At 38.0% G+C, this 72,089-nt stretch overlaps 1 pseudogene; it reads right to left on the bottom strand.

The window, feature by feature from the left end:
* Window positions 1-25,178: 25,178 nt before the first annotated feature.
* Window positions 25,179-25,680, bottom strand: LOC110542779 (transformer-2 protein homolog beta-like; annotated as a pseudogene).
* Window positions 25,681-72,089: the final 46,409 nt, after the last annotated feature.

Here is a 72,089-nt window from a genome sequence, read left to right on the forward strand (position 1 = left end):
TTTGTTTGTTTTATCCTATCCTGATTTTGTTTTATTTTACTTTCATTAATCTTAATTTTATTTATTTTTTATTATTCCTTACATGCCTGTTTGTTTTCTGAAGAGAGAGAGAAAAATTGTGGATTTTGATGATAGAGTATGTATGGAGACTCTAGACAAGTTAGGCAAAGAATGATATGATTTTGAGGAACACTATCCCTAATTGGCTGAGAAAGCACCAAATTGGTTTCCAAAGTGGTTGTACAAGTGGTTCCCCTAGAATGCGGATTGGGGGCTGTCTCTGATATGGACACTGTTGACTGTTTTTCAATCATTTCCCCTGTTGGTGCTGCCTTGCCAGGTCACAGGGGAAGGTCAAAGGTTCCTCTTTCTCCACAAACCTCTCCAGCATGTGTCATCACTTGAGGTTTTGATCTTAGCCATTCTGAAGTATATGAGGTAGACTCACAGGGTCGTTTTGATTTGCAATGCTCAGATGACTAAGGACTTTGAGCATTTCTTTCAGAGTTTCTCCACCGTTCGATATTCCTCTCTTGAGAATTCTGTTTAGTTCTGTACCATTTTTTTTTAATCGGATTACTTGTCTTGTTGGTGTTTAATTTCTTGAGTTCTTTATATAGCCTTGATATTAGCCTTCTGTCAGATATAGGGTTGGTGAAGATCCGTTCCCTGTCTGTACAATGTCGTTTTAATAACAGTATCCTTTGCTTTAGAAAGACTTTTCAGTTTCATGAGGTTCCATTTATTGATTGTTGATCTTAGAGCCTGAGCTGTAGGTGCTCTGTTCAGGAAGTTGTCTCCTATGCCAATGACATCAAGGCTCTTCCCCACTTTTTCTTCTAACAGATTTAGTGTGTCTGGTTTTATGTTGAGGTCTTTGATCCACTTCGACTTTACTATTGTGCAAGGTGATAAATATATGTAAATTTCTTCAGAGACTTCAAGTATTGTTTTGTTTTTTTCTTTTTTTTTTCCATAATTTTATTTTTCTCATTAGTTACATTTTGTTAATTCTGCATCCCAGCTGTATCACTCATTCCCTCCCCAATCTCACCCTCCCTCCCTCATCTCCTCCCTGCCCCTTTCCAAGTCCACTAATAGGGGAGGACCTCCTCCCCTTTCATATGACTCGCTTTTGTCAGGTATTTTCAGGACTGGCTGCAAAGTCCTCCTCTGTGGCCTAACAGTACTGCTCCTCCCTTGGGAGGTGGTGAGGTCAAAGAGCCAGTCATTGAGTTCATTTTAGAAATAGTCCTTGTTCCCCTTACTATGGGAAACCAATTGATTACTGAGCTATCACGGGTCACATCTGAGCAGAGGTTCTAGGTTTTATCCTCTCATGGACTTTGAGTGTCCATCTCAGAAAAGACCCTGTGCCCAGACATGTTTGGTCCTTGTGGAGCTCCTATCCTTTCCACATCAAACTCCCCTTATTTCATATGATTCCCTGCACTCTGCCGAAGGTTTGGTTGTGAGTCTTAGTATCTATTTTGGAGCACTGCTAGGTAGAGTCTTTCAGATGCTTTCTGCGGTAGACTCCTGTCATACGTTCAATGCATATCCCATTTGTCTTTCTAAATGAGGATAGATCATCATACCCAATGTCTGCTTTCTTGATTATCTTCTTTAGGTGTATAGATTTCATTTTGTTTATCCTATCTTTTAGGTCGATATAAGCGAGTATATTCCATGTTTGTCTTTGTCCTTCTGGGATAATTCACTCAGAATGATCTTTTCTAGATCCCACCATTTGCCTGCAAATTTCATGATTTCCTCCTTTTTGATTGCTGAGTAGTATTCCATTGTGTAGAAATACCACAATTTCTGTACCCATACCTCCCATGATGGACATCTGGGTTGTTTCCAGGTTCTGGCTATTACAAATAAAGCTGCTACAAACATGGTTGAGCAAATGTCCTTTTTGTGTACTTGAGCAAATTTTGGGTATATGCCTAGCAGTGGTATAGCTGGGTCTTGAGGAAGCGCTATTCCTAATTGTCTGAGAAAGCACCAGATTGACTTCCAAAGTGGTTGTACCAGATTACATTCCCACCAGCAATGGAGGAGGGTTCTTCTTTCTCCACAACCTCTCCAACATGTGTTGTCATTTGTGTTTTTTATCTTGGCCATTCTGATGGGTGTAAGGTAAAATCTTAGGGTCGTTTTGATTTGCATTTCCCTAATGGCTAATGAGGTTGAGCATTTCTTTAAGTGTCTCTCTGCCATTCTATATTCCTCTACAGAGAATTCTCTGTTCAGCTCTGTTCCCCATTTTTTAAGTGGATTACTTGTTTTGCTGCTTTTCAGCTACTTTAGTTCTTTATATATACTGGATATTAGCCCTCTGTCAGATAGAGGGTTGGTGAAGATTCTTTCCCAATCTGTAGGCAGTCATTTTGTTTTGATGACGGTGTCCTTTGCTTTACAGAAGCTTTTCAGTTTCATGAGGTCCCATTTATTGATTGTTGCTCTTAAGCCTGTGCTGTTGGAGTTCGGTTCAGGAAGTTGTCTCCTGTGCCAATGAGTTCTAGGCTGTTCCCTACTTTTTCTTCTAACAGATTTAGCGTATCTGGTTTTATGTTGAGGTCTTTGATCCACTTGGACTTTAGTTTTGTGCAGGGTGATAAATGTGCATCTATTTTCATTTTTCTGCATGTAGACATCCAATTAGACCAGCCCCATCTGTTGAAGATGCTATCTTTTTTCCATTGAATGGTTTTGGCTGCTTTGTCAAAAATTGAGTATTCATAGGTACGTGTGTTTATTTCTGGGTCTTCAATTCGGTTCCATTGATCCTCCTTTCTGTTTCTATGCCAATACCATGCAGTTTTTATTACTATTGCTCTGTAGTAGAGCATGAGATCGGGAATGGAGATACCTCCAGATGATCTGTTTTTGTATAGGGTTGTTTTGGAGATTCTAGGTTTTTTGTTTCTCCATATGAAGCTGAGAATCTTTTTTTCAAGGTTTGAAAAGAATTGGGTTGGTATTTTGATGGGAATTGCATTGAATCTGTAGATTGCTTTTGGCAGGGTGGCCATTTTCACAATGTTAATCCTACCAATCCATGAGCATGGGAGATCTTTCCATCTTCTGAGATCTTCTTCAAATTCTTTCTTCAGAGACTTGAAGTTTTTCTCAAACAGGTCTTTCACTTGCTTGGTTAGTGTCACCCCAAGGTACTTTATGTTATTAGTGGCTATTGTGAAGGGTGTTGTTTCCCTAATTTCTTTCTTGGCCCTTTTGTCTTTGGTATACAGGAGGGCTTCTGATTTTTTTGAGTTGATTTTGTATCCAGCCACTTTGCTGAAGGTATTTATCAGCTGAAGGAGTTCTCTGGTTGAATTATTGGGGTCACTCATGTATACTATCATATCATCTGCGAATAGTGACACTTTGACCTCTTCCTTTCCTATTTATATCCCCTTGATCTCCTTTAGTTGTCTTATTGCTCTGGCTAAGACTTCAAGTACTATGTTGAATAGATATGGAGAGAGTGGGCAGCCTTGTCTTGTCCCTGATTTCAGTGGGATTGATTTAAGTTTCTCTCCATTGAGTTTGATGTTGTCTGTAGGCTTGCTGTATATTGCCTTTACTATGTTTAAGTATGTGCCTTGTATCCCTGATTTCTCCAATACTTTAAACATGAATGGGTGTTGGACTTTGTCAAATGCTTTTTCGGCATCTAAGAAGATGATCATGTGGTTTTTCTCCTTCAGTTTGTTTATGTGGTGGATTACATTGATGGATTTCCGTATGTTGAACTACCCTTGCATGCCTGGGATGAAGCCTACTTGTTCATGATGGATGATATCTTTGATGTGTTCTTGTGTTCGGTTTCCAAGTATTTTATTGAGTATTTTTGCATCAATATTCATAAAAGAGATAGGTCTGAAGTTCTCTTTTTTTGTTGGGTCTTTGTGTTGTTTGGGTATCAAGGTAACAGTCGCATCATAGAATGAGTTTGGTAATGTTCCTTCTGTTTCTATTTTGTGGAATAGTTTGAGGAGAATTGGTATTAGCACTTCTTTGAAGGTCTGGTAGAATTCTGCGCTGAAACCATCTGGCCCAGGGCTTTTTTTGGAGGGAGGCTGTTAATGACTGCTTCAATTTACTTGGGCGATATAGGGCTATTCAGTCTTACTATCTGATCTTGACTTAATGTTGGTAGATGGAATCTATCAAGAAAATTGTCCATTTCATTTAAATTTTCAAATTTTGTGGCGTTTAGGCTTTTGTAGTATGACCTAATGATTGTTTGGATTTCTTCAGTGTCTGTAGTTATGTCCCCCTTTTCATTTCTGATTTTGCTGATTTGGATAGATTCTCTCTGCTTTTTATTTAGCTTGGCTAAGGGTTTGTCTATCTTGTTGATTTTCTCAAAGAACCAGCTTTTTGTTTCATTGATTCTTTGAATAGTTTTATTTGTTTCTAATTGATTGATTTCTGCCCTGAGTTTGATTATTTCCAGCCTTCTGCTCTTCTTGGGTGTATCTGCTTCTTTTTTTTCTAGGGTTTTCAGTTGGGCCATTAAGTTACTTGTATGTGATGTTATAAATTTCTTCTTGAAGGCACTTAGTGCTATAAATTTTCCTCTGATCACCGCTTTCAACGTGTCCCATAAATTTGGGTATGTTGTGCCTTCATTTTCATTGAATTCTAAGAAGTCTTTAATTTCTTTCTTTATTTCTTCCTTAACCCAGCTGTCATTGAGTAACAAGTTGTTCAGTTTCCATGTGCGTGTCGGCTTTTTGTTGTTTCCATTGTTGTTGATGTCCAGCTTTAGTCCATGGTGGTCTGATAGAATACAAGGGATTATCTCAAACTTTTTATATCTGTTGAGGCTTGCTTTGTGACCAACTATATGGTCTATTTTGGAGAAGGTTCCATGAGGTGCTGAAAAGAAGGCATACTCTTTTGAGTGTGGGTGGAAAGATCTGTAGACGTCTATTAGGTCCATTTGATTTAGGGACTCTGTAAGTGCTTTTATTTCCCTATTTGGTGTCTGTCTAGTTGATCTGTCCCTTGGTGAGAGTGGGGTGTTGAAGTCACCCACTATTAGGGTATTGCCATCAATGTGTGGTTTAAGCTTTAATAATGTTTCATTTATGAATGTGGGTGCTCTTGTATTTGGGGCATAGATGTTTAGAATTTTGATGTCTTCTTGGTGAATTTTTCCTTTGATGAAAATGTAGTGCGCCTCTATGTCTTTTTTGATTAGTTTTGGTTGAAAATCTATTTTATTAGATATTAGGATAGCCACTCCTGCTTGTTTTTTGGGTCCATTTGCTTGAAAAACTGTTTCCCAGACTTTTACTCTGAGGTAATGTTTGTCTTTGTTGCTTAGGTGTGTTTCTTGGATGCAGCAGACTGTTGGTTCCTGTTTCCGCACCCATTCTGTTAGTCTGTGTCTTTTTATTGGAGAGTTGAGTCCATTGATGTTGATAGATATTAATGACCATTCAATGTTATTTCCTATTATTGTGGAGTTGGCGATGTTACTGTGAATCATTGCTTGTATGCTTTTGACTTTTGTTGGAAATTATCTTTAACCTATGTTTTCTTGGGTGTATTTGTTTTCATTGGATTGGAATTTTCCTTCTAGTATCTTCTGTAGGGCTGGGTTGCTGTTCAAATATTGCTTAAATTTAGTTTTGTCGTGGAATATTTTATTTTCTCCATCTATGTTGATTGAAAGCTTTGCTGGGTAAAGTAGTCTAGGTTGGCACCTGTGGTCCCTTAGGGCCCGCATGATCTCTCCCCAGGCTCTTCTGGCTTTCATAGTTTCTGATGAGAAGTCCGGTGTGATTCTGATAGGTTTGCCTTTATATGTTCCTTGGCCTTTTTCCCTTGCCGCTTTTAGTATCTTTTCTTTGTTCTGTAGATTAAGTGTTTTGACTATGATGTGGCGTGAGGAGTTTCTTCTCTGGTCTAGTCTATTTGGTGTTCTGTAGGCCTCTTGTATGTTTGTGGACATCTCTTTCTTTAGGTTGGGAAAATTTTCTTCTATTATTTTCTTGAAAATATTTTCTGGACCTTGTAACCTGGACTCCTCTTCTTCTTCAATTCCTATTATTCTTATATTTTGCCTTTTCATGGCATCCTTGATTTCTTGGATGGTTTGTGTTTGGGATTTTTCTGATTTTATTTTTGCTTTGAGAGAAGTATCAATTTCTGTGAGTGTATCTTCAGCACCGGAGATTCTCTCTTCCATCTCTTGAATTCTGTTAGTGATGCTTACCTTTGAGATTCCTTCTCTTTTCTCTAAGTTCTTCAGTTCCAGGGTTTTCTCAGTTTGTGTTTTCTTTATTGATTCTAATTCTGTTTTCATGTCTTGCAACATTTCCTTCATCTGTTTGAGTGTGGATTCCTGTGTCTCCAAGATGGACTCTATTTTTTTGTTTGTTTCCTCTCTTAGTGCCTCTGCTTCTGCCTCCAATTGTTTGGCTATATTTGCATGTGTTTCTTTAAGAACTTCTTCGTAGCATGTCTGATTGCATGTGGGTTGATGCCGCAGGTCCCGCCTCTGAGAAAAAGGTATCGGACGGGTCTGATGCTCTTTGGGTGGATGACACCTAAATGAACATCAGTACAAAGTCCCAATTTATTTCTAATATCAGAGATCAGACCTCTACTCTTGCCTGATGCGTCTAAAACAAAAAGGGGGAACTGTAGAGAGCTTCAGAATGCTATGCCTTAAAGATGGAGCTGGTTTCCGCCTTCCACCTTCCCGATGGTGAGTGCTCTCTGTCACGAACAATTCCACATTTGGCTAAGGCTGAGGATCTGGCTTGCTTCCATGTATGTGGACCTATCTGCATTGCCCACGTGGCACGCCTGAGTTGGCTACCCAGAGGCTATTTAAGCTGTGGGCTGGCTTTCCCCAGGGTCCGAGGATTGTTCAAGGTTCCTGAATAAACTGCATTGAAAAAAGAAAAAAAAAGAAAAAAGAAAAAAAAAAAGAGCTTCTTCATTCACCTCATTTGTCTTTGTTTCTATTTGGGAGGCCAAATTGTTAAGGGATTTTTTTTGTATCCTCTTTAACTGTTTGAATCTCTATGACTATTTCTCTGAGAGATTTTTTGGTTTCCTCTTTATGTGCCTCAAATAACTGGATAATCATAGCTTTAAAATCATTTTCTTTTTCTGTTTCTGCTGAGTTGGAGTGTCCAATAATTTTGGAGGTTGCCGGTGAAGCCATGATATCTTGATTTGTGTTGGTTGTGTTCTTTCTCTGACCTCTGGCCATTTGGTTATCTGTCGTGTTCACTGTCTGTTCCTGGATTCTGCAGGTCAGACTGGTTTTTCTCTGGTATCTGGAGAATTCTTCAGGAAAATGAAGGTCTAGTGAGGTCTAGTGGTTTCAGTGTGTGCGTTGGTTATTCAGCTATACCTGTAGAAGGAAAGTTCGCAGGCGCAGAAGGGCAAATGCGGGGTAGCATGTGTTTGAGCGTGTGCTTGTGAGTGTGTCCTAAGGGACAGGGTGTTGGTGAATGAAGGGGCCTTCAGTGTGTGAGAGGGGTGCTTTGCAGGCACTGAAGTTGTTGCAGGCGCTAAGGGATCGCAAGCACTGTTGAAGAATGCGTGCGGGTATTGATTTTACAGGTCTGCTGGTCTTTAGTGTCTATTCAGCTGTTTTTCTGCCACTGAGGGTTTGGATGTCCCATACAGTCACTGGCTGGGCCGCCCTGTGTAGTCTGTGCTGCCACTTGCAGGCTTGGGATCTGGGATGGGTTGTACTGTGGGTCTGAGTCTTTGTGGCTAGCACTGTATTGGGCGTGCGCTCCGGTGGGATGGAGTTGGCGGTGCGTGCACTCCTGCAGAGCCGGGTGGTGGTGGTAGTGGGGAGTGTGTTCCACAGGTCAAGAGCTCGGTGAGAGGGCCCTAGGTGGGGTGTGTTCTCCTCTGAGTGGTGGTGTTCAGCAGGCTGTTACTGCTCTCCGCTGCGGCTGCGGGGTCTGGAGCCCTGCCTCCCTGCCTCGGCCCATCTTGGGTCCCAAGCACTGAGCTTTGCGGCTTTGGTATCCAGGAAGAATTATATTGTGGATCTGAGTCTCTGTGGTTAACGCTCAGTGGTTGGAGCTCTGTGATTGGGCCTGGGCTCCTCCTGTGAGGAGGTTTCTAGGGTTATTGCGCTCTGGCCGCTTGGGGCGTGAGCTCTGCTGCACTTCCTGCTGCGGTCTAAGCCGCGGGATCAAGTCAGCGGGATGGGGGAGGGGACGATCCTTGGGACTGGAGGGCCCTGAGTGGGAAGTGTCCCAGGAGGGGTTGGGTGTTCAACGGGTGGTTACAGCAGACTGCTGCTGTAAGGGGCCCGGAGCACTGTCTCTGCTGCCTTGATCTCCTGGATGTGAGCTTTGCGCTCAGCTGCCTGGTGCTGTGGGCGGGGGTTTCTCCGCAGGAGGCCCGAGCAAGGGAGGCGCCCTATTTCCTTCCCGGAGAAGTCCGTGCCCGATCTAAATCTACTAGCACTCCACGCTTTTGTGGTGGCCCCTCTCCTTTAGAAAGCCCCACAGTCCAAATTCTAGCTTTGATTGACTCTCCACTCACCAATTCCGAAGATTCGTGTCTTCTGCCTCTCCAAAACGGTGCGCTCTGCTCGCCGCCATCTTGGAATCCTCTTGTTTTGTTTTTTTCATACAGGTCTTTCACTTGCTTGGTTAGAGTCACACCAAGGTACCTTATGTTATTTGTGGCTATTGTGAAGGATGTTGTTTCCCTAATTTCTTTCTCAGCCCTTTTGTCTTTTGTATACAGGAGAGTTTCAAAATTTTTTGAATTGATTTTGTATCCAGCCACTTTTTTGAAGGTGTTTATCAGCTACAGGATTTAGGGGACACTCATGTATCCCATCATATCTGCAAATAGTGATGCATTGACTTCTTCATCTCCGATTTGCATCCCCTTGATCTCCTTTAGTTTCTTATTGCTCTAGTTAAGGACTTCAAGTACTATGTTGAAGAGATATGGAGAGAGTGGGCAGCCTTACCTTGTCGCTGATTTCAGTTGGATTGATTTCAATTTCTGTTCAGTTTGATGTTGGCTATAGGCTTGTTATATATTGCTTTTGCTATGTTTAGGTATACATACAAGCAACTTAACAGCACACCTGAGAGCACTAGAAAAAAGAAGAAGAAGCAGACACACCTAAGACGAGTAGATGGCTGGAAGTAATCAAAATCAGGGCTGAAATCAATAAATTAGAAACAAAGAGAGCAATTCAAAAAAATCCACGAAACCAAGAGCTGGTTCTTTGAGAAAACAAGATAGACAAACCAGTAGCCAAACTAATTAAAAGGCAGAGGGACAGTGTCCAAACCAACATAATCAGTAATGAAAATGGGAATATAACAACAGACACAGAAGAAATCCAAGGAATCATTAGGTCCTACTCTAAAAGCCTATTTGCCAAAGCTGAATCAAGATCAGGAAATTAATTAAATAGTCCTACTAAATCCCCTAAGGAAATAGAAGCTGTCATCAAACTCTCCCTTCCAAAAAAAAAAAAAAAAGCCCAGTTCCAGATGTTTTGAGCACAGAATTCTACCAGATGGTCAAAGAAGAACTAACACCAGTACTCTTCAAACAATTCCACAACATAGAAACAGAAGAAACATTACCAGCTTCATTCTATGAGGCCCACGTCACCTTAATACCTAAACCACACAAACACAAAAAAAGAAAGAGAACTTCAGACCAATATTGCTTATGAACATTAACGCATAAAGAAATACTCAATAAAATCCATCAATATGATATACCATATGAACAAACTGAAAGAAAAAAAAACATGAAAAAATAAATTTTATACACAATACATTCTGATTAAGATTTCTGCTCCTCCTACTCCTGCAAGATCTTACCCTCCTACCATCTCACCCAAATCCATACTTTTTCTATGTACCTTAAAAAAATAACCTTAGGATGATATTTTCTAGATCACACTGTTTGCCTGCAAATTTCATGATTTCCTTGTTTTTAATTGCTGAGTAGTATTCCACTGAGGTATCCCAGAAGCAAAAATACACAAATGGGATATACTCACTTATAAGTGGATATTAGATATATAATATGGGGTAATCATACTAAAGTCAGTACAACCTAAAGAAGCTAATCAAGAAGGAGTTCTCTGGGTAAGATGCTCAATCTTCATTCAGAAAGCCAATTGGGACAGACATTGGAAGAGGGAGAAAACAAAGAACAGGACAGCAGCCTACCACAGAGGGCCTCTGAAAGACTCTACCCAACAGGGTATCAAAACATATGCTGAGACTCATAACCAAACATTGGGCAGAGTGCAGGGAATCTTATAAAAGAAAGGGGAGAGAGAAAGACCTGGAGGGGACAGGAGCTCTACAAAGAGAGCAACAGAACCAAAAATCTGGGCACAGGGGTCTTTTGTGAGACGGATACTCCAAACAAGGACTATAAATGGAGATAACCTAGAACCCCTGGACAGATGTACCCCATCTCAGCTCAGTGTCCAAACGGGTTTCCTAGTAAGGGGAACAGGGACCATCTCTGACATGAACTTGGTGGCTGGTTCTTTCACCAACCATCATGTTTGCACAACAATCAGTTCAAGAATTAAATCATCTCCCTAGACTAAAGGATTAGTGGAGATTTTAGGATAGAATATTTAGTCTGTTTTTGTGTAGTAACTTATTTTAGATTAAGAAGGGTATATAATTTTATGGAAGTTTACCTGAGCAAAAACAAAATAAAATACATTTATAAGGTATATGAAAAAGTTCATCTTTACTTTGTATTGTGGATTTCCTGAAGCTTGCATGATGTTAATTTTTATTAGTTTATTCTATCACATATTAATTATATCCTATCTGCAATTTCTCCTCCATCCTCTCCTCCCACTTGTTCCCTATCACCACTTTTCCCCATCCCATCCATTCCTCCTGTGTTTCCCTTCAGGAAAGAGGAAGCCTTTCAGAGAAATCAGCAAAGCATGGCATAGCAAATTACAGTAGGACTAGGCACCTCCTTCATATTAAATCTGAATGAGGCAACCAATTGGAGGACAAGTTTCCCCAAATAGGCAAAAGTATAAGAAATGGCCCCTACTTTCTCTATTAGGAATCCCACAGAAACACAAAGCCACACAACTGTAGCATATATCAAAAAAGCCAAGGTTAGACCCTTGGAATAAATATGATGATTTTAATAATATTCAACTATACTGCTAGACAGGTGCCTGGTATAATCACCACCAGGGAGGTTCCATCCATCAACTGATGGAAACAGATGCAGAGACCCACAGCTAACCTTTAGGTGGAATTTGGTGAATCTTGCAGAAAATGGGAAAGAAGAATTCTAGGAGCCAGAAGGGTCAAGGAAACCATAAGAAAACCATGGAATCAACAAACTTGAACACACAGGGGCTCACTGAGACTGAACTTGCATGAAAGTTATTTTGAAACCCTGTTTTGGTAAATTTATGCTTGTTAGTCTGTGTCAGGCCATACAAAGTATGTTTTCTAGAAAATGTACCAGAAATAGGTTCTGGAGAAATCATATTTGTTGAGGAGACTAAGTAAACCTAGAGTGAATCAAAGTGTAATGACTGATTTTTGGGCTAACAGCAGAATGTTTACATAGTAAATACCTATTGAAGCACTCAACTTTCATAAGCAGTTCTTTGTAAAGGTATAGTATCTGATATCATTTTGCACATGACTTATATAATGAGTATTTATTTCTTACTTTTTCTTAAATACTTATGATCATTTCACATATAATCTTTTAACATTCAGCATGATTTCATTAGAAATTTTAAAATATTGCAAGACCTACTCTTCTCACTGTAAATTTTATTCACACATATGTATGCTATATTATTCAAAGAAAATGGGATAAATTATAAAAACAATGTGGTTTCCATTCAGTAAATCTTAACTTGGAGGTAAAATAAGTATTAATATTTAATACAGCTGCTCTAACCCTTGATGTCAAAAGTAAATAAAATTAATTTGTTCAATAAATAATTTACCCTAAAGGAAATATTAATTGAATTCCTAGACATCTCTGTGCTAATGTTCTTTGTAAGATAGAATAAATTACATAAAATCACTGATGCCAACATATTCCTATTGCTGTGTAAAAATTCCTACTAACACAGAAGTGAATTGATGGTTTAATGAAAATAGTTCAGTTTATCATGCAAACAGGAAGAGCAATGACAAAAGTTCTTCTTCGGCCACTTAGAGTTTTCAATAAAGACGGCTTTCAGTAATTTAGAAAAACTTTAAATGAACAAAATTTGCCAAACCTGGGGGAGTGTTTAGTGGATGGGATTGATACTCATGAAACCTCATTGGTATTTTCACAAATATTGAGTGATAAAAGTATGAGGTATGTGGAGAGCTGAGACTTAGACGCCATCTACTGGCGCTGACATCAGCCCTCAAAACTGTAAAGAACCTCCAGTACGCATGTGCTGGTTGCGTAAGCACGCTAAGCACGCCAAGCCCGAGCCGTCAGACGGGGTAAAGAGTGAGCAGCCAATCAGGGTATTGACACATCACTTAGGTGCGACCAGGGCTTATATAAACAGCACCACATCGGGGCTCTCTCTCTCCTCCTTTCATTGCTTGACTGTAATAAAAGGCCTGTTGCAGAAGGATTCTTGTGTCCGCGTGCATTCTTGCTGGCGAGACGATCATGCAGCTTTCAACAGAGATAGAATCCAGGAAGAATAAAGATGGATGGGGAGGAAGCTCTGACTGTGTTTATTGTCAAGTTAAGCAAGAGAATGTTGGAGGAAAGTTGCAAGAGAATAGCAACTCAGCATGACGTTTCTTCTGCAGAAATCTTAGGTCCTAATTGTTACTACTGAAGGGGAAGGCAACAGGCATATTGCAAAATGAGGTGAGCACTATAGATCAGGCTTTTAACAGGACAAAGAACATTAGGAAATGTAACCAAACTAGCCTTAGGCATGCACAGCCAATCTCATATCGAATCAGTCAGAATACATTTACATTAGTTATTTTCTCTATTTTACAGAAAATAAAATTACCAACTCACCAAATGCTGTGTATCCAGAAAAAATTCAGAAGTATAAGCTAAAAGATTAATGAATACACTTTTCTATATGTGGAAGTTATATTTTATAATAACTATTTGGCAAAGGATGAAAAGAAGACAGAGGTCTACCTTGCTTGTTTAAGAAAATATTCTGAATTAAAATTGCATATGTGGAACATAATTAAAAGTAGGAATAAGTGCAACCTTGGCAGTGAAGAGATGCATACAGGTGTTTTAAATATACCAATGTATTTATTGCTCAATAATATTCCATTGTGTAGATATACCACAATTTGTGCATCCGTTCTTCAGTTGAGGGGCATCTGGGCTGTTTCCAGCTTCTGGCTATTACAAATAAGGCTGCTACAAACATGGTTGAGCAAATGTCCTTATTGTGTACTTGAGAATCTTTTGGATATATGCCTAGAAGTGGTATAGCTGGATCTTGAGGAAGCACTATTCCTAGTTGTCTGAGAAAGCACCAGATTGCTTTCCAGAGTGGTTGTACAAGTTTACATTCCCACCAGCAGTGGAGGAGGAAATTTGCAGGTAAATGGTGGGATCTGGAAAAGATCATCCTGAGTGAGCTGTTCCAGAAGCAGAAAGATGCACATGGTATATACTCACTCATATAGACATATAATATATGATAAACCTACTAAAATCTGTACACCTAAAGAAACTAATCAAGAGGCAGGACTCTTGCTAAAATGCTCAGTTCCTATCCAGAAAGGCAAAGAGGATGGACATCAGAAGAAGGAGAAAAGAGGAAACAAGTCAGGAGCCTGACATAGAGGACCTCTAAAAAAGCTCTGCCCTGCAGACTATCAATGCAGATGCTGAGACTTTATGGGCAACCTTTGGGCAGAGTGCAGGGAATCTTAGGAAAGAAGTGGGAAACAGTGAGATCTGGAGAGGACAGGAACTCCACAAGGAGAACAACAGAACCAAAAAATCTGAGCACAGGGTTTTTTTCTGAGACTGATATTCCACCCAAGGACTATGCATGGAGATAACCTAAGACCCCTGCACAGATGTAGCCCATGGCAGTTCAGTATCCAAGTGGGTTCCATTGTAATAGGAACAGGGACTGTCTCTGACATGAACTGATTGGCCTGCTTTTTAATTACCTCCCCCTGAGGGGGAAGCAGCATTACCAGGCCACAGAAGACTCCTGATGAGACCTAATTGACTAGGATCAGAAGGAAGGGAAAGAAGACCTCCCCTATCAGTGGACTTGGGGAGGGGCATGCATGCAGAGGGTGGAGGAAGGGAAGGATTGGGATGGGAGGAGGGAGGAAACCACAGGGAGGATACAAAGGAAATAAACTGTAATTAATAAAGAAAATAAATAAATAAGTAAATAAATAAATAAACCAATGTCCCTTTTTTTAGATGTATATCAATTATAACCTGAAGAAGTGAATACCACTTTTCTAAATGAGAAACAAACAAATGAACAAACACCCTAACATGTTCAGATGCAGTTTTTATTGAATATGAATTTCCATGAACAGAATACGTAGTAATAAGTGATTTCAAATGTAATGGAAATAAAGGACAATGAAATACTGAGATTTCATTTCACATGTGAGAGAGAGTAAGAGATTTTTTTTCAGAAAATTTAAATTAAGGACTTATTGCTGGGAACTGGACTCTTTCTCTTTCATTTCTCCCTTATAGTCTTCAGCTCCAGGGATACCAATAAGCCACAGTGGTCTTGTGAAAAACAACTGCCAATTAACACCAGAAAATATCTCAAAGCCACTGTGGAGCATTGCCCAGAGCTCAGCTGTGTTCTCACAGGTCTTGCTGAGCTTTTATGTGAAGAAAAGCAGAACATTTACAATGCTCTGGACAAGCCAACATGAAAACACAGAGGATTAGTTTTAAAATTCTTATAAACATTCAAATAATTAGCAGTATTGATACAACATACTTATTTGAAAGTATTCTTCATAATTTTGTGATTCAGTCTAAATGTATAATCCATTGATTATTGATATAACATACTTGTATTAAAGTCAATATTTAAAATAATGGGTGAAATCAGTTTATAATTTTCTTTCTCTTATGAGACTTAAGTAGTATATTATAAATTTTATTCTGTCCCCAAAGATGACAGGTTTTGGTAATAAGGCATGAACTATTGTCATTCTCACTCCACTACCCATCCTTTACTGGCATGAGTTCAGTGGCCTGAGGGGAAATTAAGGCAGAATGTCCAGTCCAGAGTTGGTGAAGACCTCAGGAAGCAGATTAAGTGAAGGTAAGCACAGATAAGCAAGGAGGAAAGCAGGCTTCCTCCATAGGCGGTGGCAGGCATCCTTGAGCAGCTTTAATTGCAGGGAATAGTGGCTATTTAAACCTTTGAGGAGAGCTTAGAGGCTTTCAAGGTGAGTGTACTTCATTGGCTGGGGCTAAGAAGCTGGGAATGCCTGCCTTATATGAGTGAAGAGGAATTCCAGGTACTTGCTTGACATGGCCTTATAAGGAAAAGAAAGTTTACCCTATCTAAGACTGTGACCTCTTCTTGTATGGGCAAATGTGGGGATATAGGATTATGTGAGTCAGAGCACGCAGGCTCTGGACAGAGGAGGGAGTGGTCTCTATTGACCTTGATTTTTTTTTAAAGAAAAAACCCTTATTTTATCAGGTTTCTTAAGTGCTTCTACCTCCTTTCCAACCTTTTAACAATGGGTAGGAGGGAAAGAAGGCTAGTGGAGACAGGGGCAGAGTTCTCTCTGATACTTCTTTTGAGGGCTATACCAGTATCAGTTGTCCAGAATTCAGAGGTACAAGTAATCAGCAAACAGCAAATGCAGCAGCACGACAAACCAGCAGCAAGCAGTCCTCCAAAGAGCCATGCCTTTTTCCTCCGAGCTGTCATATTTATACCCATCAAACTTCTCAGAATTCAAATAATTCCACCTTAAGGCCACACTCTGCACAAGACACTTTACAGGTGTGGACAAACTAAAATCCCCAACTTGGAATATTATCAAAAACATGTTTACATATCCTGAACCAAAACATCCATAGGAGGTCCCCACACCAATCACTTTCAATGAGATTTCCAGGGTTGGACATGACTGGTGCCCACTCCTCAAGACCAGTTGCTCCTGGTTCCACAATAGCTCAGCCCTACACACCATATATTTAGCTGTCTTTTTAGAAAGAAATTACTTGTGGAAAAAATTAGCTGCAATGAGAAAGTCTCACATTGCTGCTGAGTTAAAAAAAAAAAAGGTTGATACAGTTTGGACCTCAGGAAATGTGTAGTGTTTTTGTGGCTTTACTGAGCCCTGTTTTGTAATGTGGTATTTATAATGTAAGAGGTGTTCAGGAAGATAGGAACGATTTAGACAAGCATGCAAATTGGGTTTTTAAACTTCTGACATAGCTAAGACAGCATGAAAGTTTAGATGATTATTCATGTTTCTCTGTGAAAAGTCATGAAAGTATCCTGCTTATATATTTATAATTGAAATAAATATTTATGGCATTTTACTGTAATCATCAATAAATGTAACATTTTTCCCAGTAAGGTTCAAATTCTTGAAGATAAATATCAGATTAATTTCTTCTTGCACTTTCAAAAATTGGTAATATGAGAATGAATACACAGCATGCATTCACTTCTGTATTCTATTTGTTTATGTCATCATTTATTAGTTCAGTTACTCATACCTTTCAGTAGTTTTTGTAATCATTTCTAGGCATTTAATTAAGAGTTTTAAGATAACCAAAGTAAAATAGCGTATCTTTATTAAATCTATACTTTTTATTTCTTTAACAGTATGATCTTTAATATTCAGAGTAATTTCAGTTACTTTACTCTTTTTGCTTAAATTAATAGCATCAGTTTGTAACTAAATGCTATGAAATACTAGTCTGCTTTCATTAGTTTAGAATCCTTTTATCTTTAAAGAACCATCATATGTTAAACTGCACCACTTTCTTGTTAAAGTTATGGGAAACGGTTTAGTCAGTGAACATCATCTATAAAGCTCTCTCCAGATGCTTGAGGAAGATACTTGGACCCCGTTTACCTCCCTAGGAGCAGTCATTGTTAATATGAGTCACAGTCCCTAATTACCTAAGAAAGCTTCACTAATAAGTAATATCAGGAAAAAAGATCCCTGAAAAAAGTTTCATTTGTAAAAAGCCAAAAATTCTAAATAGAAGTAAAAAGCACAAATCTATTTTTTTCAAGTTTCAGTATATTTAGTAGCTTACATAATTGCTCATAATTTTGTATACATTGTTTAAAGACATGTTTACTTCTACAGTCATTCTCAAATTTCTGTATTCTTTACAGTTTATTCATTAGTTCTAATAATATATTAAATCTAAATTTGTCAATGAAAATCTAAAATGTCCCAGATGTCCATCAGTGGAGGAATGGACAGAAATTGTGGTATTTTTACACTATGGAATACTACTCAGCAATCAAAAATGAGGAAATCATGAAATTTGCAGGCAAATGGTGGGATCTAGAAAAGATCATTCTGAGTGAAGTATCCCAGAAGGAGAAAGACAAACATGGCATATACTCACTTATATAGATCTACAAGATATGATAGACATAATGAAGTCTATACACCTAAAGAAGACAAACAAGAAAGCGGACACGGGGTAAAATGATCAATCCTCACTTAGAAAGACAAATGGGATGTGCATTGGAAGCATGACAGGAGTCTACCGCAGAAGGCATCTGAAAGACTCCCTAGCAGCGTTTCAAAACAGATACTAAGACTCATAACCAGACCTTCGGCAGAAGGGGAGTTAGTATGACATGGAAAGGATAGGAGTTCCACAAGGACCAAATATATCTGGGCACAGGGGTTTTTTTCTGAAATGGTTTCTCCAGCCAAGGAACATGTATGGATATAACCTAGAACCTTTGCTTAGACGAACCTTTGGTAGCTCAGTAATCCATTGGTTTCCCATAGTAAGGGGAACAGGGACTATTTCTGACAGGAACTCAATGGCAGGCTCTTTGACTTCCCCACTCTCCAAGGGAGGAGCAGTCCTGCTAGGCCACAGAGGAGGACTTTGCAGCCAGTCCTGAAGATACCTGATAAAACAGGGTCAGATGAATGGGGAGGAGGTCCTCCCCAATCAATGGACTTGGAAAGGGGCAGGGAGAAGATGAGGGAGGGAGGGAGGGATTGGGAGGGAATAAGGAAGCAAGATACAGCTGGGATACAGAGTTAATAAAATGTAACTAATAATAATAATACAAAAAGAATAAAAAAAATCTAAAATGTCTATAGGTATAATAATGCATATCCATCACTAATTGTCTACCGTCTCTATAAATATAAGTATGTCAAGTATGTCTCACATATTTTATAGTATATATGGATATATTTACATAAAGGCTAATAGTTAATACAAAGAAATCATTCGTTTATTTATACATATATATTTATAAAATAAAAATTTTGCTTGTGTTAATGTAATGAAGTAAAGGTTATTAAAAAGTAGCAAATGTCAGAGACTGTCACTCTCCTCTTACTATAGAACCCACAAGGAGACTGAGCTGTCTAGGGGATGCATCTGAGCTAGGGGTCTAGGTCCTCTGTATGTATGTTTTTTGGTTGATGCATCAGTCTCTGCAGTGACTGTGGGCCCTGGTTTTCTTTTTGGAGGAGGGCTTTTTTGGTCTTCTTCTGTGGCTTTTGTTCTCTCCTGGTCTTTTTATATGCCCCTTTTTCCATAGGACTACCTGCGCTGATTCCAAAGTTTGATGGTGAATCTCTTCATCTGCTTCAATCCACTGCTTGTTGGAGTCTTTTAGAGGACCTCTGTGGTAGGCTCCATTCCTGTTTTCTCTCTTCTACTGTTTCTGGTGTCTATCCTGTTTTCCCTTCTGAATGAGAATTAAGCATCATTCCTAGGCTCCTTCTTGTTGTTTGGTTTATTTTCATAGTTTTAGTATGATTTGCTACATAATGTGGCTAATATGCATGTCTTTCTGTTTCTTGGATACCACACAAGGATGTTCTTTTCTAGTTCTATCCATTTGACTGCAATTTTCATGTTTTCCTGTTTTTAATAGCTGAGTAGTATTCTGTTGTGTAAATTTACTGCAATTTTTGTATAAATTCTTTAGTTGAAGGACATCTAGTTTCTGACATGAACTTTGCTTCCCTGGTCCTGATCTCTTCTCTCTGGTGGGGTGACCTAGCCAGCCCACAGAAGTAGAGGATCCAGGCAGTCTTGATGGGACTTGATAGGCTAGGGTCGGACAGTAAGAGAGGAGAAATTTCCTTATCAGTGCACTAGGGAAGAAGAATAGAGGAAGGAGAGGGAGGGAAGGTGGGACTGGAAGGAGATGTGAGAGAGGGCTACAACTGGGGATACAGAGAGAATAAATGGTAAATAATAATAATAATAATAATAATAGAAATAGAAATAAATCCCAATATAACAGTTAAAAAGAAGAAGAAAAAGAAGAAAAGAAAAAGAAATAAAGTTACACATGCCTCCTTGTTCCTTGTTTATCTCCATGAACAAAATGGTCATTCCAATCCTGTGTATTGCCTTAGATGTGTTGTATAGGTGTTGAGGGAGATGTGGAATGAGGACTGCCACCTTTATGGTCACCTGTGTTGCATAATAAAACCATGTTCTCAAAGTAATATAACAGAAAGGAGTTAGATAGATAGATAGATAGATAGATAGATAGATAGATAGATAGACATATAGATAGATAGATAAAAATTGATTTGAAATAATTAACAGTGCCACTTTACAAATAATATTATAACATGTTTTAGAAACATTCAAGTATGTTTAACAAAAATGTATATAAATAAGTTTTTTCCAAATGCTCCATGAAAATATAAATTATTAACAGCTAAATTAGAGAATTTTCTTTTTACTTATAGAGGCTATCCTCTATTATTTTCAAGTCTCCTGCTGTGGCTCCATGCCTTTCATAGGAGGGAAGTAATTCTCCTCTGATGTCTTAAGAGAGAGCAGTGTGGCAATTATTCTTTCAATACTGTTCCAATTCAATATTTGCCAATGAAATGTGAGAACGAGTTTGATCGGAAATCGCTTCTGCTTTGAGGAGAATTGGACACAAGAGCATATTTCTAACCCATAAGAGAAGGGCAATGGGTAACAACTCACAAATGAAAAATCAGTCTTCTCGAAGACAGTCTACTCAGAATACAAACCATTCTTTAGTGCAGATGCCATGCCCAATGGAAGATGACCATGGCCAACACATACAGAATATTATGGCATCTTTGAAGGTTCTTGGTCTCATTATGTTTATTCAGGACAATGTGTACGTGCATGTGTGCAGCCCCCTCCCTCATCTCCTCACAGTCTCAACTGCCCTCCCTCTTCTTCTAACCCATTCCATTCCTGATAGAGGAGGACCTCCTCCAATTCTGTCTAACCCTAGTCTATCAAGAGTCATCAAGGCTGGCTGCATCATCTTCCTCTGTGACCTGGTAAGGCTGCACCAGCCAGGGAATGGTGATCAAAGAGCCAGCCACTGAGTTCATGTCAGAGACAACCCCTGTACCCCTTACTGGGAAACCTACTTTCCCTTTTTTAATATGTCTAACCATGGAGTCAAGAAATCAAGTTCATCAAATTTTGAGACAAACAAGCAAACAAACAAAAACACCTCAAAAAAAAAAAAAAAGAAAAGAAAAGAAAAAGAAAATAAGCCAACAAAAAAAGAAGTTTGGTCACAAAATGTGTAACTTGCCTTTCTATATTTTGTAAAAATAGTTCTATTATAACGCCCTTTTTAAATTCTTTATTAATTACACTTTATTCACTTTGTATCCCCCCTGTGGTTCCCTCCCACCTCCAGTCCCAATAGGTCCCTTCCTCCACTCTCTGTATGCATTCCCTTCCCCAAGTCCACTGATAGGGGAGGTCTTCTTTCCCTTCCTTCTGATCCTAGTCAATTAGGTCTAATCAAGAGTGGCTGTATTGTCTTCTGTGGCCTGGTAATGTTGCTTTCTCCTCAGGGGGAGGTAATTAAAGAGCAGGCCAATCAGTTCATGTCAGAGACAGTCCCTGTTCTTATTACAATGGAACCCACTTGGATACTGAACTACCATGGGCTACATCTGTGCAGGGGTCTTAGGTTATCTCCATGCATAGTCCTTGGGTGGAATATCAGTCTCAGGAAAAACCCCTGTGATCAGATATTTTGGTTCTGTAGTTCTCCTTGTGGAGTTCCTGTCCTCTCCAGATCTTACTGTTTCCCATTTCTTTCCTACGATTGCCTGCATTCTGCCCAAAGGTTGCCCAAAAGTCTCAGCATCTACACTGATAGTCTGCAGGGCAGAGCTTTTTTAGAGGTCCTCTATGTCAGGCTCCTGACTTGTTTCCTCTTTTCTCCTTCTTCTAATGTCCATCCTCTTTGCCTTTCTGGATAGGAATTGAGCATTTTAGCAGGAGTCCTGCCTCTTGATTAGTTTCTTTAGGTGTACAGATTTTAGTAAGTTTATCCTATATGTCTATATGAGCGAGCATATACCGTGTATCACACTTTTTAATGACACCATGTTTTGTTTTTTGTTTGTTTTTTAAATCAAACTTGTTTATTGTTGCTTTTTGCAATTTTATAGCATTTTATACACAGGCTTTGATCTTCAGAATCCCCTGGATTCAGTAGAAAAACCTTTTAAATGAAGTTTTGTATAACAGAAACTTCCCTGCAGTCAAAATTTGGACTGCAAAAAAATACACGCAAGCCGATTTAATGTGTCTGGTTTTATGTTGAGGTCTTTGATCCACTTGGACTTCAGTTTTGTGCAGGGTGACAAGTATGGATCTATTTTCATTTTTCTACATGTAGACATCCAGTTAGACCAGCACCATTTGTTGAAGATGCTATCTTTTTTTCCATTGTATGGTTTTGGCATCTTTGTCAAAGATCAGGTGTCCATAAGTGTGTGGGTTTATTTCTGGGTCCTCTGTTCGGTTCCATTGATCCACCATTCTGTTTCTATGCAGTTTTTAAAACTGTTGCTCTATAGTACAACTTAAGATCAGGGATGGAGATACATCCGGAAGATCTTTAGAGGATTGTTTTAGCAATTCTGGGTTTCTTGTTATTCCATATGAAGTTGAGAATTTTTCTTTCCAGGTCTGTAAAGAATTGTGTTGGTAATTTGATGGGCATTGCATTGAATCTGTAGATTGCTTTTGGTAAAATGGCCATTTTTACTATGTTATTCCTACCAAGCCATGAGCATGGGAGATCTTTCAATCTTCTCATATCTTCTTCTAATTCTTTCTTCAGAGATTTGAAATTTTTTTCATACAAGTCTTTGACTTCCTTGGTTAAGGTTACTCCGAGGTACCTTATGTCATTTGTGGCTATTGTGAAGGGTGTTGTTTCCCTAATTTCTTTCTCAGCCCCTTTGTCTTTTGTATACAGGAGGGCTACTGATTTTTTTGAGTTAATTTTGTATCCGGCCACTTTGCTGAAGGTGTTTATCAGCTGTAGGAGTTCCCTGGTAGAGTTTTTGGGGTCACTCACATATACTATCATATCATCTGCAAATAGTGATAATTTGACTTCTTCCTTTCCAATTTGTATCCCCTTGATCTCCTTCAACTGTCTTATTGCTCTAGCAAGGACTTCCAGCACTATGTTGAAGAGATATGGAGAGAGTGGGCAGCCTTGTCTTGTCCCTGATTTCAGTGGGATTGCTTTAAGTTTCTCTCCGTTTAGTTTGATGTTGGCTATAGGCTTGCTGTATATCGCCTTTACTATGTTTAGATATGTGCCTTGTGTCCCTGATCTCTCCAATACTTTGAACATGAATGGATGTTGGATTTTGTCAAAGGCTTTTTCACCATCTAGGGAGATTATCATGTGGTTTTTTTCTTTCAGTTTGTTAATATGGTGGATCACATTGATGGATTTCCATATATTGAACCACCCCTGCATACCTGGGATGAAGCCTACTTGGTCATAGTGGATAATATCTTTGATGTGTTCTTGGATTCGGTTTGCAAGTATTTTATTAAGTATTTTTGCATCAATGTTCATAAGGGAGATTGGCCGGAAATTCTCTTTCTTTGTTGAGTCTTTGTGAGGTTTAGGTACCAAGGTGACTGTGGCTTCATAGAATGAATTTGGTAATATTCCTTCTGTTTCTATTTTGTGGAATAGTTTGAAGAGAATTGGTGTTAGCTCTTCTTTGAAGGTCTGGTAGAATTCTGCGCTGAAGGCATCTGGTCCTGGGCTTTTTTTGGATGGGAGACATTTGATGACCGCTTCTATTTAAATTGGCTTGAAAAAAAAGTGGGAAATACCCTAGAACTCATTGGTACAGGGGAAAACTTCCTGAACAGAACACCAACAGCACAGGCTCTAAGAGCAACAACCAATAAATGGGACCCCATGAAACTGAAAAGCTTCTGTAAAGCAAAGGACACCGTCATCAAAACAAAGCGACCACCTACAGATTGGGAAAGAATCTTCACCAACCCTTTATCTGACAGAGGACTCATATCCAGTATATATAAAGAACTAAAGAAGCTGAAAAGCAGCAAACCAAGTAATCCACTTATAAAATGGGGAACAGAGTTAAACAGAGAATTCTCTGTAGAGGAATACCGAATGGCAGAGAAGCACTTAAAGAAATGCTCAACCTCACTAGCCATTAGGGAAATGCAAATCAAAACATCCCTGAGATTTCACCTTACACCCATGAGAATGGCCAAGATCAAAAACTCAAGTGACAACACATGCTGTAGAGGTTGTGGAGAAAGGGGAACCCTTCTCCACTGCTGGTGGGAATGTAAACTTGTACAACCACTCTGGAAATCAATCTGGCGCTTTCTCAGACAACTAGGAATAGCGCTTCCTCAAGATCCAGCCATACCACTACTGGGCATATATCCAAAAGAGGCTCAAGTACACAAAAAGGACATTTGCTCAACCATGTTTGTAGCAGCTTTATTTGTAATAGCCAGAAGCTGGAAACAACCCAGATGCCCCCAACTGAAAAATGGATGCAGAAATTGTGGTACATCTACACAATGGAATATTACTCAGCAATGAAAAATAAGGAAATCATGAAATTTGCAGGTAAATGATGGGATCTGGAAAGGATCATCCTGAGTGAGTTGTCTCAGAAGCAAAAAGACACACATGGTATATACTCACTCATATAGACATACAACATAGGACAAACCCACTAAAACCTATGCATCTAAAGAAACTAAGCAAGAGAGAGGACCCTAACTAAAATGTCCAATCCCCATCCGGAAAGGCAAAGAGGATGGACATCAGAAGAAGAAGAAAACAGGAAACAACCAAGGAACCTACCACAGAGGGCCTCTGAAAGCCTCTGCCCTTCAGACTATCAAAGCAGATGCTGAGCCGGATGGGCAACTGTTGGGCAGGTGAACGGAATTTTAGGTAAGAACTGGGAAATAGTAAGAGCTGGAGAGGACAGGGTCTCCACAAGGAGAGCAACAGAACAAGAAAATTTGAACACAGGGAACTTCCCAGAGACTCATACTCCAACCAAGGACTATTCATGGAGATAACCCAGAACCCCTGCACAGATGTAGCCCAGGGCAGTTCAGAGTCCAATTGGGTTACATAGTAATGTGAAGAGGGACTGCCTCTGACATAATCTGATTGGCTTGCTCTTTGATCACCTCCCTCTGGGGGGGAGCAGCCTTACCAAGCCATAGTAGAGGACAATGCAGCCACTTTTGATGTGAACTGACAGACTAAGATCAGAAAGGAGAGGAGAACCTCACCTATTAGTGGACTTGGGGAGGGGCATGCAAGCAGAGGGAGGAGGGAGGGTGGGATTGGGAGGGGAGGAGGGAGGGGCTTATGGGGGGATGCAGAATGAATAAAGTGTAATTGATGAAAAATTAAAAATTACACGCAAAACATACTTTTCTGAAAACAGTTAACTTTGAACAAAACACCGAACTACACAAATGCAGAATGAAAACAGCATTTCAACTCCACCAAAAGTAGTTATCATAAAAGGTGTAAAAGTCACCTAACTTCACTAGGCACTGTTCACTTTTTAAACAGGAGACAATAGAAAATATTGTCCAAAAACAATATCCCAGCTCTATGGCAGGTTCCAGAAAGCCTTCAACTTCATGCTTTAATAGCGATGATGTGAATAGGATTGGGATCTGGAACGTGACCTGTATCCTCCTTACTATAGTAAGGAGAAGGTGATGCCTCTTCTGTAAATCTGATTCCTGTCTTGAGCAGCTCTCCATCCGCAGCCTCCTCCACTGCCTCCTCTGTATGATCTGCTTTAATAATCCCGATCATCATAACCCCGATTATATCCTCTGTCATAGTAGTCCCGGCGACGTGAGCTGCCATAAGTGGGTCTCCCCATATAAATTCCTGGTATTGGGGTTTGAGGCCCAATCAACCCTAATTCTACGTCCATCAAGCTCCATTCCATTGGCACGTTCTTTAGCTTCTTTGGTATCATCTACATTTTCAAAATATACAAAGGCAAATCCTCTCGAACATCTAGACAACTGGTCATACACTATAGACACATTAGCAATGGGGCCATATTTAGAGAACACTTCTCTTTCATCTCTTTCTGTGGTGTTCAAGCGCAACCCACATACTCCAAGACAACAGTGGGGTCAGGATTTGGTTCTGTTGCTCTCCTGGTGGAGATCCTGTCCCCTCCCAAAGACTGTCTATGCTCAAAGTTTGGGTATGAGTCTCAGAATCTGCTTTAATACCCTGCTGGGTAGAATATTTCAGAGTCCCTCTGTGGTAGGGTTCTGTCCTGTTCCCTGTTTTCTCTCTCTTCTGATGTCTGTCCCATTTGTCTTTCTGAATGAGAATTGATCATCTTACCCAGGGTATTCCTTCTTGCTTAGCTTCTTTAGGTGTACAGATTTTACTATGTTTACATATAAAATCTGTTTACAGATTTTAATATGTTTATATTAATATTGTATATGTTTATACAATATTATGCATGTATATCCACTTCTAAGTGAATATATATCATGTGTGTCTTTCAGCTTCCGAAATACACACTCAGGATGAGCAAATTTCCTTGTGTACTTGAACATCTTTTGGATATATGCTTAGGAGTGGTATAGCTGGATCTTGAGGAAGCACTCTTCCTAATTGTTTGAGAAAGCATCACATTGATTCCAAAGTAGTTTACATACAAGTTTATGTACAAGTTTACATACCCACCAGCCATCCCCTTTCTCCACTCTAGAATGTGTTGTCACTTTAGTTCTTGATCTTAGCCATTCTAATGGGTGTAAGGTAAAATCTCAGGCTGGTTTTGATTTGCATTTCCATGATGACTAAGGATGTTTAACATTTTTTAAGTGTTTCTCTGCCACTCGATAGTCCTCTGTACCCCATTCTTAATTTGTATTACTTGGTTTGTTGATGTTTAACTTCTTGAATTGTTTATGCATTCTGGATATAAGCCTTCTGTCAGATATAGGGTAGGTGAAGATCCTTTCCCAATTCATACACAGTCATTTTGTTCTAACGACAGTCTTAGAGCCTGTGCTTTTGGTGTTCTGTTCAAGAACTTGTTTCCTGTGTCAATGAGTTCAAGGCTCTTCTCCACTTTTTCTTCTAACAGGTTTAGTGTGTCTGTTTATATGCTGAGGTCTTTGATCCACTTGGACTTTAGTTTTGTGCAAGGTGATAAGTAGGGATCTATTTGCATTTTTCTACATGTAGACGTCCTGTTATTCAAGCACCATTTGCTGAAGATGCTATCTTTTTCCTTGTATTGTTTTGGTTTCTTTGAAAAAAAAAAGGAGTGTTCATATGAGTATGGGTTTATTTCTGGGTCTTCTATTCTATTCCATTGATCCATCTTTCTGTTTCTATGCCAGTACCATGCAATTGTTGTTACTGCTGCGCTGTAGTACAGCTTGAGATCAGGGATGGAGATACCTCCAGACAATCTGTTCTTGTACAGGATTGTTTTAGCAGTTCTGGGTTTTTTGTTTTTCCATATGAAATTGAGAATTCTTCTTTCAAGGTCTTTAAAGAATTGTGTTTTGAATGGAATTGCATTGAATCTGTAGATTGCTTTTCACAGATGGCCATTTTTACTATGTTAATCCTGCTTATCCATGAGCATGGGAGATTTTTCCATTTTCTGATATCTTCTTCTATTTATTTCTTCAGAGATTTGAAGTTTTTTTCAAAAAGATCTTTCACTTGCTAGGTTAGAGTCACACCAAGGTAATTTATATTATTAGTGGCTATTGTGAAGGGTGTTCTTTCCCTATTTTTCTCAGTCCTTTTGTCTTTTGTATACAGGAGGGCTTCTGATTTTTCTGAGTTAATTTTGTAACCAGTCATTTTGATGAAGGTGTTTATCAGCTGAAGGAGTCATCAGGTTGAATTTTTGGAGTCACTCAAATATACTATCATATAGTCTGTGAATAATGACATTTTAACTGCTTTCTTTCTGATTTGTATCCCCTTGATCTCCTTTTGTTGTCTAATTGCTCTAGCTAGGACTTCAAATACTATGTTGAAGAGATATGGAGAGAATGAGCAGCCTTGCCTTGTCCCTGATTTTAGTGGGATTGATTTAAGTTTCTCTCCATTTAGTTTGATGGTAGCTAAAGGCTTGCTGTATATTGAGTTTACTATGTTTAGGTATATGCCTTGTATGCCTGACCTCTCCAAGACTTTAAACATGAATGGGTGTTGGATTTTGTCAAGTGCTTTTTCAGCATCTAAGGAGATGATCATTTGATTTTTCTTCCTCAGTTTGTTTATATTGTGGATTATATTGATGGATATCCATATAATGAATCACCCCTTCATGCCTGCGATGAAGCCTACTTGGTCATGGTGGATGATATCTATTACGTCTTCTTGGATTCGGTTTGTGAGTATATATAATTGAATATTTTTGTATCAATGTTCATAAGAGAAATAGGTCTGAAGTCCTCTTTTTGGTTGGGTCTTTGTGTATTTTAGGTATTAAGGTGACCTTGATCTCATAGAACAAGTTTGGTAAGGCTCCTTCTGTTTTTGTTTTGTAGAATAGTTTTAGTTTGTAGAATAGAAAAGAATTGGAGTTAGCACTTTTTGAAAGTCTGGTAGAATTTTGCACTGAAACCATCTGATCCTGGGCATGTTTTGGAAGGGAGACTTTTGATGACTGTTTCTATTTCCTTGTTGAATACAGGACTATATAATCTATTTTCCTGATCTTGATTTAATTTTGGTGAATGGAATCTGTCAAGAAAATTGTCCATTTCATTTAGATTTTCAAATTTTGTGGCATACATTCTTTCATAGTAAGACCTAATAATTGTTTGGATTTCCTCAGTGTCTGTTGTTATGTCCCCCTTTTTGTTTCTGATTTTGGTAATTTGGATAGTTTCTTTCTGTCTTTTAGTTATTTTGGCTAAGGGTTTGTCCATTTTGTTAATTTTATCAAAGAACCAGCTCTTGGGATTATTCATTCTTTGCATTGTTCTCTTTGTTTCTAATTTATTGATTTCAGCTCTTAGTTTGATTATTTCCAGTCGTCTATTTTCTTCTCGTGTGTGTCTTCTTCTTCTTCTTCTTCTTCTTCTTCTTCTTCTTCTTCTTCTTCTTCTTCTTCTTCTTCTTCTTCTTCTTCTTCTTCGTCTTCTTCTTCTTCTTTTTCATCTTCTTTGTCATCATCTTTCTTCTTCTCCTACTCCCCCCTAGTGCTTTCAGGGGGGGAGTAAAGTTGTTTGTATGATATACCTCAACTTTTTTTTTCTTTTTCTTTTTCTTTTTTTTTTTTTATGAAAGCAATTAGTGTTATGAACTTGCCTCTAACACTGCTTTCATTGTGTCCCATATGTCTGGGTCAGTTGTACTTTCAGTTTCATTGAATTCTATAAAGTTATTAGTTTATTTCTTTATATCTACCCTAAACCAGTTGTTGTTGAGTAAAGAGTTGTTCAGTGTCCATGTGTGTGTAGGCTGTTTGCTGTTTCTGTTATTATTGAAGGCTAGTTTTATGCAATAGTTATCTGAATGAATACATGGTATTATTTCGATCTTCTTATATGTGTTGAGGCTTGCATTATGCCAGAATATATTGTCAATTTTGGAGAAGGTCTGTGAGGTGCTGAGAAAAAGGTATGCTCTTTTGAGTTTGGATGACTAGTTTTATAGATATCTATTAGGTCCATTCGAATTAAGACCTCTGTAAGGGTCATTATTTCTCTAGTAAGTTTCTGTTTAGATAATCTGTCCCTTGGGAGAGGGGTATGTTGAAGACTCCTACTATTAAGGTGTTATGATTGTTGAGTGATTTATGCTTTAATAATGTTTTATTTACAAACACAGGTGCTCTTTTATTTGGGGCATAGATGTTCAGGATTGTGATGTCTTCCTTGAGGATTCTCCCTTTGATGAGAATGAAGAGCTCTTCCTCATCTTTTTTGATCAATTTTGGTTGAAAGTCTATTTTATTAGATAATAGGATACCTACCCCAGCTTGTTTTCTGGGTCCAGTTTCTTGAAAAACATTTTTTCAGCCTTTTACTCTGAGGTAGTGTTTATCTTTTTTGCATAGGTGTGTTTCTTGGATGCAGCAGAATGTTGGATCCTGTTTCTACAAACAATCTGTTTCTGTCTTTTTATTGGAGAGTTGAGTCCATTGATGTTGATAGATAATAGTGATCAATGAATGTTACTTCCCTTCCTTATGGAGTTGGTGGTGTTACTGTGTTTCTATGCTTGTTTTCTTTTGTTGATTTATTTATTTATTTTTTTTCTGTGTGTGTGTGTGAAGTTACCTATGCCCTGTGTTTCTTGAGTGTAGTTGATTTCATTAGATTTAGAGTTTTCATTCTAGTATCTTCTGTAGGGCTGGGATGCTGTGTAGATATTGTTTGTTTAATTTTTCATTGAATATTTTGTTTTCTCCATCTATGTTGATTGAAAGATTTGCTGGGTATAATAATGCAGGTTGGCATCTGTGTTTTTTTAGCATGTGCATGACATCTGCCTAGCCTTTCTGTGTTTCAGTTTCTCTTGAGAAGTCTGGTATCATAGGTCTACCTTTGTAGATTACTTGGCCTTTTTCACCTGCAGCTTTTAATATTTTTTTCTTTGTTCTCTCTATTTAATTTTTTTACTATTATGTGATGTGAGGAGTTTCTTTTCTCATCTAGTCTATGTGGTGTTCTGAAGGTCTCTTGTATGTTTATGGATATCTCTTTTTTTAAGTTGGGAAAATTTTCTTCTATCATTTTCTTGAAAATATTTTCTGGACCTTAGATCCTTTAATTTTTTTTTTAATCTATTCCCATAATTCTTAGATTTCATCTTTTCATGGAGTCCTTGATTTTTTGGATGTTTTTTTTATTTTTTATTATTAGTTACATTTTATTAATTTTGTATCCCAGCTATATCCCCCTCCCCCATTCCCTCCCAATCTTGCCCTACCTCCTTCATCTCCTCCCTGCCCATTTCCAAGTCCACTACTTGGGGAGGACCTCCTCCCCTTTCATCTGACCCTGTTTTATCAGGTATCTGTAAAGTGGCACAGAGGATTTTTTTTATTTATTCTTTATTAATTACACTTTATTCACTTTGTATCCCCCCTGTGGTTCCCTCCCTCCTCCAGTCCCAATCTCTCCCTTCCTCCATCCTCTGTATGATGCCCCTCCCCATGTCCACTGATAGGGGAGGTCTTCTTTTCCTTCTTTCTGATCCTAGTCAATTAGGTCTCATCGAGAGTGGTTGCATTGTCTTCTTCTGTGGCCTGCTAATGCTGCTTCTCCCTCAGGGGGAGGTAATTAAAGAGCAGCCCAATCAGTTCATGTCAGAGACAGTCCCTGTTCCTACTACAATGGAACCCACTTAAATACTGAACTGCCATGGGCTACATCTGTGCAGGGGTTCTAGGTTATCTCCATGAATGGTCCTTGGTTGGAGTATCAATCTCAGGAAAGACCCCTGTGCTCAGATTTTCTGGTTCTGTTTTTCTCCTTGTGGAGTTCCTGTCCTCTCCAGATCTTACTGTTTCCCACTTCTTTCCTAAGATTCCCTGCACTTTGCCCAAAGGTTGCCCATAAGTCTCAGCATCTGCATTGATAGTCTGCAGGACAGAGACTTTCAGAGGTCCTCTGTGTCAGGCTCCTGATTTGTTCCTTCTTTTCTCCTTCTTCTGATGTCCATCCTCTTTGCCTTTCTGGTGGATGTTTTATGTTTGGAACTTTTCTGATTTTACTTTTTCTTTGAGAGATGTATCCATTTCTACAATTGTATTTCAGCACCTGAGATTTTCTCTTCCATCTCTTGTATTCTGTTGAGGATGCTTACTTTTGTGGTTCCTGATCTTATCTCTAAGTTCTCAAACTCCAGTTTTATTGTCTGTTTGTGTTTTCCTTATTAATTCTAATTCTGTTTTCATTTCTTGCACCATTTCCTTCATCTGTTTGAATATGGATTCCTGTATTTCCATGATGACTTTTTTTTTTGTTCTTTCCTCTCTATGTGTCTCTACTTGTACCTCTCCATCTACCCTTATTTGTTTGGTTGTATACCCTTGTATACCTTTGAGAGCTTTGTTCTTTTCCTCTTTCTGTGCCTCTAATACCTGCATAAGCATAGGTTTGAAATCCTTTTCCTGTGTTTCCTAAGAATGAAAATATTCATTGTTATTTTGGGTTGCTGGTGAAGCCATGATATCCTGATTTTTGTTTGATGAGTTCTTTTGTAGACCTCTAGACAGCTGCTAATCTGTAACCTTTGCTATTTGTTCCTGGAGTCTCTACTTGAGACTAGGTCTGTCTGTCTCTGGAGTCTGGAATAGTTTTAAGGAATATGAGAGAGGTGCACCGGTTCGAGAGTGGATATTGGTGCTTCAGCTGTAGCTAAGGGAGGAAGGTCCCAGGTGCATGTGCGCAAGTGTGGGAATGAGTGTGGAAGTGTACCTTGAAGGACAGGTTGCTAGCATGTGAAGATGCCCGGAAGGGTGGAGCATAAGTGCAGGTTGTTGGTGCTGTTCGCAGGTGTAGTGCACATGTGCCACTGTCCTGAATACCTCATTGGCCCACTCCAGGTATTCGGATCTGTCTGGGTTGCACCATCTTGTCTCCCAGAATTGTTTTCCTGGATGCCACAAGGAGACCCACAAAACAGAGCCTTCAATGTTGGGAACACTGTTCCAAGGATCCATATGTTGACCACAGTAGAAGTGTGCTTGGGAGGAATCTGATATCTGGTTGCTAGAGTAGAGGGATCCTGTATCTGGGACTCTCCACATAGTTACTTGAAGGCATAATCACTAGCCATAGGCCTATATGGAAAGCACAATAGTTCCTCCTGTTCTCTACTCTCAGATTGGAGCCTGCAGAGTCAAATGACAGTATGGAGACCTGAAGCAGATGCTGAGGCTCATAGCCATACTTTGGACAGAACATAGGGAAGCTTATGAAAGAGGAGGAGATGAACAATCTGGAGGTGACAGGAACTCCACGAGGAGAGCAAAAGAACCAAAAAAATCTGTGCACAGAGGTCTTTTCTGAGATGGATACTCCAACCAAGGACCATTTATGGAGATAACCTAGAACCCCTGCATAGATATAGCCCATGGCAGCTCAGTCTCCAAGTGGGTTTTTTCCCTAGTAAGGGGAAGAAGGGCTGTCTGTGACATGAACTCAGTGGCTGGCTCTTTGATCACCTCTTCCTGGTGGGGGAGCAGCTTTACCAGGCCACAGATGAAGACAGTGCAGTCAGTCCTGATGAGACCTGTTAGGCTAGGGTCAGATGGAAGGGGAGGGGTACCTTTCTTATCAGTTGATGGGGGAAGAAGCATGGGAGGAGAAGAGGGAGAGCAGGTAGGATTGGGAGGGGGCAAGGGAGATGGCTACATGTGAGATACAAAGTGAATGAATCGAAATAAAAAAGGTATAGGAGATCCATCAGCTCAGGGATGTTAAGTACTTGGTAGCTGTGCATGCAGACCTGTATTTGTGTTATGAGCTTTTTCAGTCTTAGTCATTGAGCAAGCAGGCTCTTGCTTGGGGCAACCACTGCTGCTCTACCAAGCAGAGAGACACATGCTTGCTTGGGTCAAAAGGTAGTGCTGAAGGGTTGAATATTTGTTATTCTCAGACCCCTGAGATGTCCATGGGTGACCTAGATCCAAACTCTACCAGCTCACGGGTTGTTCCCTCTTGTCCAGAAAACCTAAATGTTCTGGCATCAGCTGCCCTATCACTCAACAATTTTGGAGTGGAGGATCCTTTGTCCCTCAAATATTATGTGTGCTGGTCTCCAACATCTTGGACTGATTAAGAATATTTTAAGAATCATGTGTCTTTAATTTAATTTTCTGCATGAATGTCGGCATGTGAGCTTTCAGTTGTTCTTAGCCATTAATAACTTCTAAGTTTCTTCATAACCTGGCTCACAGTGACATGTAATACTATGGTAGGACAGAAATTAAGGCAGAGTTTCAGAAAGCATGACTGAAGGTACTTGCTAATGATTTAATAGTCCTGTTTCATTGTTCTGAAAAGCACACACCTACCACTAAAACACAATGAATACTAATAACCAAAGCTCACATACCCAATCAGATTTATTAGGCAAATCTAACAAGCTCTTCCCATAAATATAATAAAGAAATTGAAATCTTCATTCAATGAATTTTATAATGGAATCAAAGAGAAGATCCTGAAATAAACCCAAACACCTATGGATACTTGATTTTTGACAAAGAAGCCAAAACCATTCAATGGAAAAAAGACAGCATCTTCAACAAATGGTGGGGGTCCAACTAGATGTCTACATGCAGAAAAATGAAAATAGATCTATATTCATCACCCTGCACAAAACTAAAGTCCAAGTGGATCAAAGACCTCAACATAAAACCAGACACACTTCATTGTTTAAAAGAAAAAGTGAGGAAACGCCTAGAACTCATTGGCACAGGAGACAACTTCCTGAACAGAATACCAACAGCACTGGCTCTAAGAGAAACAATTAATAAATGGGACCTCATGAAACTGAAAAGCTTCTGTAAAGCAAAGGAGACTGTCATCAGAACAAAACGAAAGCCTACAGACTGGGAAAGGATCTGACAGAGGGCTGATATCCAGAATATATAAAGAACTCAAGAAGTTAAAAAGCAACAAATCAAGTAATCCAATTAAAAAAATGGGTATGAAGTTAAACAGAGAATTCTCTGCAGAGGAATATAAAATGGCAGAGAAACATTTAAAGAACTGCTCAATGTCCTTAGTCATCAGGGAGATGCAAATCAAAATGACCCTGAGATTTCACCTTACAACTCTCAGATTGGCTAAGATAAAAATCCCAAGTGATAGTACATGCTGGAGAGGAACCCCCTTCAATTGCTGGTGAGAATGAAAAGTACCACCACTTTGGAAATCAATCTGGCGATTTCTCAGACAATTAGGAATAGTGCTTCCCTATATATCCAAAAGATTCTCAAGTACACAACAAGGACATGTGTTCAACCATGTTTATAGCAGCTTTATTCGTAATAGCCAGAACCTGGAAACAACACAGATGTCCATCAATTGAGGAATGGATACAGAAATTGTGGTACTTTTACACAATAGAATACTACTCAGCAATTAAAAACAAGGAAATCATGAAATTTGCAGGCAAATGGTGGGATCTAGAAAAGAACATTCTGAGTGAGGTATCCCAGAAGCAGAAAGACACACATGGTATATACTCACTTATAAGTGGATACTAGACCTGTAAGATAGGATAAACATACCAAAATCTGTATGCCTAAAGAAGATAAACAGGAAGGAGGAACCTGGGTAAGATGATCAATCCTCACTTAGAAAGACAAATGGGATCAATATTGGAAGAAGGAGAAAATAAGTAACAGGACAGGAGCCTACCACAGAAGGCCACTGAAAGAATCTACTTAGCTGAGTATCAAAGCAGATGCTGACACTTTGGGCAGAGTGTGGGGTATCAAATGAAAGAAGGGGGAGTTAGTAAGACCTGGAGAGGACAGGAGCCCCATAAGGAGATCAGAAGAACCAAAATATCAGGGCACAGGGGTCTTTCATGAGACTATATCTCCAACCAAGGACCATGTCTGGATATAACCTAGAACCCCTGCTTTGATATAGCCCATGGCAGCTCAGTCTCCAAGTGGGTACCCTAGTAAGGGGAACAAGGTATGTTTCTGACATGAACTCAGTGGCTGACTCTTTGACACACTCCCCCACCCCAAAGGAGGAGCAGCCTTGTTAGGCCACAGAGGAGGACATTGCAGCCAGTCCTGATGAGACTTGATAAGCTAGGGACAAATGGAAGGAGAGGAGGTCCTCCCCTATCAGTGGACTTAGAGAGGGGCATGGGAGGAGATGAGGTAGAGAGGGTGGGATTGGGAGGGGATGCGGGAGGGGGCTACATCTGGGATACAAATCAAATAAAATGTAATTAATGTAAAAAATGAAAATATAGTTAAAGTGGTTTATTTTTAAATCAACATTACACAAACTGAAAAAGTTATATTTATATATTTATGGATATATAAAAATAAATGAATGTATCATAATGGTAGAATTATATTCTCTTGGAACACCTATGACCTAATCAAGTATGGAGTTTTAGACCAAGTATTATTACACATGATTTTCATCTTTTGATGTAAACTTTAAAACAATTAAGAAAGTTTTTAGTTATTACCCCTATTCATGCATACATTGCACAGAGAGGGATACTGTGTCCAATGAGTCATTATTGTATCTTAAAGGGTTCACAGCAAGGTAACACTGTTGACTAATTTTATAGTATGAATAGCACCTTCCAAAATCATGAAAGGTAGAAGGTAGGGATGGGTTTCCAAAGTGAATACCAGATTGATTCCTCCGTATTCTATGCCTCCTATATGTAAGGTTACTGGCAGAGTTTCATCATCAATTCTGAAGGGTCCCAGAACAATGATAGTAGGCTGTAGTATTTGGGAAAGGAGTTTATGTAACCATAAAAACCAACAACACTAAAAGACGTCACTTATAGCTTGCACTCTACTTTCTATTTAATAGATTATGGTGCCTGAAGACGTTATTGACAACACTTAACACTGCCCTCCCCCCAAACACACACATTATAAAGTAATCCCACTAAAATACCTTTGCTACATATATATGTATGCTACACACACACACACACACACACACACATATATATTCAATTTAACAAAATTGAATAATGATAAATGCTTATAGTTCCACATTTATTTGTCTAAACATTGAGGGAATTCACAAACCATATCAGGTGTTCTATACCGAATTAAAGGTAACTAGTGGTTTACATCACCTAAAATTATAGAAACATCATACTTATCATTCTTGACAGTGCCTAAGTGTGTAAAGTACTAGAAAAGTTTTCTCATTGTTGTTTAAATAGATGTTAATCCTGGATATTGAAATCCTCACCATCTGGGAGAACCCAGATGGAATAACAGGTTCCCAGTACAGATAGCTTCTGGCTTAGAAGCACTGTGATTATCTTGCCTGAGAAGTTTATTTAAATTATATATTTCTGTACATATGTAGAGGATAAAAATGTTGACATTGAATGGCAATACTTCAGAGCCTATCTCTGCTTCATAATTTTACAGGAATTAAGTACTTCAGCTGTCTTTCATATGATAGACTGACAGAAATATTTTGTTACTGAAAGCAGTTATGTAATAGTATTACTAATTCACTAATAGGAAGATATATCATGGAATATGACATTCTAACTAATACTAGACATTTTGAAAATCTAGGGTGATATTTTGTATCAATTGTACATATGTTTTAAGACACTATTTACAGTAGTGTAAATTAGTTCTAGTTTTCTTCTTATGAGATTTATCATGAACAGAATCATTGTTTTAATGTCTATGTTTTACCTGATATATGTTTATTTATACAAAAATTATATGTACTATATATTATTATATACTGATATAGGGATGTTCATAAGACACTGCTCTTAGCAGCAGAGTTACAGGCTGTCAATGACTGATGAGAAAATGTGAATTTTTCTTTAGAAACAAACTTTCTAAGAGGTCACATAAACTTAAGTTGATCATCCCCTAACCCATGTTAATATTGACATTAATTAGATTCTCTACATGAATTATATATAATATGTGTATTTATATACATTATACATTTATTTATGTATGTTCATATTACTCCTATTCTATTCTATTCTATTCTATTCTATTCTATTCTATTCTATTCTATTCTATTCTATTCATCTTACATGTTTTACTCAAGGTTCAGTGAACATGTTAATCTGAAGGGGCAGAAAAGTTGTAAAACCCAGATTCTGGAAAGGACAGATAGCTGTGAGATATTGTCTCATGAACATGAGGGGGATTTTTGTACTTATAAACTCTTAACAATGTGACTCCCTAAATAACACATTCAGGAGACCACAGTACTACACATGTTGACATGGAAGTAGGAATGTTCAAAATGTTTCACTGTTAGTAGAACAGCTACTGGCTGTTAATGACTAATGAGAAATGCAGATGTTTGCTTTAAAAACAAGCCTCCTTATAGGTTACATGAACCTATTTTGATCAGTCCCTAAATCATATTAATAGAAGCAACATTCATTGAACTCAGTATCTTTTGTATGTTTGTGTGTGTAAGACAGAGAGAGAGAGAAGCAGAAATAAAGACACAGAATTGTGTTAGATATAATAATTATAGAAAAAGAGGACATGAATTTGAGAGAAGAACAGGGCAGACAAAAGAGGAGTAAAAGTGGGAAGAGTGAAAGATAAAAACTGTAAATAGGGTATATACATGAATTAATTTTCAAGAATGGAACTGGATTTAACATGATTCAGTACTAAAAAGTAAAATAAAGCAGGTAAATAAAAACTATAATCTCATGATAAGGTTCTGAGTTAGATTTTAAAAATTGTTGGAAATATATATGTTTTAAAATAGTGAAGATTTCAATAGTGCAACATATCAATTCAGTAAGATAATAATCTCTTAATAAATTAACAATGTAAGGAACTTAATTTCTTCATATATGCAGTAGAGACTCAAATAATCATTGGAAACTACAAATGGATGGAGAGATGTTGATTGATTAAATTCCAACAAATTGTTGCATGGAGCAATTTTATCATAGAAAGTTAATTCACATGAGTATAGGCCACTTTCAAGAAGAGGCTAATTTTGAACTCACTTGGAGTTCATACACTGGAACCAATCACATGACCGTTCACCTGTCTCAGCTTTCTCTGGAGTGGTAGAATCCAAGTGCAACTCTTAACTTAAGAGCATAAAACCTGTTTCTTTTTTCCTCCCATTTTATTGAAAATAGCTTCTTGTCTCACACAGTATGTTTTGATTAGATTTTCCCTTTCCCCTATTCCTCCCAGTTCCTCCTCACCTCCCTTCCCATATGGATCCACTCCATTTCTATCTGTCCTTGGAAAGAGCAGGCCTCTAAGAGATAACACCCAAACATCACAAAGTAAAATAGAGTAAGGTTTTTAAAAGCCATACCACAGTGAAGTTGGAAAAGCAAGCCAACAGAAGAAAAAGGACTCCAAAAGAAGGCACAAGAATTAGAGGCTCACTCATTCATACACCGAGGATTCCCATAAAAATAATTAAACTGAAATCTATAATGATTACTATATATGTATAATATTATATTATGTTATATTATGTTATAGTCTATATCATATAGTATATATACTATATATACATATATATGACTATATATAAAATATAGTATAATATATATATTATACACATTATATATCTGGCTGTATATATAATGTATAGCGTTGGTTAGATATCTGCAGCCCCAATCTCTATGAATTCCTATAAAGCATGCCCAGATTATTGAGACTACCTTGTTCTCCTGGTTCCAGTATCTCCTCTGGCAATTAAAGTATTTTTGCCTTGTGTCCTGCAGGATTCATTGAGCTCTGAGGGTTAGGTTTTAATGTAGACATCCCTTTTAGAGCTGTGTGTTCCAAGGTCTCTCCCTCCCTCTCTCTCTCTCTCTCTCTCTCTTTCTCTCTCTCTCTCTCTGTGTGTAATGTCTGCCTGATGGTTTTCCATCTGCTGAAGAAGGAATCTTCTCTGACGATGGCTGAATAAGCCACTAATATATGAATATAGCAGAATATAATTAAGAGTCATTTTATCATACTTTATTCAATTTTAAAAACTGTACTTCTCTGGGATATCTCGTTTATGTTTTTTGGTAAACCAAGATGGATATGGTTTCCATCTCATGGAGTGAGCCATATGTCAAATAAGATGTTGATTGTTTCTTCCTACAAAAGTTGTGCCACCATAGCCCTAGCATATTTTGCAGGCAGGGCAATATTTTATATCTAAGGGGTGTGGCTGGGTAGGTATTTATATTTCTGTAAACATTTTTGTAATATTAAAAATTATAAAAACTAATGATTATATGTGGCATGACCTATACTCAAATTTGACTTACCTTTCTACCTTAAAATTGTTCTATGCAGCTGTTTATTGGAATTTAAATAATCAATATCTCTCTATCAATTTGTTGTTTCTAAGTAGATCATGCCACTTACAGGAAGAGTATAAAACAATCAATATAATAAAAACAGAGAAGAATGACAGTATTTAGTTTGTAAAGGAAGTGAGGATTTGGCTAGAGTGTAAAATATTGCTACGTGCATCTTAGAGAACTACTGCATTTCCTGCTATCACAATGATGTATTGCAGACCTATTTTGCAGAATGCATAGAAATTACATTTTGTAATTAATCATCATAAAAATAATGCACGATGAAACATTTTAAAAATGGACATATATGTGGAAAACATCAGTTATGGTACATTCAGTTTACAATCACTGAATTATATATAGATCATATATACAGATTTGCAGATATTAGCCATGTTATAGTAAACATAACCCTTAAAATCCATATCAAATAAAATGGAAAAGAACAAGAACATGAATATAGCTATCAGCAACAAAATTAAGGATGGGGAACTCTATTTGATTTGTGACTCACAAACATCTGTATATCTACAGCTCATCATGAAAGAAAAATATTTGCATTTACTGAGAAGTCAGAGAATTGGCAACCACAACTTGATAGATTTTTAAGACCTATTTGAATATTGTTGATCAATCTTTGTCTCCCCAAAATCACTACAGTACCTTGGCAGTAAAGCATATGTCTTGTGGCCAGAATTTTGTGTGCTTCACTTAAAAGAATTGAATGCTGAGGGAAAATCCATTCACCTTAATAATTCAAGCAAAGAATAATGTAAGTCTGTACTAGACCAGGCTTTGTTCCATTACATCTCTAAGACATAATAGTATCCACAAGGATCAGAAAAACACAGAATGTTTCACTGTACAAAAATCTAATTACCAAGCCACAGTACTTTGTTTGCTTCTCCTTTTTGGTTGACGCATCAGACTATGCAATCCCACATGGGCCCAGATTTTTTGGCTTTGTTAGTCTCCTTGTGGGGTTTTTGTCCCCTTCTCTCCAGGTCCTTTTATCTCCCTCTTTTTCCACAAGTCTTTCTGCACTCTGTCCAGAGTTTGACTGTGAGTCTCTGCATCTGCTTTGATCCCATGCTGAGCCTTTGACAGAACATCTGTGCTTGGCTCCCATCCTGTTCCCTCTCTTCTCTAGCTTTCAGTTTACCTTGTTTTCCATTCTGAATGAGAATTGAGCAGCTTTCCTACAGTCCTCCTTGGTGTTTGGCTTTTTAGGTCAGTGGAGTTTAGTATGTTTATCCTATATTATATGGCTAATATCCACAGATATCTAGAAACATAATCCACAATACAAACAAAGAGAAAGAAACACACACACACACACACACACACACACACACACACACACAATCATCTCTTTAGATACTGAAAGAGCATTTGACAAACTCCAACACACATTCATGTTTAAAGTTTTGGAGGGATCAGGGGCACAAGGCACATACCTAAACATAATAAGGGCAATTAACAGCAAGCCTTTAGCCAACATCAAACTAAATGCAGTGAAACTTAAATCAATCCCACTGAAATCACAGATAAGGTAAGGCTGCCCATTCTCTCCATATCAGTTCAACATAGTAATTGAAGTTCTAGCTAGAGCAATAAGACAACTAGAGGAAATAAAGGGGGATAGAAATTGGAAAGGAAGCAGTCAACATGTCACTATTTGCAGATGATATCATAGTATATATGAGTGACCCACAAAATTCTACCAGAGAACTCCAACAACTGATAAACATCTTCAGCAAAGTGGCCGGATACAAAATTAACTTTAAAAAAAATCAGTAGCCTTGTTTTTAATTGCTGAGTAGTATTCCAGTGTGTAAATATACCACAATTTCTGTATCCATTCCTCAACTGAGGGATTTCTGGGGTGTTTCCAGAGTCTAGCTATTATGAATGAAGCTGCTATGAACATGATTGAGCAAATGTCTGTTAAATACTTGAGCATATTATGTATATATGCTTAGGAGTGGTATGGTTGTATCTTGAGGTAGCACTATTCTTAATTGTCTGAGAAAGCACCAAATTGATTTCCAAAGTGGTTGTACAAGTTTACATTCCCATCAGCATTGGAGGAGGGTTCCCCTTTCCCCACATCCTCTCCAGCATGTGTTGTCACTTGTGATATGAATCTTAGCCATTCTGATGGGTATAAAGTGAAATCTCAGGGTCATTTTGATTTGCATTTCCCTAATCAGTAAGGATGTTGAACATTAAGTGTTTCTCTGTCATTCAATATTCATCTCTTGAGAATTCTCTGTTTAGCTCTGTACACCATTTTTTAATTGGATTATTTGATGTGTTGCTCTTTAACTTTTTGAGTTCTTTACATATACTGGATATTAGACCTCTGTCAGATACATGATTGGTGAAGATCCTTTCCCAGTTGGTAGGCTGTCGTTTTGTTCGGACAACAGTCTTTTGCTTTACAGAAGTTTTTCAGTTTCACGAGGTCCCATTTATTGATTGTTGATCTTAGAGCCTGTGCTGTTGGTATTCTGTTCAGGAAGTTGTCTCCTGTGCCAATGAACTCAAGGCTCTCCCCAACTTTTTCCTCTAACAGATTCAGTGTGTTTGGTTTTATGTTGAGGTTTTGTTCTACTTTGACTTTAGTTTTGTTCAGGGTGATAAGTATGGAACTGTTTGTATTTTAATGCATGTAGACCAGCACCATTTGTTGAAGATGCTATCTTTTCCATTGTATGGTTTTAGCATCGTTGTGAAATATCAGGTGTCCATAAGTGTGTGGGTTTATTTCTGGGTCTTATATTTGATTCCATTGATCCACAACCCTGTTTCTATGCCCGTATCTTGCAGGCAAATGGTGGGAACTAGAAAAGATCATCCTGAATGAGCTATTCTTGAAGCAGAAAGACACACAGTGTATATACTCAACATGTGGCTATTAGACACATAACATAGGATAAACATACTAAAATCTGTACACCTAAGAAGCTAAGCAAGAAGCAGGACCCTGGGTAATTTGCATGATCTTCATTCATAAAGGCAAATGTGATAGACAGCTGAAGAATTTGAAAATAAGGAACAAGACAGGATCCTACCACAGAGGGCTTCTGAAAGACTCTACCCATCAGGGTATTAAAGCAGATGCTGAGACTTTGGGTAGAGTGCAGGAAATCTTATGAAAGAAGGGGGAGATATAATGACCTGGAAGGGTCTGAAGCTCCACAAGGAGAAAAACAACAACAACAAAATCTAGGCCTAGGTGTCATGTCTGAGACTGATACTCCAACCAAAGTCTGTTCATGGAGATAACCTGGAACTCCTGCACAGAGGTAGCCTGTGGCAGCTCAGTTTCCAAATGAGCTCTCTAATATGGGGAACAGGTGCTGTCTCTGACATGAACTCAGTGGCTGGCTCTTTGATCACCTCCCCCTGAGGGTGGAACTGCCTGACCAGGCCACAGAGGAAGACTATAAAAGACAATCCTGGTGAGAACTGATAGCAGGTCAGATGGAAGGAGAGGAGGTCCTCCACTATCAGTGGTCTAGGGAATGGGTATGGGAGGAGATGAAGGAGGGAGAGAGAGCCAGATGGGGAAGGGACAAGGGTGGGCCTACAGTTGGGATACAAAGTGAATACATTGTATTAAATAAAAAAAAATATATTGGGAGGGGATTAGGGAGGGACCTACAGCTGGGATACAAAGTGTATAAACTGTAATTAATAAAATAAAATTAAAAAATTAAAAAATCAATAGCCTCTCTGTGTACAAAAGACAAAAGGGCTGAGTAAAAAATTAGGGAAACAGCATCCTTCATTATAGCCACAAATAACATAAAATACCTTGGTGAAACTCTAACCAAGCAAGTGAAAGAGTTGTATGAAAATATCCTTAAGTCTCTGTAGAAAGAAAAGGAGAAGATACCTGAAAATTTCTTTAGAGGCAGAGGTGATTGATAACTACTTAAAGGTTGTTTCCTGGTATAGTAAAAAAAACGTGCACCATGCAATTGTTCTCAAAATTATACTTATTTACTTAATTTGAAAACAACAAAACCCAGCAATCTGTTGAAAACTTAACCTGGAAAACTGAATCTTAGATGGTCATATTTTGTTTTATTATTATTGTCATTATTTTAATTTTATTTTTTTTAATATTAGTTACAGTTTGTCAATCTTGCATCCCTGCTGTATCCCACTTCCTCCTTCCCTCCCAATCCTACCCTCCCACCCTCATCTCTTCCCTGGTTCCTTCCAAGTCCACTGATAAGGGAGAACCTCCTCCCTTTACATCTGACACTGCTTTATCAGGTGTCTTCAGGGCTGGCTGTAAAGTCCTCCTCTGTGGCCTAGCAAGGCTGCTCCTCCCTGGAGGTGGGGGGTGGGGGAGGTGATGAGCCTGCCATCGAGTTCATGTCAGAAACAGTCCCTGTTTCCCTCATTAGAATACCCACTTGGATACTGAGCTACCAAGGGCTACATCCGAGCAGGGGCTCTAGGTTGCATCCATACATGGTCCTTGTTTAGAGAAACAATCTCATGAAAGACCCCTGTGCCCAGATATATTTGGTCCCTGTGGAACGCCTGTCCTCTCCAGGTCGTTTTAAACCACCACCCCCCCCCCCCCCCGCTTTTTGATTCCCTGCATTCTGATGGAGGTTTGGTTATGAGTCTTAATATCTGCTTTGATACACTGCTAGGTAGAGAATTTCAGAGGCCCTCTCTGGTAGGCTCCTGTCCTGTTACTTATTTGCTCCTACATCCAATGTCCATGCCATTTGTCTTTCTAAGTGAGGATTGATCATCGTAACCTGGGTCATCTTTCCTGTTTATCTTCCTTTTTTTTCTTTTTATTATTATTATTAATTGCACTTTATTCATTTTGTATCCCCCCATAAGCCCCTCCCTCCTCCCCTCCCGATCCCACCCTTCCTCCCATTTCTGCATGCATGCCCCTCCCCAAGTTCACTGATAGGGGAGGTCTTTCTCTCCTTCTTTCTGATCTTAGACTATCAGTTCTCATCAGAAGTGGCTGCATTGTCATTTTCTGTTCTGTTGCTCTCCCTGTGAAGTTCCTGTCCTCTCCAGCTCTTGCTATTTCCCACTTCTTACATAAAATTCCATTCACTCTGTCTGACAGTTGGCCAACAAGCTCAGCATCTGCTTTGATAATCTGCAGGGCGGAGGATTTCAGAGGCCCTCTGTGGCAGGTTCCTAGGTTGTTTCCTGTTTTCTTCTTCTTCTGATGTCCATCCTCTTTGCCTTTCAGGATGGGAAATGAGCGATTTAGTTAGGGTAATCTCTTTTGCTTAGTTTGTTTAGATGTACCAATTTTAGTGGGTTCATCCTATGTTGTATGTTTATAAGAGTGAGTATATACCATGTGTGTCTTTTTGCTTCTGTGACAACTCACTCAGGATGATCCTTTCCAGGTCCCACCATTGACCTGCAAATTTCATGATTTCCTTATTTTTCATTGCTGAGGAATACTCCATTGTATAGATGTACCACAATTTCTGCATCCATTCTTCATTTGAGGGGCATCTGGGCTGTTTCCAGCTTCTGGCTATTACAAATAAAGCTGCTACAAACATGGTTGAGCAAATGTCCTTTTTGTGTACCTGAGCCTCTTTTGGATATATGCCTAGGAGTGGTATGGCTGGATCTTGAGGAAGCACTATTCCTAGTTGTCTGAGAAAGTGCCAGATTGATTTCCAGAGTGGTTGTACAAGTTTACATTCCCACCAGCAGTGGAGAAGGGTTCCCCTTTCTCCACAACCTCTCCAGCATGTGTTGTCACATGAATTTTTGATCTTGGCCATTCTGATGGGTGTAAGGTGAAATCTCAGTGTTGTTTTGATTTGCATTTCCCTAATGGCTAATGAGGTTGAGCATTTCTTTAAGTGCTTCTCTGCCATTTGGTATTCCTCTACAGAGAATTCTCTGTTTAGCTCTGTTCCCCATTTTTTAAGTGGATTACTTGGTTTGCTGCTTTTCAGCTTCTTTAGTTTTTTATATATACTGGATATGAGTCCTCTGTCAGATAAAGGGTTGGTGAAGATTCTTTCCCAATCTGTAGGCAGTTGCTTCATTTTGATGACAGTGTCCTTTGCTTTACAGAAACTTTTCAGTTTCATGAGGTCCCATTTATTGATTGTTGCTCTTAGAGCCTGTGTTGTTGGTATTCTGTTCAGGAAGTTCTCTCCTGTACCAATGAGTTCTAGGGTATTTCCCACTTTTTTTTCTAGCCGATTTAATGTGTCTGGTTTTATATTGAGCTCTTTGATCCACTTGGACTTCAGATTTGTCCAGGTGATAAGTATGGATCTATTTTCATTTTTCTACATGTAGACATCCAGTTAGACCAGCACCATTTGTTGAAGATGCTCTTTTTTCCATTGTATGGTTTTGTCATCTTTGTCAAAAATTAGGTGTCCATAAATGTGTGGGTTTATTTCTCGGTCTACTGTTCGGTTCCATTGATCCACAATTCTGTTTCTATGCCAGTACCATGCAGTTATTATAACTGTTGCTCTATAGTACAGCTTGAGATCAGGGATGGACATACCTCCAGAAGATCTTTTATTGTAGAGGATTGTTTTAGCAATTCTGGGTTTCTTGTTATTCCATATGAAGTTGAGAATTTTTCTTTCCAGGTCTATAACGAATTGTGTTGGTAATTTGATGGGAATTGTATTGAATCTGTAGATTGCTTTTGGTAAGATGGCCATTTTTACTATGTTAATCCTGCCAAGCCATGAGCATGGGAGATCTTTCGATTTTCTCATATCTTCTTCTAATTCTTTCTTCAGAGACTTGAAATTTTTTTTCATACAAGTCTTTGACTTGCTTGGTTAGGGTTACACCAAGGTATTTTATGACATTTGTGGCTATTGTGAAGGGTGTTGTTTCCCTAATTTCTTTCTCAGCCCTTTTGTCTTTTGTATAAAGGAGGGCTACTGATTTTTTTTTTTTTTAGTTAATTTTGTATCCAGCCACTTTGCTGAAGGTGTTTATCAATTGTAGGAGTTCCCTGGTAGAGCATTTGGGGTCACTCATGTATACTATCATATCATCTGCAAATAGTGATAATTTGACTTCTTCCTTTCCAAACTGTATGCCCTTGATCTCCGATCTCCTTCAACTGTCTTATTGCTCTAGCAAGAACTTCCAGCACTATGTTGAAGAGATATGGAGAGAGTGGGCAGCCGTGTCTTGTCCCTGATTTCAGTGGGATTGCTTTAAGTTTCTCTCTGTTCAGTTTGATGTTGGCTATAGGCTTGCTGTATATTGCCTTTACTATGTTTAGGTATGTGCCCTGTATCCCTGATCTCTCCAATACTTTAAACATGAATGGATGTTGGATTTTGTCAAATGCTTTTTCAGCATCTAGGGAGATTATCATGTGGTTTTTTTTTCTTTCAGTTTGTTAATATGGTGGGTCACATTGATGGATTTCCGTATATTGAACCACCCCTGCATACCTGGGATGAAGCCTACTTGGTCATAGTGGATAATATCTTTGATGTATTCTTGGATTCGGTTTGCAAGTATTTTGTTAAGTATTTTTGCATTAATATTCATAAGGGAGATTGGCCAGAAATTCTCTTTCTTTGTTGAGTCTTTGTCAGGTTTAGGTATCAAGGTGACTGTGGCTTCATAGAGTGAGTTTGGTAATGTTCTTTCTGTTTCTATTTTGTGGAATAGTTTGAAGAGACTTGGTGTTGGCTCTTTGAAGGTCTGGTAGAATTCTATGCTGAAGCCATCCTAGTCCTGGGCTTTTTTTGGATGGGTGAATTTTGATGACCACTTCTATTTCTTTGGGGGATATAGGACTATTTAATTGATTTACCTGGTCCTGATTCAGCTTTGGTAAGTCAAATCGATCAAGAAAATTTTCCATTTCATTTAGATTTTCAAATTTTGTGGCATATAGGCTTTTGAAGTAAGTCCTAATGATTGTTTGGATTTCCTCAGTGTCTGTAGTTATATCTCCCTTTTCATTTCTGATTTTGTTGATTTGGCTGGTGTCTCTCTGCCTTTTAGTTAGCCTGGTTAAGGGTTTGTCAATCTTGTTGATTTTCTCAAAGAACCAGCTCTTGGTTTCATTGATTCTTTGAATTGTTTTATTTGTTTCTAATTGATTAATTTCAGTCCTGAGTTTGATTATTTCTAGCTGTCTACTCCTTTTTGTTGTGTCTGCTTCTTCTTTTACTAAGTTTTCTAAGTGAGCCATTAAGTTGCTTGAATGCGCTGTCTCAAATTTCTTCTTGAAGGCACTTAGTGCTATGAACTTTCCTCTTAGCACTGCTCTCATTGTGTCCCACAAGTTTGGGTATGTTGTGTCTTCATTTTCATTGTTTTCTAGGAAGACTTTAATTTCTTTCTTTATTTCTTCCTGACCCAGCTGTCATTTAGTAACAAGTTGTTCATTTTCCATGTGTGTGTAGGCTTTTTGCTATTTCTGTTATTGTTGAGGTCCAGCTTTATTCCATGGTGATCAGGCATGATAAAAGGGATTATTACAATCTTCTTGTATTTGTTGAGGCTTGCTTTGTGACCAAGTATATGGTCTATTTTGGAGAAGGTTCCATGAGGTGCTGAGAAGAAGGTAAATTCTTTTGTGTTTGGGTGTAAAGTTTTGTAAATGTCTTTTAGGTCCATTTGATTCATGACTCTGTTAGAGACATTGTTTCTTTGTTTAATTTCTGTTTTGTTGACCTGTCCTTTGTTGAGAGTTGAGTGTTGAAGTCTCCCACTATTAATGTGTGGGGATCTGTATTTGGTTTAAATTTTATCAATGTTTCTTTAACAAATGTGGGTGCTCTTGTATTTGGGGCATAGTATTTCAGGATTGTGATGTCTTCCTGGTGGAATTTTCCCTTGATGAGTATGAAGTGTCCTTCCCCATCTCTTTTTATTAATTTTGGTTGAAAGTCTATTTTATCAGATATTAGAATGGCTACTCTGCTTGCTTCTTGGGTCCATTTGCTTGGAAAGTCATCTTCCAACCCTTCCTCAGGTAATGTCTATCTTTGTGCCTTAGGTGTGTTTCTTGAATGCAACAAATTGCTGGGTTTTGTTTATGTAGCTATTCTATTAATCTGTGTCTTTTTATTGGAGAGTTGAGTCCATTGATGTTGAGAGAGATTAATGACCAGTGGCTGTTAGATCCCTTGATTTTGAGGTTGGCTATGATCATAAGGTTGTGTACTTGGGTGCTTTTTGTTTTACTGTAGTAAGGTTAATTATTTCCTGTGTTTTCTTGAAAGAAGCTAATTTTATGGGGGTTGTATTTTCCCTTCCAGTGTCTTCTATAATGCTGGATTTGTGTGTAGGTATTGTTGAAATTTGTTTTTGTCATTGAATATCTTGTTTTCTCCGTCTATGACGACTGAGAGTTTTGCAGGGTATAGTAGCCTGGGCTGACATCTGTTTTCTCTTAGGGTCTGCATGATATCAGTCCAGGCCCTTCTGGCTTTCATAGTCTCTGTTGAAAATTCAGGTGTGATTCTAATGGGTTTGCCATTATATGTTATTTGGCCTTTTTCCCTTGCAGCTTTTAGTATTTTTTCTTTGTTCTGTATACTTACTGTTTTGATTATTATGTGGCGGGAGGATTTTCTTTTCTGATCAAATTTGTTGGGTTTTCTGTAGGCCTCATGTATTCTTATTGGCCTCTCCTTTAGCTTGGGGAAATTTTCTTCAATGATTTTGTTGAAAATATTTTCTGGGCCTTGGAGAAGGGAGTTTTTTTTTTCCTCTATAGCTATTATTCTTAGGTTTTGTCTTTTCATATTGTCTTGGATTTCTTGGACGGTCTGTGTCAGAAATTTTTTGGATTTAACATTTTCTTTGACAGATACATCGATTTCTTCCATTCTATCTTCTATGCCTGAGATTCTTTCTTCCATCTCTTGTAGTCTGTTGGTTATGCTTACCTCTGTAGTTCCTGTTTCCTTCAGTAGATTCTTCCTCTCCTTAATTTCCTCCATTTGTGTTTTCTTTAATTTTTCCAGTTCTATCTTCAGGTCTTGAGTTGTTTTCTTTACTTCCTTCACCTGTCTGATTGTACTTTCCTGTTTTTCTTTTAGTTCCTTCAACTCTGTTTCTTTTATTTCATTCAGTGCTTTAAGCATTTCCTTTCTAAAGGCCATAGACTGTTTGGCTGCAGCTTCCTCTATTTCTTTACGTATGGCAATATTCTGTTTGAGTTTATCTTCCTCTATGTCTTTACGTATCTTATTTGTTTCCTCTGTTATCATCCTCATGAGCATTGTTTTAGGTCATCTTCTTGGATTTTAGTTATGCTAGGGTGTCCAGGGCTACTTGCCCCTGGGTAACTGGGTTTTGGAGATGCCATATTGCTCTATCTTTTGGTGCTTGAGCTTTTATGCTGGCCTCTACCCATTGTGCTATCTTAGGTGTTTGGGGTTATTTTCTGGTGGTTCCTGGGGATCCTGTGGTGGAGAGAATCCCCTTTGCAGAAAGCTGGTTTTTCCTGAAGGAAGTCTTCTCAGCTTTTTGAGTATAGTCCCTGGATGGCTGGCGTTTTTTCAGGAGTTGCTGCTGCTCACCTCAGGGATAGAGACCTGAGTGGTAACTGTGGTCTTTGTTAGTCGAGAGGGTTCTCCTCTCACCCAGGGAAGTCCTGAAGACAGATGCCCTGTTTCTGGGTTTCTTTCTGTAAAGTTAATGATCAGCTGCTGTGACCCAGTTGGAGATCTGGTGGACAGCAAGTGTTTGTGCTTGTGTCTGGAGCACAGCTGAGTGATGGTGGCTCAGCCCTGCCGGTCTTGGAGACCTTTTCCAGGGAAGGATTGGATTGGGTGATTTAAGTCAGTACAGTTTCCTTCCTTCCTTGTGGATTCTCTGGAGACAGGGACTCCCAATCTCTTTTTTGCCCTGGGGCGCACCATTCAGCCTCTGCCAGCTAGCTGGCAAGCAGAAACTGCCTGTGTCTGCCTTTCCGGCCTTTGGGAGCCTGGGCGTCTGCCTAAACTGGGTAATTTTCTGGAGACCTTTTCAGGGTGGGGGTGTCGCTGAGTGCTCTGAGATCAGACCAGCTGTTTCCCTCCCCATGTGTTTGAACCGGACAGTGAAACTCAGTCTCTGGTGCCCTGGGGCCCACAGTTCTATCTGAGGCGGCGAATCAGGTATACAGGCAGGGCTTTGTGCAGATGCCTGGGTCCCTGGCTCTGGCTCCGGGCTGGCTCCTGGGGCGCCCGTGGAACCCAAGTCTTTTCCAGGGGATGTCTGGGTGACCTAAGGTTGGTCCCAATCATTTCCTGCACCGTTGGGTTATCTCTCGACTGAAAATTCCAGTCTCTGATAGTGTGGTGTGCATGGTTCAGTCTGGGACCATGACCAGAGACACTCTCGTGTGGCTCTGGGCTGGGGCTGGCGGCTAAGTGTCTGATAGAGCAGGGATCTCTTCTGCTGTTTAGCCCAGTGAGTTAAAAGCTGATTGAATCCCCCACTGTGGGGTATCCTCTCACCTCGGAAACACAATTGCCTGTGTTTTATGGCCGTGTGTTCTAATTGCTCGTCACTATGCTGATCCTGCTGTGCTGCTGGTCAGAATGAGAGTCCTCCCGGCGCTGCCATCTTGCCCCCCCCCATTTATCTTCTTTAGGTGGATATATATCAGTATATTCACCCTATCGTATAGGTCTATATAAGTGAGTATATACCATGTGTATCTTTCTGCTTTTGGAATACCTCACTCAGGATGATCTTTTCTAGGTCCCACCATTTGTCTGTAAATTTCATGATTAATTGCTGAGTAGTATTCCATTGTGTAAAAGTACCACAATTTCTGTATCCATTCCATAACTGAGGGACACCTGGGTTGTTTCCAGATTCTGGCTATTACAAATAAAGCTGCTATATACATGGATGAGCAAATGTTCTTTTTGTGTACTTGAGCCTCTTTTGGATATATGCCTAAGAGTGGTATAGCTGGATCTTGAGAAAGCACTATTCATAATTTCTGAGAAAGTGCCAGATTGATTTCCAAAGTGGCTGTACAAGTTTGCATTCCCCCCAGCAATGGAGGAGGTTTCCCCTTTCTCCACAACCTCTCCAGCATGTGTTGTCACCTGAGTGACACCCATTCTGGTGGCTGTAAGGTGAAATCTCAGGGTCGTTTTGATTTGCCTCTCTCTGATGCCTAAGGACATTGAGCATTTCTTTAAGTTTTTCTCTGCCATTCTGTATTCCTCTACTGAGAATTCTCTGTTTAGCTTTGTATCACAATTTTTAATCTGATTGCTTGATTTGCTGCTTTTTATCTTCTTTAGTTCTTTATATATTCTGGATATCAGCCCTCTGTGAGATATAGGGTTGGTGAAGATCCTTTCCCAGTCTGTAGGCTGTTGTTTTGTTTTGATGTCCTTTGCTTTACAGAAGCTTTTCAACTTCATGAGGTCCCATTTATCGACTGTTGCTCTTACAGCCTGTGCTGTTGGTATTCTGTTCAGGAAGTTGTCTCCTGTGCCAACAAATTCCAAGGTCTTCCCCACTTTTTTTTTAACCAATTTTGTGTGTCTGTGTCTGGTTTTATGTTGATATCTTTGATCCACTTGTACTTTGGTTTTGTACAGGGTGATAAATATGGATCTATTTTTATTTTTCTTCATGGAGACATCCAGTTGGACCAGCAGCATTTGTTGAAGATTGGTATTATTTACAATTTATTCATTCTGTATCCCAGTTTAGTCCCATTCCTCATAGTCTCCTCCTGATCCCTCCCTTCTTCCTTCTTCCTCCCTTTTCCTTATTCCTAGTTCACTGACAGGGGAAATCCTCTTCCCTTCTCTCTGATCCTAGCCAATCAGGTCCCATTAGGACTGCCTGGATCCTCTTCCTTTATGGGATGGTGAGGTCACCCCACCAAGGAGAAGTGATCAAGCTTAAGGCAACCCAGTTCATGTCAGAGACTGTCTCTTCTCCCCTTATTAGGAAACCCACATGGAGACTGAGCTTTCTATGGTCTTCCACTGAGCAGAGATTCTTTGTATAGCCTTTGGTTGATATATCAGTGTCTAAAGTCCAGTGTGAGCCCTGCTTTTTATGACCTTGTTGGTCCCCTTGTATTTCTCCTATCCCTTCCAGGTCCCCCTTTGTCCAGAAGACTTCTGTGATCTGTCCAAACTTAGGCTGTGAGTCTCTGTATCTGCTTTGATCCCCTGCTTGTTGGAGTCTTTTAGAGGACATCTGTGGTAGGCTGCTGTTCCTCTCTTCTACAGTTTCTGGTGTCTATCCTGTTTTCTCTTCTGAATGAGAAATAAGCATCTTCTCTAGGGTCTTTCTTGTTTTTTTAGATTCTTTAAGTCTGTAGATTTTAGTATGATTATCCTTTACAATACGACTATTGTCCACCTATACATGAGTATATACCATGCTTGTCTTTCTGCTTTTGGGATACCTCACTCAGGATGATATTTTCTAGTTCCATTCATTTGCCTGCAAATTTTCTGAGACTCTACCTCAACCCAACAGAATGACTAAGATTGAAAACTCAAGTGACAACATATGCTGGAGAAGATGTGGAGAGAGGGGAATACTCCTCTATTGCTGATGAGAATGCAAAATTGTATAATCACTTTGGAAATCTATCTGGCACGTTTTCAGAAAACTGGGAATAGTGCTACCTGAAGACTCTGCTACACCACTACTGGGCATATATCAAAAGATACTTAACCATACAACAAGGACATTTGCTCAACTATGTTCATAGCAGCTTTATTTGTAATAGCCAGAAACTGGAAACAACCAAGATGTCCCTAAACTGAATAATGGACACCGAAATTGTGGTACATTTACACAATGGGATACTACTCAGCTATTAAAAACAAAGAAATCATAAAATTTGAAGATTGTCAGTTTTTCTTTCATAGTTTTGGGATTGTCAGAAGGAAAGTTGAGAGTTTAATAATCCGAAACGTTCAATCCTTACCACACGTAATCCTATGTTTTCCTTAAAGTATAACTTCCTCCAAGCAAACTTTAATTTTTTTCCTTCCCTTCCCCTTTCTTCCAGTCCAATCCTGTCCTATCCAGCCCTTTCCAGTCCTAGACCTATCCCTCTCCTATCCCAAACCATTCCTGTCCATTCCCATCCTGTCCTTGTCCTGTCCCATCCTGTCATTGAGTTTAAATCCCCTCCCCTTTTTTTGTCAAATTTACTACACCAGGAATCAACTAAAAAGAAGGTCACTTTTGATAGATTTGAAACAGAATTTCCTGATCAGATTACTTGAAGTGGAATGATACAAACTTTCTATGGGTAGTATCTTTCCTTAGAAGTTTAGATAAAATATGAAGGAAGGAATGTCTGCTTTTGCATGTTTGCCTTGACACTTTCTGGCTCATTCTGGAAATCAATATGCACCATTGATACTGTTTTGACATTGTTTGGTTGATACTAGCACTCTGATTTGATCTTCCAACATAGACTGTAGATCAGTGACCCTTGAGTAGTCTTCCTGATCTTCAGCACCAGAATTGGATTGCTGAGGAATGTAGCCTCCAAAATTAAAGTTATTGTGATGTGAGCCTTTATACACTTAATCAGTTATTGTTGATTTATTATTGTGTAATAAATCCATATACTAAACCTCCCTGTAATACACATGCCTTTGTCTGTATTGTATTTCTGTGAAGAGATACCATGACCATGGCAACAGTTATAAAAAGAATCCTTAAGTTTGGTTTGCTTATGATTTCAGATGTCATGTAGCCATGGTAGCTGAGAGTAATACATCCAGATATCTTATGAGCCAGACTTGAGCATTTCAAACTCCAAAACTTACTCCCAGTCACACACTTCCTCCAACAAGGCCCTACCTTCTAATCCTCCTCAAGTAGTACCACACCCTGATGAGCCTATAGGGGGCTGATCTTTCTCAAACCATCATAGTATATTTATTTCATCATTTCTTTTCTTCTAGTATATCCTGACTAATTTACTTTCAAGAATTATATTCTAATTGGTGCCTTTTCTTTGCACTTACTACTAGCTCCTTAAATATGTCTCTTCTTTGTGATTCTCAAATTACAACCTGCCCTCTTTTGTATTTTGACTCTTTAAGTTATGTTTAATGATGTTGCTACTTCTGAAATACAAGTTATTCCAATACTTTCAATAGACTTTGACTATCTTTGGTTCTCACAGTTCCATATGTCTAGTGGAGATCTAGGATGAGTTATATTCACACTTCTATAAAGTTGAAATTCTGGCTTTGCTTGTAAAAATTGTTTGGTCTATGAATCGAGAATATAGATCAGCTGGTAAAATTTTTACTTATCATGAACTAGGCCCAATATTTAATCTGTGCATAAAGATTTAATATCCCTGCATAAACCAGGTATACTGTCTCATGCCTGTACTTGTTGACCTTGGGATGTTGAAGCAGGGAAGGAAGAAGTTCAGGATCATCCTTGGCCTCATAATAGCTTATAGACCACCTTGGAATACATGAGTCCCTGTCTTAAAGAAGAGTTTCTGATTTTGTTGTTGTTGTTGGATCTGTTTTGGATTATTTCTTTTCCATAAAACAAAGTTGATTTAATAAACTCAGAAATGAAGTGAATATCTAAATATAAATGTACAGGAATACATTGTTCTATAAACATTACTAACAGCTAGTGTTTGGATCATAAATATTTCAGAAAGGTTCATGTGCTACAGGCTTAGTCACCAGCCAAGGTACAGTGAAGAAATACGGTCTTCTAGAGATGGGGCCTCATAGAAGAGATCAACTCATCAGAACTAACAAACAAACAAACAAACAAACAAAAAAGTTTACTAGGCTGTTGCTTCCATTTTCTGTTTCGTATTGTGACTATCATAAGATGAGCAGCTTGACTCTGCCACAAACTTCATATTATAATGTTTTGCATCTCCACAGTTGCCTTAACAATGTAGGCAGCTGATCTTCAATTAAATCCCTGAAATTTAAAATCCAGATAACTCACTTCTCTGTTGAAGCCTATAGTTTTTCTTGTATTTTCTCATGGTGATGGAATGCTGACTCATACATAGACTTACAAAATGGACTTGATCTGGGAAACAAAAATCTGTTATTTTATGCAAACTTATGAATAACAAATTATAAAAAGCAGTATTAAGAATGTCATTTAATTATAGCGTTATAGTTGATACCACCCAGAACTTTCAATAGTAATCCAAATCTTATCAGTGTAATGAATTCCAATGTTATAAATATGAATAATAATTTTAGTAAATTAACCCCTGTGTTGTAGTCAATCTTTAAGCTAAGAACTTCCTCCCTGGAAGTGTATCTGAGCATGGTTAATAAGGAAAGTGGGGCATCACCCATGCAGCTGTTCTTTTTGCAATATTAGATTTAGAGAAAGACAAGTTAAAGCAACAAGCTACAATTTGGACACAGCTGGATATAAATGTCTTTTTCCCCAGCATTGAATTTGTATTAAGTCTGGTGCTGGCTCAGATCTGGAAGTCATGCCAAGGCTCTGTGTATAAGACTTTACAGACCACTGTTCAGGATGAATAGAGACTGTAAAGATTGCTTACTACAAGCCAGTAACTAGTGATAAATCCATGTTAAACAGATGGTAGAATGACGAATTAGACACAGTTCACAGCGTTGTCATAATCTCAGAAAATTTGCATGGGCTTGCATGAGACTCATGATTTCCCAGCATGTGGACTTTGAAGCAGTGATGGCTAACATTAGCGTATTAAATCTGAGTACGTGTAAAGCCTTACAAGGCTGTCATCATCAGTTCTTAGAAAACTGTCCAGTCTAAACCTTAATTTATTTTATATCACAAAATTTTGATTTGTTAAATAGCTCAGCTGCCACTTAGCCAAAAAACTTGAAGATTAATTTTTTTAAAAAAGATCTCTTTTTCTTTTGGAGAAACAACATAGAGATTTCATGAGTCTACTGACATAAAATAATGCCAGCTGTTTCTGTAAACACAAATTACATAAGGATGCTTGAAAGGCAGAAAATAAAATAAGATGGAAATATGCATCTGAACAGAGATAAAGGGGAAGCTCCATGTTTTCAATCCCAAATATCCATACCTCCATTAGCAGAGCTGAACCGTTATAATAAATCATGTATCACAAAGCTAACGCAATACAAAAAATCTTACTTGCCTTATATGACATTATGAAAACTTGAGTCAAGTAATATTTCTTTTTGCATTTTCATTAATTTTAATATAATGAAAAACTTTACATGTATAGATTTATGTATTATTTCAATACAAGCATATATTAAAAATATTTAAGGTAGGTTAGACATATGAATCACTGCATTTATTAATTCAGTATGCTATAAGTAAACAAAATTATTGCTTTCAGGTAATTATTGTTATTTGGAAAATCTTAGTTTTCAAATGCATGAAAACCAAATATACACAATATACTCAATACCTAATTCAATGTACCATCGTTTTCTATATCATTAAGTGTATTTTAATCTTTCTCAAACTTAATGCACGTGTAATGCTCCTGTCCCTCACTCTGTTCACTGTTTACTCCTTGATATTCTCTGCACATAATCTCTTTGCATACAGGAACCTCTTGCTAATGTATGCACAATCAATTGTCCATTTCATGATGTTGTATAGTCTCCATAAACATATTTTTGATAATCACATAATAATTCTTTGCTAAAGTATCATTTTCTACTTTGGTCATCATTATGATCATTACTCTCAGATATAACCACTCTTGCTGTTTCCTCAAATCTGCTTCTCTGTAAATGGAATTTCTATATCTCAGAGCTGGGGTGTCCTTTAGCACTGAGAGGCACATTACTGATTTGGGTTGAAAATTTAAAAGAAAATGATTAATTTCTTCAGTAAAATGAACAAAGTTGTGTATAACAAGTGACTCTGGGACACTAATGTCTATTTCTCTTGCCTAATAGCAGACTGTAAAAATACTTAGTTATTATCTCAAGTCTTTCTGCTATTCTAATAGATCTCTGAAGGACAACTGATTATAAATAACACACACACACACACACACACACATATTGTCTTCAGAAGTACATATTCACCCTGAAAACAGAAACTTAGGAAAATGAATAAAGACAAAAATCTTTACCTCTTTATCTCTGTCTCTTTCTCTCTTTCATTTCCCTCTTCCTTTCCTCTCTCTAAACAGTGTCATACATACCTTTCCTTGCTCTATTTCAAATTCATGCCTTCATTTTATTAAGTGTTGTTGTATAGAATATGTTTATGTGTACAAATATATATTCCTGAAAAACTAAATACATTCCTGTTTAGTCTTTACTTGTATGCATGTGTTGAGGGCTGATCATTTGACATTGGATAACCAATTAGTGTGAGCTTCCTTTTTTTTTTTTTTTTCCAATGCAGTTTATTCAGGAACCTTGATCAATCATCGGACCCTGGGGAAAGCCAGCCCACAGCTTATATAGCCTCTGGGTAGCCAACCCCAGCGTGCCACGTGGGCAATGCAGATAGGTCCACATACATGGAAGCAAGCCAGATCCTCAGCCTAAGCCAAATGTGGAGTTGTTTGTGACAGAGAGCACTCACCATCGGGAAGGTGGAAGGCAGAAACCAGCTCACTGTTCCTTCTTTCTCAACATTCCTTGGTTGTCTGTTTTTTTTTTTTTATTTAAAAAATTTTTTATTGAAAATACATTCTCTTGGGGGGGGGCAGAGCCAAGATGGCAACTAGCACACACAGTTTCTGAGCGGTGGGATACCTGAACTTCTGAGTTGGTGAATGGAAGGACCCCTAACCCAGGAAAACCACGATGAAGCTTTCTGAACAACAGGGAACATCGCAGGAGGTGAAAACTTTGGTCTCCGGTCACCAGAGACTTGTTTGGGGAAGGAGAGAAACGATCCTTTGATCTTGCGGCACTCCCTTCCCCCAGACGGGAACAGCCTAGAACTCATTGGCACAGGAGACAACTTCCTGAACAGAACACCAACAGCACAAGCTCTTAGAGCAACAATCAATAAATGGGACCTCATGAAACTGAAAAGTTTCTGTAAAGCAAAGTATACCATCATCAAAACAAAACGACTGCCTACAGATTGGGAAAGAATCTTCACTAACCCTTTATATGACAGAGGACTAATATCCAGGATATACAAAGAACTAAAGAAGCTGAAAAGCCGCAAACCAAGTAATCTAATTAAAAAATGGGGAACAGAGCTAAACAGGGAATTCTCGACAGAGGAATATCAAATGGCAGAAAAACACTTAAAGAAATGCTCATCCTCATTAGCCATCAGGGAAATGCAAATCAAAACGACCCTGAGATATCACCTTACACCCATCAGAATGGCCAACATGAAAAACTCAAGTGATAACACATGCTGGAGAGGTTGTGGAGAAAGGGGAACCCTCCTCCACTGCTGGTGGGAATGTAAACTGGTACAACCACTCTGGAAAGCTATCTGGCACTTTCTAAGACAATTAGGAATAGTGCTTCCTCAAGACCCAGCTATACCACTGCTAGGTATATACCCAAAGTTTGCTCAAGTACACAAAAGGGATACTTGCTCAACCATGTTTATAGCAGCTTTATTTGTAATAGCCAGAACCTGGAAACAACCCAGATATCCATCAATAGAGGAATGGGTACAGAAATTGTGGTATTTTTACACAATGGAATACTACTCAGCAATCAAAAAGGAGGAAATCATGAAATTTGCAGGCAAATGGTGGGATCTAGAAAAGATCATTCTGAGTGAAATATCCCAGAAGGAGAAAGACAAACATGGGATATACTCACTTATATAGACCTATAAGATATGATAAACATAATGAAATCTATACACCTAAAAAAGATAATCAATTGAGCGGACATGGGGTAAGATGATCAATCCTCGTTTAGAAAGATAGATGGGATGTACATTGAACGTATGACAGGAGTCTACTGAGCGAATCTGAAAGACTCTAACTAACAGTGTTTTCAAAGCAAGGACTCATGACCAAACCTTTGGCAGAGTACAGGGAATCATAAGAAAGAAGGGGAGTTAGTCTGATGGGGAAAGGATAGGAGCTCCACAAGGACCAAATATATCTGGACACAGGGTCTTTTCTGAGACTGACATTCAACCAAGGACCATGTATGGATATAACCTAGAACCTCCACTCAGATGTAGCCTGTGGTAGCTCAGTAACCAATTGGTTTCCCAAAGTGAGGGGAACAAGGACTATTTCTAACAGGAACTCAATGACTGGCACTTTGGTCTCCCCACCCCCGAAGGGAGGAGCAGTCCTGTTAGGCCACAGAGGAGGGCTTTGCAGCCAGTCCTGAAGATACCTGATAAAACAGGGTCAGATGAATGGGGAGGAGGTCCCCCCTATCAGTGGACTTGGAAAGGGGCACAGTAGAGATGAGGGAGTGAGGGAGGGACTGGGAGGGAATGAGGGATCGGGACATGGCTGGGATACAGAGTTAACAAAATGTAACTGATAAAAAATAATAATAATAAAATAAAAAAAAGAAAATACATTTTCTCATCTGTGCAAGGATCCTAGGTTATCTCCATGCATGGACCTTGGTTGGAGCATCAGTCTCAGAAAAGAACCCTGAGCCCAGATTCTTTTGTTCTTTTTGCTCTCTTTGTGGAGCTCCTGTTCCCTCCAGGTCTTTCATCTCCCCCTTCTTTCATAAGATGCCCTGCACTCTGTCCAAAGTTTGGCTATGAGTCTCAGCAGATGCTTTGAAACCTTGCTGGGTAGAGACCTTCAGAGTCCCTCTCTGGTAGGATCCTGTCCTGTTCCCTGTTTTCTCCCTCTTCAGATGTCTCTCCTACAGTTGTAAGCACAATAACAGGGATGCTGGGAACAGATCTTGGGTCCTTTGCAAGATTCACATGCTTAACATTGAGTTCTCTCCAGCTCTCTAATATTCTGAAAGTCTTTGAAATAAGCAATAATTATTGTGAGTCTTTTAGTTTCTTTTAGAAGGCAGGTCACATATAGCCCAGACTTGCCTTTAAACTTTGTATGTAGACAAGAATGACCTTGAACTTCTGATCCTCCTCCCTCTACTTCCACAGTACCGGATTATAAACTTATTGTAGCATAGTCAATTATATTCAGTGCTGAAATGCAATCCAGTCTTGGAGAACATAATGTGAGCCATCTATTAGCTAAACTATAATCCTAACCCCTAACTTTGTTTTTTATTTTTAAAAATTATTTTTATCTCTTTAGTTAATTTGCATTTTCTTGCTGATTTTGATTTAGTAGATTCTTTTAAATTATTTTGTGTCAACTATGTACTTTTTTTTATATATTTCTATGGGTAGACTACTGGAATGTTGTCTACTGGGAGCTCGTTATGGACCACCAACAGGATATCTACTGTCTCCTGATATTTTATAGTCGGAGCAAGCAATGCCTGGTACTTCTAAGTGACTTGCCAAGGTCTAGAACAATAATGGTGGCTTGTGATTACCTAAAGAAGACTACCTGGTGAGCTGTTAGCAGTGGATAGCTGCTGGAGGAGGAAGAGTGACGTTTCTAAGGAGATGTACCATGGGAGGCTATCTGTATTCCAGTGGATGGCCCCAGGCTCCCGTGTACATGGGCAGCACTAATTATGCTCATTGAGGTTCTAAAAACAAACAAAACCATTTGCCTTTCTGAATGAGGATTCTCCAAGTGGGTTCCCTAGTAAGGGGAACAGGGATTGTCTCTGATATTAACTCAGTGGCAGGTTCTTTGATCACTTCCCCCTTAGGGGGGAGCAGCCTTACAAGGCCACAGAGGAAGTCAATGCAGCCAGGCCTGATGAGACCTGATAGGCTAGAGTCAGATGGAAGAGGAGGAGAATCTCCACTATCAATGGACTTGGAGAGAGGCATGGGAACAGATGAGGAAGGGAGGGTGGGGTTTGGAGGGAGTGAAGGAGGGAGCTACAGCTGGGATAAAATGTGAATAAATTGTAATGAATAAAAATAAATAAATTTTAAAAAAGAAAACATTTTCTTTCATACAATACATCCAGAGCACTGTTTTTCCTCTTTCCACTCCTCCCAGATTCCTGCTCCCTTCTCTCTCCCACAGATCTGCTTTCCATTCATTTCCCACTCAGAAGAAACAAGCATCAAACAAGACAAAACAAGATACAATTAAAACAAGACAAAACCCCTCATGTGATGGCTCACCACTATAAGGGCTTCTTAAACCAGAACCAGTTGACTTTTTATCTTCTTGCCTTGAAAATTCCATGTTCATATAAATTGTTGGTTTAAAAGTTTCACTGAACTGTAACAAATGAAAGAATCCTGTGATGAGCGCTTTCTCTGTAAATGTTTAATAAATATTTTATTTAGATGCTCATTCTGTGTATTCTTCCAATTGAGTTTTAAGCTAAATGCAGATTCTAATCCATTATAAATGTAATTATCTACACAAATTTGCTCAACCATGTTTGTAGCAGCTTTATTTGTAATAGCCAGAATCTGGAAACAACCCAGATGTCCATCAACAGAGGAATGAATACAGAAATTATGGTATTTTTACACAATGGAATACTATTCAGCACTCAAAAACAAGGAAATCATGAAATTTGCAGGCAAATGGTGGGACTTAGAAATGATCATTCTTAGTGAGGTATCCCAGAAGGAGAAAGACAAACATGGTATGTACTTACTCATATAGTCTTATAAGATATGATAAACAAAATGAAATTTATACACCTAAAGAAAGAGGACCTGGGGTAAGATGATCAATCCTCACTTAGAAAGACAAATGGGAGGTGCATTGGATGTAGGAGAAAACAAGTAACAGGACAGGAGCCTACCACAGAGCGCTCCTGAAAGACTCTACCTAGCAGTGTATCAAAGCAGATACTAAGACTCATAACCAAACCTGTGGTAGAGTGCAGTGAATCATATGAAAGAAGAAGGAGTTAGTATGACTAGTATGATGTGGAAAGGACAGGAGCTCCACAAGGACCAAATATATCTGGGCACAGGGATCTTTGCAGAGACTGACACACTCCACCAAGGACCATGTATGGATATAACCTAGAACCTCTGCTCGGATGTAGCCTGTGGTAGCTCAGTAACCAATTGGTTTCCCATAGTGAGGGGAACAAGGACTATTTCTGACAGGAACTAAATGGCAGGCTCTTTGACCTCCCTACCCCTCAAGGGAGGAGCAGTCCTGTTAGGCCACAGAGGAGGACTTTGAAGCCAGTCCTGAAGATACCTGATAAAACAGGTTCAGACGAAAGTGGAGGAGGTCCTCCCCAATCAGTGGACTTGGAAAGGGGCAGGGAGGAGCTGAGGGAGGGATGGAGGGTTTGGGAGGGAATGAGGGAATGGGATACAGAGTTAATAAAATGTAACTAATAATAAAAAAATAAAAAATAAAAAACATAAATAAGCTTTGGTAAAAAACAATGATATAGATTTTATCTTTTAAATATGCAGCAATGTTTTAAATATTATTCTTATGTGTAACAATAGAGATGTTCTTTCTTTTATAGAATATAATATTTTATAGTTGGCCCCTAAAGTACATCACAAGAATAACCTGAGGATTAAACACTGTTAGTGTGTCAAGTAATTATTGTTCAAAAGAATGTATTTATTCAGTATTTATTTGTGATATTTTAAATTTAGAATTTTGAACTTTAGGAACTGTTTCATTATACAGTCCAGGCTGGCCTGGAGCTCATCATTACTCTGTTTCAGGATGTCTGTCATCTGTGTCACTGAAAGTATGGGCATGCTTCTCCATTCACGGCTTCTATTGCTCTTACTTCATGTCTTTTATTAAACACTAAGAATGGCACATTTAAATGCACACCGTGGTTTAGGCTATGTCTATCTCTTCAGCTCATACAAGTTTAACTTTTAAATTTTAATATATATTAGTGAGCATTATGACTATGATAGTTTTAGACAAGACAATCCATTAAGAGAAAGCTAAAATATTGATACCTCATTTTTATTCTTTTAAAGATGCTCTGAAATGTCAATTTTTATTAAAGAATAAATCCTAAAATAATATTTATAATTCTGAACATCAGATTTATTTGTTTGTTTATTTATTTATTGCTTATCAGGTTGGTATGTCTAATTTAGCTGCTTTAGTTCTTTCTTTTTCCATTTTTCTCTGCACGTTACTTACTTCATAAATTTAACAACCATCATTCCCATTCTGGGACTTTCTCAGCACCATAAATGAAACAATTCTTGTGTTTCCATTTTCTTGTCCACCATTGTCATCTTTTCTGAAACATGTCCTACAAAACTGGAAAATATGACAAATAATCATACAATGGAAACTTGTTTTTCTTATAGAGAAAACTCTAGCAACTGATTATTGAAGTTACCCTGTCCAAGGTCCTTCAGATGATTTCAAGCTGATAGGTTTCCTTTTGAGGTCTTGGGAAGTATTTCTCAGTTTATGGTTTGTGACCTCTTTAGGGGTTGAATGTCATTTTCATAGGGGTAGTCTAAGACTATCATAAAATGCAGATATTAACATTAGGATTCAGAATAGTGACAAAACTGCAGTTATGAAGTAGAAACTAAATTTTTTTTATGGTTTCCACATGAGGAACAGTATTAAAGAGACACAGAATTAGGAATGCTGAGAACCACTGTCAGATTTTCCATATTACAGTTTTTTTGTAATTCATTATGGCTCTGAAATATAAAATCAACACTTTATTTTTCTGCAATATATAGTACAAGCAACTTTATCATAAATGTTCTTTGTAAATTCTGGATTACTCCATATTTCAAATACAAGCTGGAGTGCTAATTAATTCAGAACAATTTACTAGCTTTTTGAATTTGTGATTTCATAGGTAAAAGGTGGAGTAAGATATGTATTACAATATTTATTATTTAAAATAATGAAAATAGGTAATCATTTATTATATAGATTTATATTATTAGTAGTTTGTATAATACACATGAGTTCATGACATATACAATGAATGAGCTCAGCTTGTAGCATACATAAATTAATCACTTTATATTTAAGATTCATTTTCTTTCTGTTTCCTAGTAAAAAATATAAAAGATTTCATAATGTTAAAAGCATATGCTTAAAGGCATATGTTTTAAAGTAGTTTCCATTTATAATGATTAAATAATTAGGAAGATTTTAGTCTAATTTAAATTAAGCTCAGCATGTTAATTCTATTTTTAGGGGCAAAAAATGCTTAGGATCCAGAACAATTTTAGTATATTGAAAAAGGTTGGTTCTAATGAATATAGAGTGTTTGCTAAAACCCACTGCCAAGATGATAAGACAGCTAACTTTGCAAGGCTGAATTTCTTAGGATAAATATTTGGGGTTTTTGTCTTGAAGTTAACTGTTTACTTTTCTTGCTTCAATTTTAAAACTACATTATTATTATATGTGGGAAAGTGGAAGAAAGTCCCAATTAGTCCATACTGAACAAAAGCCTTCAAACCACAGCTGTAGCCTGTGGATGGTTCAGAATGGATCTCACCAAATCTCTTTAAAAAATATTTTATAATGTGTTTTATAATTTTTGTAACGTATGCTTCTTCAACGCTGGTGCCCAGAATTAGAGTGAGTGAATTAAAATGAACACAATTTATTTTATACGTCTGTGCATTTCTCATGGAGCATTGATACTGTGCATTCTATCATAAAATGAAAACTACTAGTTTATTGAATGTTAATATTATGTCATGAGTTTTAACCACTTTCCTATGCATTATTTTATTTGTACAGTTTTAAAAAATCCAAAATTGTATTGTATATTTGTGTTGTGGTAAATATAAATTTGTAATGTGAGAGAAGCAATGCAATATGAGGCAACGTAAGATTGCCAAAGATCCAGAGGGCAGGCAAAGATGGTTGCATGTTGTGGAAAATATACTGTGTTGTAGGGAGTACAATATGTTGTCTGCAAACAGTCAGATGATCTGGTATGGCTTTACAATAATATATAATTAGACCACTGGTGGCATAAAAATAAAGCAATAACATTTAGATGCTTGCCTGGCCAGATGTAATACTCTCAAATAATGGTAGAAAATCCTGTCTGCAGAGAAAAATATCAGATTGTCTCTGTATCAGTCACAAATGGAAAAAGCACTACATCATTTTCAGAATAGTTATGCTGAAGAAAGAGAAACCAACCAACTATTCCAAGAAAAGGGGAAAATTAACCTAGTAGGTTTTATGTTACAGTATATCTTTAGTTATAATAGTCCACTCAAAATAATTTATCATTCTTTTAATATTTATTTGCCTTAAATTACTGCTAAATAGTTGCAATGAATGTGACAAAAAGAGACACATCTTTTAGCCATTCTAATAGAGAATCAGATGTGTGTTTAATTCAGTTACTTTATTCATTAAAATTATGTTTATTAAATGTAGTCACAGCAATGAGCAATGTATTTGTTTCATTCACCTTTCAAAGTCAACTTAGCATGCTAATTATATTTTTCACACACACAAAAAAAAAAATGTCTTAGGACCTAAGGCACTTTTAATACACTGTGTGCTCTTTGGAGACAACTCCCAACACTCCCACGACCCCTCCTGGTAACCATCTGGCTCTATGTTTCTGTGAGTTCAACTAACAAGTATAAATATATTTGACAGTATAAATATATTTGAAAATTGCTGATAGTAGATTTTTCAGCACATGTACAAATAGTATGAGATAATATATTGGAATGACATTGCCTTAAAAAGTTATTTCTATTTCAAAGCATTATATTCTGTAAAACATTTTTTATATCAGACATATAAACAGAATTATTTATTTATTCATGTGCTAGAACATGTGTCAGTTTCTTAGGACATTAAAATAGCAAAATTTCATCACATTAAACCATGGGTAAAACATAAAGGAATGTTTTAAAGGAATAAACAAAAAATGAATTCATACTAAAATATGGATAGTAAATGATCAAAATCCACATGTAAGAGATAACAATTTTACAATTCATTCTCATGCATTATAAAACATGCAATGGTCATATATAAATTTCATTTTTTCTCTCTTATAACCATGTGTTAATTAGCTTAGTATACCAAAATACCTCATATGAATGGTGGATACTTTTAGCCCAAGCTTATTCTTAACGATCATCGTTTCTTCTGAGTTTCCTCTATGAAATATTCTGGGTGGTAGGGTAACAAACATGTTCTTTCTCCCTTCCACATATAAGACAAAACTCTTTTTTTTTTTAATTTATATTAGTTTATTTACTTTTCATCTCGTGGGTGCCCTCTCCCTCCCATCCTCTCAGTCCCTCCACTTTCCCTTTTGCCCCCTTCTCCTCTCCTTTTCCCCACAGAAAAAGTGGAGTCTCCCTCTCCTCATATCAACCTTCCAATGCACATCAAGACACATCAGGACTGAGCTTATCTTCATCCCTTGAGGCGAGGCAAGGCAGCCCTTCCAGGGGAAAGTGATCCAAAAGCAGGCAATAGAGTCCATGTTAGAAGCAAGCCCCTCCACTCACCAGAAGCCCCATACGAAGACCAAGCCGCCTATCAGCTACATGGGGCCGGGAGCTTTAGTATAGATCATGCATTATCCTTAGATGACGTCTCAGTCTCTGAAAGCCTCCATGTGACTGGGAACAAGAAAGGAACCTGAGGAAGGACATCTCTCGGTCAAGCTGTAGGCTTGCTACAGGGTAAGCTCCTGTAAGAATATTAATGTTACTCTAGCTGAGACTCCTAATGGCGGAGTCTCATTAGAAGAAAAGTGACCAACTCCTAGCCAGGACTAGTGGAAGGAAAGTATCAAAACCTGTGAAACAAAAATTACCCTGCCTACAAGAGTGTAGGAATAACCAGGGAACAAAGACCGATGGAAAGTTGAACAATAATTGGCCTAACCTGAGACCCACCCCACGATAAAGAGCCAGCCCCTGATACTAATGATGATACTCTGCTATGCTTTCAGACAGGATACTAACTTGACTGTCCTCTGGGAAGCTCCAGCCAACAGAAGATTGAGACAGATGCTGGGACTTGCAGCCAAACTCTTAAAATAGTACTAGAAAATTTAAATAACTGCTTAGCTTTAAGGAAATGTAAAATCAGCACCAATATGCACATAGAATTGGAGATTTGATATTTTGGTTGTTCTAAGGTCATTTTTATCAATCTAAACCTAAGATAGATGGGGTGACATGCAATATACTTCAGGATGTTTAAGACTTTTGTACTTTCCCTTTCAATGTTTTAACATTCTTTTTTCTCTTTTAAAAATAATATATTTAATTTTTATTTTATGTGCATTGACACATAAGATCCCTTGGGACAGTAATTACAGACAGTTGTGAGCAGCCATGTGGGTGCTGGGAATTGAACACAGGCTCTCTGGAAGAACAGCTGATGTTCTTAACTGCTGGGCCATCACTCCAGCCCCAATGTCATAACATTCTTAAAGGAAGTTGTATATGAGAATATTGTTTCCAAGTGCTTCTTCTAGCTAAGATGATTTCATGTGGGTATTGCCTCTAAATATCCTATCTGCAATTATGCTTACTAGTCTTCCAGTTCTGACAATGTATTTTTACCTTATTTGAAGTATATATTTTCTTTTATTTAATTTGTCCTTTTGACATTTTCAAATATGTATATAGTTCCTAAACTTTTCTTTTTCTTCCATTCTTTTGATCCTTCTTCACAATTCCCTCTCCTGCACTCAAGTCTTTTTATTTTATGTTGTGACCTACAGATTTTAACCAGCACTGTTTGTTACCATGTCTCGTTACTAAGCACTGGAGCATGATAAGGCCACCAGTGCTTTGTGTATTAGTTAATTTTTTGTTATTGTAGTGAAGCATCATGAGCATGAAATTTTACAGAAGTAAGACTTTATTATAGCTTATAACTTTAAGGATGAGAGTACATTATTAAGATGCAGAAGTATGGCAGTAAGCAGCAAGCATGACGGCAGGAATGATACTGAGAACTCACATCTTGAACAAAGAACATAAAGCACAGAGAAGACTGGAACTGACCAAGGAGTTAAAATCCAAATCCCACACCCATTGATATTTTCCTAAAACAAAATCAAACCTTGTAACCTCCTGAAACAAACCTACTGTGTGGGGACCAAGTACTCAAGTATCTGAACCTGTTGAGGACATTTATCATTTAAAGTACTTCATTATACAATTGAAGAAAATATACACCTTTTCCCCCTGAACCCACTCTCATAGTTCAGCAGGAAGGCATAGGACCATATGGGCTGGTTCTTCATCTGTGATGAACTTTAGCTCTCTTTTGGCAGCAGCTGATGATATAAGCTTATGAATGGATTGGCTGTGTCGTGCCTATAAAATAGCATTTCTCATTCCAGCTCTTATTCCTATAATTTGTTTCTTACATTCTCTGTACCCTCTCTTTCACATTACCCCATGAGCTTTAGAGGTGGTCTTATGTTGTGGGCTATGCAATGTTTCTCAGTATCTTCAGCAGGTTGTTTAGCCAAATAGACACACAAAAAAAAATCCCAAATTAATTACATTGGTATATTAACACCTATAGACTAATGCTATTGCTAATCTTCATAGGAGGAATGTTTCTAAACAAATCACAATCATGAACAAAATTGTGAATAAAATAACCACCACAACAACAAAGTACACATACAAGTAAATTGGAGTTATTTGTGTTAGCCAACTACTCCTTGGAATAGAAAATTTTCTGGACTGTGGTGTATATACTCAGTGACATTTCATTAGAATAAAACTGATGTTCCTTTCACCAAAATGTGTTACTTACAAATAGCTTCTTGTTTAGGCTTTGTGTCCACTTTAGCTTCCCCATGCTAAAGTGTTCTGGTATCAACCTGTATAGGTCTTGTATAAGCTGTCTGGTAAAACAGGACAGCTGCATATAGAAAACTCAAAATGTATCCACACCTATCACACTGCACAAGACTCAACTGCTAATGGATCAAAGACCTCAACATGAGAACCACATATCCTGAATCTAATAGAAGAGAAAGTAGAAATTAGAGTTGAACTCATGCATTGGCATAGAAAAGAACTTTCTGAACAGAACAACAGTAGTACATATATGAAGACCAACAATTAATGAATGGAGCCTCATGATGATAAAAAGCTTCTGTACAGCAAAGGGCATCATTATTTAAAGAGAGCAGCCATTTAGAGAATGGGAAAAAATACCAATTATACAATTAACAGAGAGTTGTTACCTAGAATATATAAATTAAAAAATCCTTAAATATTACAAAAACAAATGACACAACTAAAAATGGGATAAAGAAGCAAACAAAGAACCCTAAAAAGATGAAAAAATACAAATGACTGTGAAACACTTAATATGTGTTTAACGTCCTGGGCCGGCAAGAAAACATAAATTAAAACCACGTTGAAATTTTATCATTACCCATGGCCAAGATCAACAAAACAAATGAATGACTACACATGCTGGAGAGGATAGAGGAAAAGAGGACCGCTTAGTTATTCATGATGAGAGTGTAAACTTGTGTAGATAGTATAAAACTCACTGTGGAGAGTCATCAAAGCTGAAAATTGAACTGCCATAACATTCATCGATACCACTCAGAGTTCTTTGGATATATATGACCATAATTGTTCCTCTGTTTATGATAACCAGAAGTTGCCGATGACATAGATGTCAACAAACTGATGAATGTGTACTCCAAATGTTGTTCCTCTTAAAGAACATGGATGTCCTGCTGGTAGTTGCAGTCTTAGGATTTTGGTCTTGTTCGTATGTTACTTGATTCCATCAAATTTTGTTATTTTTAAATATGAAGTAAGTGAAGCTACCTTTTGCATCATTATTCTAACATAATATTCCTGATTTCTGCATGTCTACCCAGATCTCTGAGGATGCCTATGGGAGTTTGTAACTTTTCTAAAACCCTCGAACTGCCAACATTCTAATTTGTGTTTTCACTATTAAATGAATCTTGGTCCTGCTAAAATTTTCTTCATATTATTAAATATTTCATCTTTAGTTTTCTTGAACATAATAACTTAGGAACAATTTTTACTTATTTGCTCACTACCTGAGCATTTTGTTTTAATTGTCCTAAAATATTTTGGAATCTATCTCCTTTTTAATATGTTTTATTTTTTAAAAAAATAGAGTTCTTGTCATATTATATATTCTGAGAACAGTTTGTCTTCCTTCTTATTCTGCCAGATTCTTCCCACTTCCTGACCCTTCAAATTCCATGTCTTTTTCTCTCTTAAACAGACACATAAAAGATAGATAGACAAAGTCATAACAAAATTCACAAACTAACAAGCAAAGAAAAAAGAAGAAACTAAGAAAGAGCAAAAATGCACAAACACACACACAACTAAAACTCAAAACCATAATTAGCATGCAAAAAGCCAGAAATGTGAAATAAAATCTAAGGAGTTTGAAACAAACAAACAAACAAAAAATGTCTATAAAAGTAGCTTTGAGTTCATTTTTGTTGGCCTTATGCTGCTGAGTATGGAACCTTCACTTAAAAAAATGTGGTTTGTATACACAGTAAGATACTCTTAGAGAAACTAATTTTTTTTCTTTGACTCTTGAATCAGAGTCAATTCCTTCTTTATATAGTATGGCAATATTCTGACATTAAGTCCAGTGTTCTTGTTGCAATAATTTATAGTTTTGTGTCCCTGATTTTAGTTTGTGCCTTTCACAACCTGTATTCAAGGTTTTATGCTTGATGACATTCAGAACCAAAAAAAATAAAAATAAAAATAGGGCACTAGTTCCTCTTTCTGATGCTCTCATAGCTTTCCACTTCCTTCAGTGTTAACTCCACAAATTCTGTAACATCTTACGTATCCTGTAGTGGTCTAGCACATTATAATGTCCTGTGAACATGTCACTTTATCATATTTAATCCCATCCTCTCTTTCATAACTTTTTGAAATGGAAACTTAAATATTTTGTTATTGATGTCAGATATGTGAATTTATGTCAAGTTTAGTCAACTTTGAGGTACTACATATGCTTCAACACACTAATCATTTTGTACAGTAACCACTTAAATTCTTTATTCCCTTATTTGGAGTCTTGCTTATACATCATTTTGTAAGACAACCCATCACTGACTTCATTTAGGTCCTTTATATATATATTCTTTATTTGCTCGTTTTCTTTTTCTTTCAACTGACTTATTATTCCAGACACTGTAAAAAAACTTATTTATCTGTTTGTTTATACTTTGTAATATCTGGGCAAGTGTCTAACTAAAATGAGAACAAAAATGTGTTAAATGAGATAAGTGAGTATTTATGGCATTATTGGTTATTTACTAAAATCATCAAAATTTTGTTTGTCACTCATGTATCTTTTAAACACTGGTTCATATAAGCTGTTCATTATGAATTTTACATTTTTTAACACCAATTGGAGGACAAAAGAAGGACAATTATGGAGTAGTATACTTAGTATTTAAAACATAACACTAAAACTAATATGAAATTAAAATAGAAGATATTGCAAAATACAAAGATGCATAAATTATATAACTATATCCAAAGCAAGCTGTTAGAC

Source organism: Meriones unguiculatus, chromosome 8, assembly GCF_030254825.1.
Source record: "Meriones unguiculatus strain TT.TT164.6M chromosome 8, Bangor_MerUng_6.1, whole genome shotgun sequence".
NCBI classification, from domain to species: Eukaryota; Metazoa; Chordata; class Mammalia; order Rodentia; family Muridae; genus Meriones; species Meriones unguiculatus.